The sequence below is a fragment of the Pelobates fuscus genome, chromosome 4 (genome assembly GCF_036172605.1).
Source record: "Pelobates fuscus isolate aPelFus1 chromosome 4, aPelFus1.pri, whole genome shotgun sequence".
NCBI lineage: Eukaryota > Metazoa > Chordata > Amphibia > Anura > Pelobatidae > Pelobates > Pelobates fuscus.
In genome coordinates, this window is record NC_086320.1 from 203967974 (window position 1) to 204040062 (window position 72089).

Sequence of the window (72089 nt, forward strand, 5' to 3'; positions counted from 1 at the left end):
TGCTAGAACAGGAAACTGAGGATATTAAGAAAAACATGTTTAATGGTTATGCTTCCTGAATGTCGAGATATTTACTTTTTGATAGCACTCACCATACCCTGCCCCATAAACCTGGATAAGGCAAACATCCAAGGATAATTAAAACTGATAACATATATTATCTCATCTTATATATACCACAAATTAGGCTATCCTATAGGCTGCTTAGAGCAAAGAACCCAAAGGGGCTATAAAGTCACCTATCACCTTGAGGAATCTATAGTAACCAATTCTAGAGATGCAGATAGGCAGTGATACCCATTTGACTCCAGGTTGCTCACATAGGCGTGCGCACGGGGTGTGCCGGGTGTGCCTGGGCACACCCTAATCCCCGCGGCACGCCTATGGATTGAGACCGGCAGGGGAGATTTTAGGATCTCCCCTGTCGGCTCATGCGGAGCCAGCAATATTACAGCACCCACAACATGCAGCACCCTCGCACATGCAGCACCCTCGCACATGCAGCACCCACGTACATACAGCACACACAGCACCCTCACACACACAGCACCCTCACACATACAGCACACACACAGCACCCAAACAGCACACCCACACACATGCAGCACCCACACACATGCAGCACCCACACACACACACAGCACCTACACACATACAGCACCCTCAAACACACAGCACCCTCTCACAAACAGCACACTAACAGCACTCACAAACACACACTCACACACAAACGGCACACTAACCGCACCCTCACAAACACACAACACCCTCACACACACATCACACAAACAGCACCCTCACGCACACAGCACACTAACAGGACCCTAACAAACACACACACAAACCGCACCCTCACACACACAGCACAGAAACAGCATCCTCACAAACATGCACACTAACACACCCTCACAAACACGCACACTACCAGCACCCTCACACACACACATCACACTAGCAGCACCCTCACACACAGCATCCTTACACACACAGCACCCTTACACACTACCAGCACCCTCACACAGCACACTAGCTGCACACACACACACACACACACACACACATACATACGCGGCGTGTGTTTGTGCTTTAGGGTGCACACCGTAATGCAATAGGCTGTGCACACCTATGGTTGCTCACAGTTGCATTATTCAAAAAACCTTTCACCCCTTGATGGGTAAATTACTTCAACATGTTGATTCCTCTCTACACTACCTGGGTGCATATCAACTAATGAACCATCGGAACTCTTCCAACAAAATGAATATTCTCAGTATGATCTCTTAACTATATTTTAGACATTCTTTTTCTTTTATGAATGTTGCATTATGCAATTATATTTGTAGGAGAATATTCTAAGGATGATGTAGGTTAGACCAGCAGCCCTATTCATAAATATTAAAGTTTCTTGGGTTTTGCATGCATCCTTCAGGGGATTGATACCATTTTAAGTAAATTTCATTTATGTTTCAATATGTCTTTTGGACACCGTTTGTATATACTCAAGATCCCAAATTAACAATTGTTGATTTCTAAATATTTCTGTAAGGCAGAACAATGGTAAATATATCATGTCTCATCGTAATTTTTTTTAATCATAATTGCAAATGGCATCCTGCTAATGTTGTCATCCTCCCCCCTCGCACTCCCAGCATTTTATAATCAATACAATCAAGATTCTCAGGTATGTCTGGCTAAGATCAACATAGCCGAGTTGAAAATCGTTCCCTGACCATCACACAGGTAGAGATTTTTTTATTTATTTTTTAAACAGAATTGTGATTTCAGCTGGAAAATATCTATTACTTATTCATGTGACAAAAAAAAAAAATTTTGAGCAAATACTATATTATCTGTAATGACTTTTTATTTTATTTTATTTTTGTATTCAAAACTTGCTGCCGAAACTGTTGTTGCCCTGCTTTATCACTATTTTAGCATTGCTTTGGCATATACATATATATCTGATCTACAAGCATGCCGTTAAGGTTCCTAAACATTTTAAAACACTTTGATATAAAAAATATATACTCTACAAACTGATCAGCAGTCACTTAAGTTTCAAACTTAATATTTTATTATAGAACATCACAATTAGTTAAATCAAGGCTATCTCCTCTGATGAGGATGGTCTGTTGGGTAGGTCTAAAGTGTGAATTCTGTGTCTACACGTCTATAGATACATTGCTGTTTATTTACCTGCAGCTTATTGTAGTTGTTCTGGTGAGTACAGTCAATCCATGCAGGCTTTTTAATGTAAACACTGTTTTTCTAGAGTAAAGGCAGTGTTTACATAACAGCCTAGGAACATCTTTAGTGGTCGTTCCTCAGACAGCCACGTATTTCCTGGGCAGCACTGACCATCAGTGCCTCCACGCTCTGCATGAAGACGCTGAACCTTCCCCATAGAGATGCATTGAGTCAATGAATGAAGAGATGCTGATTTGCCAGGGTGGCATTTGGTTCTGCCCCCACCCTGCCTCCTTGGCTGAGATTATCAGAATTGCCATTGTGAAGAGCATTGTGATTGGCTGAAATCATCAATTTTGATGATGTCAGCGAAGGAGGCAGATCAGGGGGAGGGCCAAATGCAAGGAGCAATGTACGGCACTAAATATGTGCAGAGAACTGGGATGAAAGAACAGCAGACACATATGCGCTTTGTAAAATGTAAATGAAAAGAACAACTACAATAAGCTGTAGTTGTTCTGAAAATGCCCCCATCCTTCAGCTAGGTGAAGGGAGCAGAAGCAAGAGGGTATTCTTCCCATTTGCTCCTAATGTTGGAAGGACATTTTAGTGTCAGTTTTTTTAAATGTTTTATTTAAATATTCATAAAAACAATACAACAAAACCATAATCAGTCATGTGAAATGAACATAAGATCTTCTAATTAAAATGAAAACTATGGTAAGACCAACAAGGAAGAAGCAAATCAAATTAGCAATATACACTCTTAAGTATTAACTCCTTAAGGACTGAGCCAATTGGACAAGTTGTGCTCAAAACAAAACGTACAACAATAATTCACCTATTACTAAGTGCACCCACACTTCTTGTATATCATTTTATTTAGGAGAAACGGGGCTTACATTTCATATCAAATATTTATATATGAAACATAATTTAATATGAATAAAATCTAAAAAAGTGTAAGAAATTCTGTTATTCTTGTTCTGCATGACATTTTAACATTAAATGTCATAATACTGTTGGATTTTACTTCAATAGAATGCACGTTTGTACTCATGAGACATTTCTGAATACAAATATATGTATTCTATTGCAGTAAAATCCAACAGTACGTATTTTACTGCTCTGAAACACTCATATTTGTGTAGAGTAATGTCTTACAAGTACAGCAGTATCCCTTATGTACAGGTTTTATAGTGTTTTGAAAAGTGACAGGGTCAAATATAAGCATTGACAATTTCTGTTTTTGCAAATTGAAATTTGCCAGATTGGCAATGTTGCCTTTGAGACGGTAGGACAGAACAGAAATGAAATATTAACCCCACCATGTCATACCCTTTGAAAAGATAGACAACCCAGGGTATTCAAAATGGGGTATGACCAGTCTTTTGTAGTAGTCACTTAGTCATAAACGCTTGCCAAAGTTAGCGTTCATATTTGTTTTTTTGCATTTTTTTACACAAAAACTGCACTTTTACTGGTGATATCATCATCGTGGTAAGTTTTACTGTTTTGAAAAACTCATATTTGTGTACTGCAAAGTCTCCCAAGTATAACAATACCCTAAATGTACAGGTTTCATGGTGTTTTGGAAAGTTACAGGGTCAATATAGAGCTTGCCGATTTTAGTTTGCCAGGTTGGTTTGCCATGTTGCCTTTGGAGACCATATGGTAGCCAAGGAATGTGAACTAACTCCTTCATAGCATACCATTTGTAAATGTAGACAACCCAGGGTATTTAAAATGGGGGTACCTGCAGCCTTTTTTAGTAGTCACTTAGTCACAAATCCTGGCCAAAGTTAGCGTTCATATTTGTTTGTTTTTTTTGTTGTTGCAATTTTCCACATTAAAAACTGCATTTTCATTGATGATATCATCGTCATGATACATTTTATGGCTTTAGACACTCATATTTGAATTCAGCAAAGTATCTCAAGTATAACAATAACCCCCATGTAAAGGTTTTATGGTGTTTTGGAAAGTTACAGGGTTAAAGGGACACTATAGTCACCCAGACCACTTCAGCTCAATGAAGTGGTCTGGGTGCCAGGTCCCCCAGGTTTTAAACATCGCAGTTTCAGGGTTAATCCAGCCTCTAGTGGCTGTCTTCCTGACAGCCGCTAGAGGCACTTCTGCAACACTGGATGTGAAAATTGCATTCAGCATGCAGAACGTCCAGAGGAAAGCATTGAGAAATGCTTTCCTATGGACTGTTTGAATGCACGCAGCTCTTGCCGCGCATGCGCATTCTGCTCCACTCGGGAGCTGACGTCGGAGGGGGAGGAGAGGTGACCAGCGCCGAGGGAGCCCGGCGCTGGATTAAGGTAAGTGGCTGAAGGGGTTTTAACCCCTTCAGCCCAGCGGGAGGGGGACTCTGAGGGTGGGGGGACCTAAGGGTTATATATTTCCTGACACTATAGTGATCCTTTAAATATAGAGCTTGTCAAATAAATTCTCTGGGTTTTCAGGCAGGTCCCTCAAATTAGTCCCCCAGACTCCTAAAAAGTATAAAAACAAAAAACAAAATTAAACACATTAAATATATCATATATTATACAAGTATAATATATTATAGATATAAATGATATATATATATACACACACTGCCAATACTGGGGAAAAAAATTTAAACCACTGTTTATTAAATACACCCACACTGAATACATGCATGCATTAATTGGGGGTATATCTTAAAACAGTTTGCAAAAGCTGCAGTTCTGATAAACTGTAGCCTTTGGAAACCCCCACTTTTCCCCTGTAACAGAGAAATAGCCAATCAGAAGATTCTCAGAGCTAACATAGCAGGAAGAACTCCCCCATCCTCCTGGCTGTTTGATTAAAAGCTGGCGGGTGTTTTATTAATTCTTTATTATAATAGAAATCTGCACTTTTATGAACTGACATTATTATGGGATACTCATCACCTACAGTGGGGAAAACTTATTTGATCTCCTGCTGATTTTGAACATTTGTCCACTGACAAAGAAATGATCAGTCTATAATTTTAATGGTAGGTGTATTTTAACAGTGAGAGACAAAATAACAAAGCAAATTCCAGAAAACGCATGTCAAAAAAGTTATACATTGATTTGCATGTCAATGAGTGAAATAAGTATTTGACCCCTTCGACTTAGTACTTGTTGGCAATCACAGAGGTCAGACGTTTCTTGTAGTTGGCCACCAGGTTTGCACACATCTCAGGAGGGATTTTGTCCCACTCCTATTTGCAGATCCTCTCCAAGTCATCAAGGTTTCGAGGCTGATGTTCGGCAACTCAAACCTTCAGCTCCCTCCACAGATTTTCTATGGAATTAAGGTCTGGAGACTGGCTAGGCTACTCCAGGACCTTAATGTGCTACTTCTTGAGCCCCTAATTTTTTTCATTTATTGTGTGTTGTGGGTCATTGTAATGCTGGAATACCCATCCACGACTAATTTTCAATGCCCTGTCTGAAGGATGGAGGTTCTCACCCAAGATTTGACTGTACATGGCCCCGTTCATCGTTCCTTTGATACGGTGCAGTTCTCCTGCTCCGTTTGCAGAAAAACACCCCCAAATTATAATGTTTCCACCTCCATGTTTGACGGTTGGGATGGTGTTCTTGGCATCATTGGCAGTATTCCTCCTTCGCCAATCACGATGAGATGAGTTGATGCCAAATAGCTTGATTTTGGTCTCATCTGACCAAAACACTTTCACCCAGTTCTCCTCTGAATCATTCAGATGTTCATTGGCAAACTTCAGACGGACCTGTACATGTACTTTATTAAGCAGGGGGATTTCAATCCTTCACGACATAGTGTGTTAACAATTGTTTTCTTGGTGACTATGGTCCCAGCTGCCTTGAGATCATTAACAAGATCATCTGGTGTAGTTCTGGGCTGATTCCTCACTATTCTCATGATCATTGAAACTCCACAAGATGAGATCTTGCATGTAGCACCAGACCGAGGGAGACTGACAGTTGGTTATTTTGAAAATAGAAAGACAGAGAGATGGGGTGTGGGAAAAACCCAACACCTTAAACTCTGATGTAGGTTACTAAGAGGTGTATAGGGGGCATTACCCCAGAAATAAATGTAGAACAAGAAAAAAGAATGAGCTGGAGAACCACCATACACACAGGTACGAGGTGGAAGGCTGCTCATTCAGTAGTATATACCCCTTCAGTACATGTACTTACATAGAGAGGGGGAGGGGAAAAAAATAATAAATAAAGGTGGAGAGGACGTGGGTATGTGTACCTTTAATTAGAACAAAAAATACGTAAATTGTAAAGAATTCAATTCAAGCTGGCCCTATGCCTGGCCAGGGTGGGTACAAAGTATACCTTGCAAAAAGTACAGACTGGCTAGATCCAAACACAATTGAAACGTACTAGAGACCACAAAACGGTCGCAAAAAGTTATAAATAACCAATAAAGTGTTGGTCTTAGCCAAAAAATAAAAAATACTACCAGAGATCGAGTCTTGGCAAATGGGTCTTGCCAGAGATCTGGTATAAGGGCAGAGGGGTATATTAGATAGAGGTAGGAATATAGAGTGAGCCTTGGTAGTGGTGGTGTCCCTGGAGAGGACAGAAAGTATACTAGTACAGGCTATCAGGTAAATGTATGCAGAGTGGACAGAAGATCCAAATGGTAACTATAGGAAAGATGCCCCTCAGCATGGGGAAGTATACATGAAAAAAGTAATTAGTTACCAAAGAGAACCTCCAAACGATTTCTTGTCTGCAAACTAGGTAGCCCTGTATTAAACTGACTGTCTCCCATATGCACAGGGTGACCAAATTAACTACCTGCTGCTTCGAGGCAGCCTCAAGGCTATCCCTAACTCTTAACCCCCACACTGCCCCAGAAAGGCCCTCAACAAAGTTACATTAAACACATGAATAAATAAATAGAAAAAACGAAAATAAAGAAAAATATCAAAGAGAATGCATCAGCATTCTGTAATGCTCGACGCGCGTTTCGGCGTATATGAACGCCTTTATCAAGAGCTACAGCAAGTCTGCCTACCTGGCCGTGTTAAGAACGAAAGATCAGCCCGCCCCTATCATCCCGTCCACCAATCCCCAGACACCGGCCCGCCCTCCCTTGACGCATCAATTCAGTATCCAATCCGGATCGGGAGGGAGGGGGAGAGAGGAGGAGAGGGAGTAAAAGAACACGCCGGCCCACGTGGGTAGCGGGCGTGTGATTCGTTTAGCCCTATCGTTAAACCAGCCCCCAAACGAGCATAATTATTACGTTTTCAATGTTCGAACGGAGGGCACAGAGGGGGCGTGGAGGAAATATATAGCTACCAAAGTCACATAGCTTATACCGTAACCGCACCGAATGATAGAATAATAGTGGTGCAATGTTACTAACTACAGTATTGTCTAATGTATTCCCCCAGGCTCCCTACAGTATGAGTCAACAACAGTGTCCCTTGTAGATAAAAGGGACAGTGGTCATTACAAATCGATATGAAGTATAACTATACAGTCTAACGCTGTGACACTCAGACTCTGTGATCAGATACCTCAGCTTCATTGAAAATATGAGTAGATAAAGCTTAAGATGCTTAATATTTATAAGATTCAGTGAGAGGTATAAGCTGAATGGACCTTGAATGGCAGGCAAGTTATTAGATCAATTTCACATAAGAAAGTAGAATACACGGAAAGAGGGTCCACTGATATAGGAAAACTGCTCAAATAAACAAACAAATATATATAGGTCTAAAATAATAATAATAAACAGATAAATAATAGTAAATGGACAAAGAAAAAGAAAAAGAGAAAAGTATAATAACTAAGAACTAATGATGAATAAAAAATATATATAAAAGATTACCCTCCACCAAGTGTATAAGTACGGAATGGCATCATGTTAATGGTGAACCTCAAAAGCATAGCAAGGCTGCTCTATTATACAGGACCAGAGCGCATTCAAAAGGAGGCAGGTATGTCAAATTCCCATAATTAGAAGAGGTATACGGACTATATCCGTATTTAATTCTGAATTTTAAATGAAAGGAGAGAAGGAAAAACCTTAATTTAGGCCTCTAGGGTGTAAGGTATTGAGTCTGCATATCCATCTGCATTCCCTCTGGCGCAGGATTTTGTCAAAATCACCCCGTCTGGATTCGCGTTTGACCAGCTAGAGACCGCAAAAACGTATGTTCTTAGATGAACCATCATGGTGTTCCTTGAGATGCCTAGAGATGGGCGTCTCGACGCGATTCTTGGTGCATCTCGCATGTTCTTTAATGCGTTCTTTAAAAGGCCTGAATGTCTTCCCCACGTACATCAATTTACAACTGCACGTGAGGAGATAGACCAGGCCTGCTGAATTACAGTTAAAGAAGTGTGTAATCTGAAAAGATTGTTTTTCTTCGCTATCCATAACTTTTTTGGAGTCTCTTAAAATAAATTTGCATGCTACACACCTTCCGCATTGGAAGGTACCTACTGGTATTTGGCGTACCAACCAGTTGGTCTGGGAATTCTGTTTACAAGAAAAGTGACTGGGGGACAACAAGTCACGGAGGTTTTTACCCCTCCTGGCCGTGATGGTAGCACATGGGTTCAGTATTTCTTTCAAATGTGAGTCCCTAAGAAGTATAGGCCAGAATTTCTGGAGTGACTCTTTTATTACATTCCACCCGGTATCGAATGTGCCAATCATCCTGATCGCTTTACTCCCAACCTCTCGTCTTTCAGGAACATTGACTTGTTCCTAGAAGCAGTGAAATACGAGATTGACCATATAGAAACAACAAACCTTACCTTCTCCCCTAATGAAAACCTCTCCCGCCAAGAACAGAAGGCCCTGAAAGCCCTTAGAGAGAATGACGATATTGTCATTAAACAGGCGGATAAGGGGGGAAATGTGGTACTGGTGGACAAATCAGACTATGTGAGAATGGTACAGGATGTCCTTAGTAATAGGGACACATATATGGTCTTGCAGACAGATCCCACAAACTCCTTTCTCAACAGCTACAAAGAAATTTTGGACGAGGGACGCAGTGGGGGGTTGCTATCTGACGAGGAATACCGTTTTATCCTCAACCCTTGCCCCAGGATAGCAACCTTCTACTGCCTCCCCAAAGTCCATAAAAGTTCCCAGAACCCTCCAGGTCGCCCGATTGTCTCGGGGATCGATAATTTAACTCAAAATGGGAGTCTGTATATCGATCGCATTCTTAGACCTTTTGTGGAATGTCTCCCGTCCTACATTAGGGATACTAAGCAGGCCTTGCACCTCCTGTCTAACCTCAAAATTCCACCAACATCGAAATTATGCAGTCTCGATGTTGAGGCGCTGTATTCTTCTATCCCACACCAAAGGGGTCTTGAACACATTAGACATTTCCTAATTCAAAGAGGCACAGAACACCAGACACATACTGATTTTACCATCAACCTCCTAGAGTTCATCCTAACACACAATTTCTTCTTGTTCAACAAGAAGTTTTACCACCAGGTGAGAGGTACGGCAATGGGCACGGCTTGTGCCCTATCTTACGCCAACCTCCACCTGGGCTGGTGGGAAGAACAAATTAACATTACCAGTACATTGGCACCATTCATGTCCAAAATCACTTCATGGTATAGGTACATAGATGATGTCCTAATCATCTGGCAAGGAGATCTGGATGAATTTAATCAGTTTGTCAACCTCCTCAATGTTAATGAGGACAATCTGAGATTTACCTCAGAATTTGGGGGCTCTGCCTTAAATTTCTTGGATTTGTCTATTTCCATCTGCGGAGATGGTTCTATTAAAACAACCTTATTTAGGAAACCATCCACATCAAATTCACTTCTGAAGTGGCACAGTCACCATCCAAGGCCCCTTAAGCAGGGCATTCCAACGGGCCAATATCTTAGGCTCCGACGGAATTGCTCAGACCTGAGTGATTTTCAGACTAAGGCTAAGGTCCTACGTCAACAATTTAAAGACAAAGGCTACCCAAACAAATGCCTAAGAAGAGCCTATAAAAGGGCTCTGTTGACAGATAGGGCAGACCTTTTGTCGGACTCACCAGATGCCAATTCTGGCCCGAATAAAATCATCAGGATGATTGGCACATTCGATACCGGGTGGAATGTAATAAAAGAGTCACTCCAGAAATTCTGGCCTATACTTCTTAGGGACTCACATTTGAAAGAAATACTGAACCCATGTGCTACCATCACGGCCAGGAGGGGTAAAAACCTCCGTGACTTGTTGTCCCCCAGTCACTTTTCTTGTAAACAGAATTCCCAGACCAACTGGTTGGTACGCCAAATACCAGTAGGTACCTTCCAATGCGGAAGGTGCGTAGCATGCAAATTTATTTTAAGAGACTCCAAAAAAGTTATGGATAGCGAAGAAAAACAATCTTTTCAGATTACACACTTCTTTAACTGTAATTCAGCAGGCCTGGTCTATCTCCTCACGTGCAGTTGTAAATTGATGTACGTGGGGAAGACATTCAGGCCTTTTAAAGAACGCATTAAAGAACATGCGAGATGCACCAAGAATCGCGTCGAGACGCCCATCTCTAGGCATCTCAAGGAACACCATGATGGTTCATCTAAGAACATACGTTTTTTGCGGTCTCGAGCTGGTCAAACGCGAATCCAGACGGGGTGATTTTGACAAAATCCTGCGCCAGAGGGAATGCAGATGGATATGCAGACTCAATACCTTACACCCTAGAGGCCTAAATGAAGGTTTTTCCTTCTCTCCTTTCATTTAAAATTCAGAATTAAATACGGATATAGTCCGTATACCTCTTCTAATTATGGGAATTTGACATACCTGCCTCCTTTTGAATGCGCTCTGGTCCTGTATAATAGAGCAGCCTTGCTATGCTTTTGAGGTTCACCATTAACATGATGCCATTCCGTACTTATACACTTGGTGGAGGGTAATCTTTTATATATATTTTTTATTCATCATTAGTTCTTAGTTATTATACTTTTCTCTTTTTCTTTTTCTTTGTCCATTTACTATTATTTATCTGTTTATTATTATTATTTTAGACCTATATATATTTGTTTGTTTATTTGAGCAGTTTTCCTATATCAGTGGACCCTCTTTCCGTGTATTCTACTTTCTTATGTGAAATTGATCTAATAACTTGCCTGCCATTCAAGGTCCATTCAGCTTATACCTCTCACTGAATCTTATAAATATTAAGCATCTTAAGCTTTATCTACTCATATTTTCAATGAAGCTGAGGTATCTGATCACAGAGTCTGAGTGTCACAGCGTTAGACTGTATAGTTATACTTCATATCGATTTGTAATGACCACTGTCCCTTTTATCTACAAGGGACACTGTTGTTGACTCATACTGTAGGGAACCTGGGGGAATACATTAGACAATACTGTAGTTAGTAACATTGCACCACTATTATTCTATCATTCGGTGCGGTTACGGTATAAGCTATGTGACTTTGGTAGCTATATATTTCCTCCACGCCCCCTCTGTGCCCTCCGTTCGAACATTGAAAACGTAATAATTATGCTTGTTTGGGGGCTGGTTTAACGATAGGGCTAAACGAATCACACGCCCGCTACCCACGTGGGCCGGCGTGTTCTTTTACTCCCTCCCCTCTCCTCCTCTCTCCCCCTCCCTCCCGATCCGGATTGGATATTGAATTGATGCGTCAAGGGAGGGCGGGCCAGTGTCTGGGGATTGGTGGACGAGATGATAGGGGCGGGCTGATCTTTCGTTCTTAACACGGCCAGGTAGGCAGACTTGCTGTAGCTCTTGATAAAGGCGTTCATATACGCCGAAACGCGCGTCGAGCATTACAGAATGCCGATGCATTCTCTTTGATATTTTTCTTTATTTTCGTTTTTTCTATTTATTTATTTATGTGTTTAATGTAACTTTGTTGAGGGCCTTTCTGGGGCAGTGTGGGGGTTAAGAGTTAGGGATAGCCTTGAGGCTGCCTCGAAGCAGCAGGTAGTTAATTTGGTCACCCTGTGCATATGGGAGACAGTCAGTTTAATACAGGGCTACCTAGTTTGCAGACAAGAAATCGTTTGGAGGTTCTCTTTGGTAACTAATTACTTTTTTCATGTATACTTCCCCATGCTGAGGGGCATCTTTCCTATAGTTACCATTTGGATCTTCTGTCCACTCTGCATACATTTACCTGATAGCCTGTACTAGTATACTTTCTGTCCTCTCCAGGGACACCACCACTACCAAGGCTCACTCTATATTCCTACCTCTATCTAATATACCCCTCTGCCCTTATACCAGATCTCTGGCAAGACCCATTTGCCAAGACTCGATCTCTGGTAGTATTTTTTATTTTTTGGCTAAGACCAACACTTTATTGGTTATTTATAACTTTTTGCGACCATTTTGTGGTCTCTAGTACGTTTCAATTGTGTTTGGATCTAGCCAGTCTGTACTTTTTGCAAGGGATACTTTGTACCAACCCTGGCCAGGCATAGGGCCAGCTTGAATTGAATTCTTTACAATTTACGTATTTTTTGTTCTAATTAAAGGTACACATACCCACGTCCTCTCCACCTTTATTTATTATTTTTTTCCCCTCCCCCTCTCTATGTAAGTACATGTACTGAAGGGGTATATACTACTGAATAAGCAGCCTTCCACCTCGTACCTGTGTGTATGTTGGTTCTCCAGCTCATTCTTTTTTCTTGTTCTACAGTTGGTTATTTTGTGTTTCTTCCGTTTGCAAATAATCGCACCAACTGTTATCACCTTCTTACCAAGCTGCTTTGTGATGGTGTTGTAGCCTATTCCAGCCTTGTGTAGGTCTACAATATTGTCCCTGACATCCTTAGGCAGCTCTTTGGTCTTGGCCTTGGTGGAGAGTTTGGTAAAGGTACAGGGCCGGACTGGCCTACCGGGATACCGGGAAATTTCCCGGTAGGTCGCCAGCCCTGGGGCCGTTTTGACATGTGGCTGCACTCAGCCACAAGACATGAAAAAAATCTTTTCTGTTTGCTTATGCGGCCGTGTGGCCGCAGCCACAATGCACGGCCGCAGCCACACCTGCACCGGCCGCTGCTGCTTGCTGTGCGAGGGCACAGCTACTTCCTGTGTCAGCCACCGGATGTGAGCGGCAAATGACGACATGACGTCACATCCGGCGGCTGCGCGGCGGCGGCTCTACAGAGACTGCATCGCGGCCTCTCTTCCCTGAGCTGTTATTGAAGGTAAGAATAAAGGGGCTTGGGGGACCTATTGTATTGTGTATTGGGGAGGGGGGACCTATTGTATTGTGTATTGGGGAGGGGGACCTATTGTATTGGGGAGGGGGGACCTATTGTATTGTGTATTGGGGAGGGGGACCTATTGTATTGGGGAGGGGGACCTATTGTATTGGGGAGGGGGGACCTATTGTATTGTGTATTGGGGAGGGGGACCTATTGTATTGTGTATTGGGGAGGGGGGACCTATTGTATTGGGGATGGGGGACCTATTGTATTGGGGAGGGGGGACCTATTGTATTGTGTATTGGGGAGGGGGGACCTATTGTATTGTGTATTGGGGAGGGGGGGGGCTATTGTATTGTGTATTGGGGAGGGGGGGGCTATTGTATTGTGTATTGGGGAGGGGGGCCTATTGTATTGTGTATTGGGGAGGGGGGCCTATTGTATTGTGTATTGGGGAGGGGGGCCTATTGTATTGTGTATTGGGGAGGGGGGGCTATTGTATTGTGTATTGGGGAGGGGGGGCTATTGTATTGTGTATTGGGGAGGGGGGGCCTATTGTATTGTGTATTGGGGAGGGGGGCCTATTGTATTGTGTATTGGGGAGGGGGGCCTATTGTATTGTGTATTGGGGAGGGGGGGCTATTGTATTGGGGAGGGGGACCTATTGTATTGGGGAGGGGGACCTATTGTATTGTGTATTGGGGAGGGGGGACCCATTGTATTGTGTATAGGGGAGGGGGGACCTATTGTATTGTGTATTGGGGAGGGGGGCCTATTGTATTGTGTATTGGGGAGGGGGGCCTATTGTATTGTGTATTGGGGAGGGGGGCCTATTGTATTGTGTATTGGGGAGGGGGGGCTATTGTATTGTGTATTGGGGAGGGGGGCCTATTGTATTGTGTATTGGGCAGGGGGGGCTATTGTATTGTGTATTGGGCAGGGGGGGCTATTGTATTGTGTATTGGGGAGGGGGGCTATTGTATTGGGGAGGGGGACCTATTGTATTGTGTATTGGGGAGGGGGACCTATTGTATTGTGTATTGGGGAGGGGGGACCTATTGTATTGTGTATTGGGGAGGGGGGACCCATTGTATTGTGTATAGGGGAGGGGGGACCTATTGTATTGTGTATTGGGGAGGGGGGCCTATTGTATTGTGTATTGGGGAGGGGGGCCTATTGTATTGTGTATTGGGGAGGGGGGCCTATTGTATTGTGTATTGGGGAGGGGGGGCTATTGTATTGTGTATTGGGGAGGGGGGCCTATTGTATTGTGTATTGGGCAGGGGGGGCTATTGTATTGTGTATTGGGCAGGGGGGGCTATTGTATTGTGTATTGGGGAGGGGGGCTATTGTATTGGGGAGGGGGACCTATTGTATTGTGTATTGGGGAGGGGGACCTATTGTATTGTGTATTGGGGACCTATTGTATTGTGTATTGGGGAGGGGGGACCTATTGTATTGTGTATTGGGGACCTATTGTATTGTGTATTGGGGAAGGGGGGGCCTATTGTATTGGGGAGGGGGGCCTATTGTATTGTGTATTGGGGAGGGGGGGCTATTGTATTGTGTATTGTGGAGGGGGGGCTATTGTATTGTGTATTGGGGAGGGGGGCCTATTGTATTGTGTATTGGGCAGGGGGGGCTATTGTATTGTGTATTGGGGAGGGGGGGGCTATTGTATTGGGGAGGGGGGCTAATGTATTGGGGAGGGGGACCTATTGTATTGTGTATTGGGGAGGGGGACCTATTGTATTGTGTATTGGGGAGGGGGTGCCTATTGTATTGTGTATAGGGGAGGGGGGACCTATTGTATTGTGTATTGGGGAGGGGGGCCTATTGTATTGTGTATTGGGGAGGGGGGCCTATTGTATTGTGTATTGGGGAGGGGGGCCTATTGTATTGTGTATTGGGGAGGGGGGGGCTATTGTATTGTGTATTGGGGAGGGGGGGGCTATTGTATTGTGTATTGGGGAGGGGGCCTATTGTATTGTGTATTGGGCAGGGGGGGCTATTGTATTGTGTATTGGGCAGGGGGGGCTATTGTATTGTGTATTGGGGAGGGGGGGCTATTGTATTGGGGAGGGGGACCTATTGTATTGTGTATTGGGGAGGGGGGACCTATTGTATTGTGTATTGGGGAGGGGGGACCTATTGTATTGTGTATTGGGGAGGGGGGACCTATTGTATTGTGTATTGGGGAAGGGGGGCAGTAATGTATTGTGTATTGGGGAAGGGGGGACAGTAATGTATTGGGGAAGGGGAGAGGGGGGCAGTAATGTATTGGGGGGATGGGATGGGGCAGTAATGTATTGGGGGGATGGGAGGGGGGGCAGTAATGTATTGGGGGAGGGGAGAGAGGGCAGTAATGTATTGGGGAGGGGGGGCAGTAATGTATTGGGGAGGGGGGGCAGTAATGTATTGGGGGCAGTAATGTATTGGGGAGAGGGGAGGGGGGCAGTAATGTATTGGGGGAGGGGAGAGAGGGCTGTATTGGGGAGGGGAGAGAGGGCTGTAATGTATTGGGGGAGGGTGGGCAGTAATGTATTGGGGGAGGGCAGGGGGGGCAGTAATGTATTGGGGAGGGGAGGGTGGGCAGTAATGTATTGTGGGAGTGGAGGGGGGCAGTAATGTATTGGGGGAGTGGAGAGGGGCAGTAATGTATTGGGGGAGTGGAGGGGGGCAGTAATGTATTGGGGGAGTGGAGGGGGGCAGTAATGTATTGGGGGAGTGGAGGGGGCAGTAATGTATTGGTGGAGTGGAGGGGGGGCTGTAATGTATTGGGGGTGTGGAGGGGGGCAGTAATGTATTGGGGAGGGGAGGGGGCAGTAAAGTATTGGGGAGGGGAGGAGGGGAAGTAATGTATTGGGGAGGGCAGTAATGTATTGGGGAGGGGAGGAGGGGAAGTAATGTATTGGGGAGGGCAGTAATGTATTGGGGAGGGGGGAAGGGGGGCAGTAATGTATTGCGGAGGGGTGAAATGTATTGGGGAGGGGAGGGGGGCAGTAATGTATTGGGGAAGGGGAGGGCAGTAATGTATTGGGGAAGGGGACAGGTCAGTAATGTATTGGGGAGGGGGGCAGTAATGTATTGGGGAGGGGAAGAAGGGGGCAGCAATGTATTAGGGGAGGGGGGTCAACTGTGTATAAGGGGAGGGAGGGGTCAGCAGTATATTAGAGGAGGGGGTGACAGCAGTAAATTAGGGGGAGGGGGATCAGCAGTGTATTAGGGGGAGGGGGGACGGGAAAGGTCTGACTTGGGAATTTGAGATGAGGCAATGATTATATTTTTTACATTTATATTTGTGGCTCAATGAATATTTCATATATATATGTGTGTGTGTGTATAGAAGGAAATGTAAATAGAGGGGGCTACAGGGGTGAGGGAATTATATTGTAATATATTTATTAGGAACTGTGGAGGGAAGGGGGTTGGATGAGAACAACTGTATTATATATTTATGGTTTAGTGCAGGGGTAGGGAACCTTCGACACTCCCTTTGTTTTTTGACTACATCTCCATTAAGGCTTGAAAAGCATAATTGGAGGTGTAGTCCACAACATCTGGAGTGGCAAAGTATGTCTACTCCTGGTTTAGAGCATAGGTGTATAACCATTGGCTTCCCCTGGCCAAAATAACCCCTTAACCCCTTAAGGACACATGACATGTGTGACATGTCATGATTCCCTTTTATTCCAGAAGTTTGGTCCTTAAGGGGTTAAACTCTTAAAGGATCACTATAGTGTAAGGAAAACAAAGCGGTTTTCCTGACACTTTAGTGCCCTGAGGGTGCCCACACCCTCAGGGTCCCCCTCCCGTGGCGCTGAAGGGGTTAAAATCCCTTCAGTTACTTACCTTAATCCAGCGCCGGGCTCCCTCGGCGCTGGTGACCTCTCCTCCCTGTCTGACGTCAGCTCCCCCGTCCGACGTCACTGGAGCTGAATGCGCATGGCCGCGCGCGTATTTAAAGTGTCCATAGGAAAGCAGTTCTCAATGCTTTCCTATGGACACTCTGCGCGATGGAGGCGAAATGTGCCTCCAGCGTCACAGATGCACCTCTAGTGTCTGTCCGGAAGACAGCCACTAGAGGCTGGATTAACCGCAAATGTAAACGTAGCAGTTTCTCTGAAACTGCTATGTTTACATGTGAAGGGTTAAAACCTGAGGGACATTGCACCCAGGCCACTTCATTGAGCTGAAGTGGTCTGGGTGACTATAGTGTCCCTTTAACGCTGTTACGGCGTTATATGCCGTCCGCATTTTAATTGGCTGTTAAGCTGAATTCTGATGACTCCGCAATGCTATGGGGCTGGTATTTTCCAGGGCTGGTTTTCATACCCAGTCCGGCCCTGTAAAGGTACCAGACTGCCTCCTCAGCATTACAGAGGGGCAGACTAGGTATGTCACATAATACTGTGAGTTGTTTTGCTTTGGAGTTCTGGAATTTCCTTATTTACCTATACCTCTTTGGAATAAAAGTTTGGAGTAATGCGCTGTTTATCTATTTATCACTGAGCTCCACAGCAAACAAACATTCACAGTACTATGTGGTGTGTATGAGTTTTTCACCAAACTCCACAACAATAAAACTTACAGTAATGTGGAGCTCTGTGACAAGCTCATACACTATAGTCTGTGTTTTATAGATAGGGAGCTCTGTAATACACTAATAGGCACATTACTTGGAGTTGTAGTATGATTTTGTATACCAGAGCTCCACTGTAATACATCTCACAATAATATAATGGTATGTTTCTTTTGTCTGTGTATGTGATAGGCGTGATGGCTGTGTGTGATATGTATGCCATGTATTGGCTGTGTGTAATATTTGTAATGGGTGTATTAACTGTGTGTGTGTGTGTATTGGTTGTTTTATATTTTTGCTGGGTTTAATTGCTGTTTGTGATAGATATTTAATGCAAAAAAAACATGCATGTATTTTTGCAGAGTCACGTGCACACAGTCCCACAGTCAGATGCACAGTTATACATATATACTGTCAAATATAGCCACATGCACACAGTCACAGGCAGATAGTCACATCACAGGATCAGGCAGCCACACACAGGTACAGGCAGATAGACACACTCATACACTGTTACATGCAGAGAGTAACACACAGTTACATAAGTCACACACATAGTTACAGGCAGACAGTCACAAAAATACAATTACGGGCAGGCAGTAATACACACACAGTTACAGACAGACAGTCACACACACAATTACAGGCAGACAGTAACACACACAGTTACATGCAGACAATGACAAACACAGGCGGGCAGGTACAGGCGGGCAGTCACATACATACAGCCACACAAACTGTCTCACGCAGACAGTTACATGCAGATAGAGTGTCTCTCTCTCTCTCTCTCTCTCTCTCATACACACAGTTACAAACAGACAGTGACACACAGGCAGATTGTCAAAGACACACACAAAGGCTTACAGTCACACACAGGCAGATAGTGACACAGTTAGTCATACACACAGTTAGAGTCACACGCACACAGGCAGACAACCATACACATAGGCAGACAACTAAACACACACACAGTCAGGCAGCCACACATGCACAGGAAGATTTTCACACACGCACAGGCAGAAAGCCACACACGCACTCAGTCAGCCACACACAAACACAGTTACAGTCACTCACAGGCAGACAGTCACACACAGACACATCTAGGTGCCATCTTATGAGACACTTGAGTCCACTTTCCTTCAAGGCGGCATAGATTCCAACTTTGTCTAGCTCGATGAAGATCTTTCTCCACTCACATTCTTTGATCACAAAACCCAAAAGGACTAGTGTTTACTCTTCCCCCTAGAATCGCCAGATATCATTAAAGAAATGATTGTTAGCATCACTCTTATCTCAAAGGTTATATATTTAAACATACAATCACATGGATTTTATTGTGAAATCCAATTATGTTCCATCTAACCATAATACACTTAAAATGATCAACTTTCATAGGCAGCAACTTATTCTTGTCTAAATGTTTCTCAGACATATGTTACTGCAAAGCATTCTCTCTAATATAAATGAGTTGTTTACCCTTGACCACTGGAAGGCACCACTAACATGCTGTCTAATTATAATAGAATTTACAAGAATCAATGTCAATGGAGAACTCAAAGTCATCAAACCAACAGCATAGGCGCAAGAGTCTCTATGTCCACTTAGCAACATTTTCCTGTATGAGACTTTCATCACAACAGTTGGACAAACTGACTATTCCTGTCATTACGTACAAGAGAAACTCTAATTGAAATTCTCACTCTCCTACTGGCATAAAGTACATTAAGAGATCATCCATGGCAGTATCATCAAATTCAATGAATAACCAAAGGGGCATCCAATACTCAAAGAGCCTGGAGCATTCTATATAATAGACTTTAATTGTGGCCATGCAGATCCTCACGTCTTAGCATGAGCTTAATTCCTAGTTTTTGGGGGGGTTTTGTGTGTGTGTGGCTCCCCCTTTTCTATTTCTAATATCCTTCTGTAAAGGGCCAATTAAAGTTATCTTACTATCTTTATGGATATTATCATTGAATGCTTTCTTCATAGCCTACTATATTTTTCTGTATGTGTAAAATGAATTAGCTTCCTTACTAGGTGTCTCATCAATAAGGATTAATTGTAGCAACTGTTTCATGTTTTGATTTAATTATATGGTTGCTAATTTAGCCTGATCTAATATATATTATTTTACTCCTGGGTAAGACAAACTGAGGAAATTGACTTTGAAATTGAACAAGACTGCTAAAGCAGAAAACTTGGATTCCTGAGGGAAACATTCGATTTGAATGATTACATTTAAAACTTGTGATCCTAGATTACACCTCTGTAGTGGCAAAGACATCCTTATTGTAGAAAGGATCAATAAAACATAATCTGAAAATAATTTGACTTTGTAGTCAGTGACCCCACAAATCATTACTTTAGTATCCATATTTATACTTATGACTTGGGTCAGAGATAATTGTCTTTCAACTTGTATAGGATGTGCTATCTCATTTGCTGGCCCTGCAGGAGCTTCTGCTGGAATCACTTTATCTTGCTCTTCTAGGGTAATGTTTGCATCTGTGGGTTTTAGGTGATACTCTTATCCTTCCTTACCACCACTATCACCTTCAACTTCTTGGGGTTTCCTATTGAACCTTTTGTCTACTTTTGCTATATATTCTTTGAGCATGTGCAGCCTTTGAGATATATTTTCAGCAAGTAGATCATGTGTAACAGAGCTCTTTGTACCCCAGCTGGGTACCTCCACCAAAGAACCGCTTCCTAGCTGAAACAGAGAACAAACCACAGCACTTCTGCCCACGGTCGCTGTGGCTTGACTGGGGTCCTGGCACTGCTCCCTCCTGGAGCCGAATGGGGAATTCACTCTAGACACGCCCAAGCACTGGACAACACTCAGTCCTGGGAGCTCTAGTCCTTACAATTACTTTCCCCATTGAATCCTCCACACTGGAACAAGCTGGAACAGTGATTAGCCCTTTCCCCTCCCAGTAACCAGATGACACATAGTTCTGGGAGTACAAACTGGAATACTTTTTATTAGCAGCCACAACTGGCCTTATATGCAGGCCCCCCTGGACCTGAGAGTAAACCACAGTAGAAACAAATACACACATTACATTGGATCTCAGATCCAGGACACTCCCATACATAATAAAATACTCTGTCTCCTGTGCCTGGGAGATAAATGAATAAAATACTGTATTAAACTCCATTATCTCCAGGTACAAGAAAACACACATTTCCCAAACACCCCAAAAGTACCTTAAAAATACATAAAACCCCACACAGTTACATCCCCTGATAGCCCTAATCTGGGTGACCAACATATCCAAAAATCACCCAGATCGCTTCAGGAATTTCCTCAAAGTCATAATGTTTAACCACCGCACGCATAGTCCCATGCCCAAAACAGTTCCAGAGAATCAGGGCTTGCGGTCGGTCTAGTTTGGTAGTTTAAAAACCGAACATAGTCGATGTTCGTACCCTGGAGCTTGTTTCCCTTGTTTGTGGGAACATTTCCACCGAACATTGTCATTCTAAGTGTTGTAGAACCGAACACAGGCGATCATAGAAGTCCAGCGGTGTTCGGGAGTTTCAGTACCAGAAAATAGTTCCATGAACTCGACGACCAAACACCGCTGCCTGTGTTCATGCGAACAAGATGGCCGCCACCTCATGGTCATCCATAGGAATTGCGGCCACCCAGACGAACACTTAGAACACTGCGGTGGAAATTGCTATAAAGTATCAATTAGGCTTAACAAGCTCCATGGTGGTCTCCAGTTTGTGCGGCTGTTCGGTTCCCGAACCATATAGTCCAAATACACGAACGGAGACTTTTACATCACATTTTACAAGGTCCATAGTCTGTGGGCAGGAGGCTGGCAAGCAGGCTCCTCCAGGAGCTCGTGGCAACCTCACTTGGAAAGGGGAGTTTGTCACATCATGCATCTAGAAAAAATATTACACAATCAGAACAGACCGACACAACAGTTAGAGGACCCTGCCCGTAAACTTATAATCTAAATTTAAAATGGGGAGATGAGACAAGAGGTAGCAGAGGAATTTGTATGTGATGGCAGAGATAATTAATGTTATACCTGCAGCAGCTGATAACACATGAAGTGAATGAGGAGGTGACTGAATGTGGTTCCAAACAGCTGGAGGTGCATGCTATATAGTTAGAAGAAACTAGGGTGGTCGGGAGGAAGGGATGGTGGGTGCGCAGAATCGAGTGAAATTAAATGGCCTTCTTGTTGCAGGGATGGATTTGGGTTACTTCCTTTAGTGCCTTTGAATTTGTGTGGAGATTGAGTGCCTTGCATCTACTTTATGCAAGCTACACACCTTTGCAAATGAGTAACACAGTCCTTTAATGTAATGTTCCTTACTATTTTTTTCTTTTTCAGATATTTGGTATTTGTCTCACAGTGTGTAATGTGCATGTGCCAATTCATGAGCAGTACTCTGTGCACTTCAATTTAGCACAAATACTCCATACAAGCCTCTACACATCACCATTGTAAGAGACTGAACATGCTTGATCATTAACCCCTTAAGGACCAAACTTCTGGAATAAAAGGGAATCATGACATGTCACACATGTCATGTGTCCTTAAGGGGTTAAAGAGCACATCAAAACCTTTTCTCGTCAATGTGGACTACACGTGTATGCTTTAAGTTAAGAAACAAGTACCACATCACTTACTGTTATATTTTCATGATCAGCTGTCTTGATTTTCAGCTTCTATTTCCCTTAGCTTAACTGAGTTGTCATTAGCTAGATACATTGCTTCCTTTGCTTTTGCATCCAATCATTAAACAGAATCATATCAGATGTCATACGAATTGATGCCCCGCTATTAATAATCCAGTAAGCACTGGGTGTTTTAGAACTTTTGACACAAAAATATCTTTCTTGTTCATGTTCTGTAGTAACTGGATTGAGATTGCTCCTACTTTCCTTCTGGTTGTGGCCTTTTTTTATTGCATTGATGTTGTATAATGCATACTTTTTTGGGGGGTAACCTTTTGGGCTGATTGGTTTGTAAAATACTGACTTCTATACCTGCTTCTACTAGCCATGTAATGTGTTCCAGGAGCCTTGCTATAGCTAGTTTGTCCATAACATTCAGTAAATCTGTAATATGTTTGTCTGCATCTCCACCTTGATTTAAGCTTGTGGTAATCAGTTCTTTTAAGAGCAGCACCTGCGTTTGGGTCTCATCTTGGGTCTTATCCTCATATAATCTCTAATTATATTTGCAGCAGACTTTTAATTCTTTATATGAACCCTTTTACCATGAGATAAACATGGAATAATAAGATTTCTTGCCTTAATGTTGTTTGTGTTCTATGTTGCAATTTTTGCATCTCCAGTTATATAACGTTGCTGGTCCAGGAGCAAAAGTGCTCCTTCCACCTCAACCTAGGTTCCCAAACAAAAATACTATACATGATAATTCTCTGCATTCAATTATTGCTTGCTCTCAGTCGTGGTTGCAGTCCGGACTTTCCAAAAATTCAAATAGACAAAGAGGGACACTATAATTATATGGGTGTGAGTAGAGGTGTGGCCAGGGGCAGGGCTGAGAAACGTACGTGACTTACTAATAATTGATGCTACTAAAATATAATTTATAAGAAGACCAAGTTATCTTATTTATACAGACTGACTTCTAAACACATTTATTGTAGTTTAAAGACCTATATTACTGGGAGTATTATATACTCCCACACCAACAATGTGGAGATCCTAGAAAAGAGGAATATTAGGATAGAAAAGTGTGTGTGTGTGTGTGTGTGTGTGTGTGTGTCTGTCTGTCTGTCTGTTAAACTGATACACATCTTGTTACCATCTTGATTCTAAACCCATAATCCTTTTGGTTGGGATATACTTACTAAAGTGAAAATTCAAAGTGAATTCTAAATGGATTTAACATTTAAGGAAAGAGTAGATAAGATAAAAGCATAGCTGACTAAGAGAATGTTTCCAGTTTGGCAATTTTGACCTGAATTCAGAAATTCACTTTGATTTCATCTTAAATTCTCACTATAGTGAATAACTCTGTAGAGGTCTGTTAAGACCAGATACAGCAGAGTAAAGTAATTTTGCATTGGAAGACTTAGTACACATAGTTGCTCCTGTTCCCAACAAAGAGACGTTTGCACAATACATCTATTAGGATAGAGAAAGAAGATTGAAAGAGAAGAGAAAGTAAAACAGCTCTTATAGAGAAAGAAGTTCTCTATTGGAGATGTAAAGAAAAGAGATCAGGTGATGAATGTTAGAACCGAGTGTCATCAGCAGACATATTTACTACAAACCTGAAGAAGGCTATTATATTGTCAAGATGTTGACATGGTTGTGTGAGCAATAAACACACATTTTTTGTTTTTCAATTTTCCGTAAACGCTGTAAGGTGGCTGATATAAGTTGCAATTGAGAGTGCTAACATCTAGAAGAAAGAAAGCAACTCAGGGGTTAAGGTTTGAAATGTAATAGTAATTTTGTATTGTTCTTAAACAGCAAATTACTGCACATATTTACTGAGAATGGTGGAAACAAGCCCAATTCTGCAAAATGATTAAACTATTGTAACCTACTTTCTACATCTTGTAATTGCTTACTTAAAATCTGGAGGGCAATGTTTAATAAAAATAATTTCTTTAGGTTATTCATTGCTCCACATGTTTTTTTTTCTTCCCATTTTCTTTTTGCATGATTTTGAATAACAAATTGTTAGCTTGCAAGAATACCCTTAATTAACTTTGAAGAAAAATATATTAATTAGAAATATGACTGCATGTGCTACAATAAGGATTTAATATCATTACTTTGATTTGCAGTCACAATCCAATTACAATGTGACATCTTAGTTTGAAATGTATTATCCCTGAGTAACTATATCTGCATTTAAAGGAAAAAACAGAAATTGATTTGATGCCCAGTAAGCAAAAAAAAAACAAAAAACACAACGGTTTTAGTTGGATAAACTTTCATTTATATTGGTGTTTCAAATGCATTTTCCTTCAAATTTAGGTCTCTAAATTGATATTTTCTTTTAATTAAACTGTCAAAGGGTTATAAGTAGGTCTACATTATATGTCTTCCAAATATCAATGGTAAGAAAGGTCTATAGTAATGTGTCTCATACATCTATCACCAGAAATAAAGCAAGAAAAGCTAAAAGTTTTATTTTGGATGTAGTAACATCTCTAACTTCTAATTTCCTTATTGGTGAGCATGAAAAATATTCAGATTTATATAAAGATCAGAACCATTAATGCTCCTCCTTTATTAGATTATTGAAACATTGGACATTGATTAACATAAAAACACAGATTTTTCCCATGGTTGAACTTCATACAGGACGCCAGGTCCTAAACCTCCCCTCCACTTCCTTTCCCTCTCCTTACCACACTCATACCTGCTTCTTACCCCTAAGAGATAACGGAGTGCCAAAGCTATCTAGCTAGTTAGCTAGTTACTGTAAGGCTAACAAAAGGCAATTTTAGAACCTCTTGTTTTCCAATGATATTTTGGTGTATCTCCTATAGTTCTCATATTTTTTCTTAACATACATATGGATGTTATCTTAATATCTACACTTTCAATGAAAAGACAACATACATCTACTTAGTCACATCTGGTCACACAGATACCTCAGTTTCTGTTGAGGCACGATAACACAACCTATATACAACCAGAATGGACCTTTCAAAGTCCATGGATACACCTTTAGGGTACAGACTATTAAAGGGACACTCCAGGCACCCAGACCACTTCTGCCCATTGGAGTGGTCTGGGTGCCAACTCCCACTACTCCTAACCCTGCAAGTGTAATTATTGCAGTTTTCTATAAACTGCAATAATTACCTTTCAGGGTTAACTCCACCTCTAGTGGCTGTCTACTAGACAGCCACTAGAGGGAACTTCCTGGATTATAGCACAGATTATCTGTGCTAGAGCGTCGCTGGATTTCCTCACGCTATGTGAGGACCTCCAGCGTCACTCATTTCCCCATAGGAAAGCATTGAAATTATTTTTCAATGCTTTCCTATGGGGAGCGCTAATGCGCATGCGCGGCATTAGGTCTCCCCGGCCGGTGAGTGGGATCAGTCTCGCCCACCGGCCGACGGAATCAGTAGGAGGAGCGGCGCGGAGTAGGAGACAGCGACAAGGGACATCGTCGCTGCCTCAGGTAAGTGACTGAAGGGGTTTTCGCCCCTTCAGAAACCAGGGATTGGGGGGTGGGAGCAAGAGGGAACCTGCAGTGCCAGGAAAACGGATTGTTTTCCTGGCACTGGAGATTCCCTTTAACACTCAGAAGTATTGCCTTGACATAGCAGGTGAGGTTACTTTTTAATGGCCATTGGGGTGATACTAAAAATCTCCAGTTATTTAAATGTTCACAGGAATTTGGGATAATGCGCAGGTAACTTTTTTCTTTGTTTTTGTTTTTTGTTCGTTTGTTTTGTTTTTCATTGTATGCATTGGGGCTGCCAAGGACTAGTGGAAGTTTGAGCACAGGGCTTAATTTTGCATGTTAGCAACCGATAATTTATCTAGATTTAAAAGATAGGCTACACACATAATAGAAAGGTCACAATCTAATTATCAAATAGATTTGTGCAGGCCAAAACATTTCAGGTCTTCTTTTCAAATGTTTATTAAATACTTTTTTTTTTTGTACAAACAATATTAACAATAATAATAAAAAAATAAAAACAAGTGAAATGTAAAAAAGGGAAACGGGTGTCCATCCACTTTTTTCCCCTCACTGTAGTTACTTTTTATAAATCTATCGCTTTCTCCAACTAGTAGGCATGATTGTTTAGTGATCAACTGTTCTCTTCTAGAATCTTAGTACTCTGCAGTATAGTAAGTCTGGGCTTAACTCCCCTTGTGACTGTTGTTATTTTGCCTCTTATTTTTCCTTTTATATGTTTCTTTTCTCTACTATAATTAAATCTTAATATGATTGTAGAAGGAGATTTAGAACAGAAATCTATAAGTCTCCACTATAGATGAATATTTATGTCTAGATACTTATCCAGACAAACTACCAATATTTTATACATCCCTGTCATTCTTATTTTGTTTTCATCTATTTTTTTTTTTCTTTATTAGTTCTATGTCTGCTGCAGGTTTCCATTTCCTAATGTCACTAAGGGATTTAATTTGCCTCCCACCATATAGGAATTAACCATATACTCAGGGGAAAAGATGTATAAGAGGTGTTCTTTTGACAATCGGAATAGGAATAGGACAACCAAGGAATAGGATCCTGCATTTTGTAAATATGGAAGTTAAATGATCAAAACTGGAGAATTACTCAAATGTATCAACTTATCTCACTTCGTACAGCCAAATAGTTAGCTTTTGAATTGAGAGACACACTTGCATCCCAATTTCTGCTTTCTTTATTTTGGTCTAACAGGTTATGACATATATGGGGAATAGACTTTGTTACAAGGGGAACTATATAAATACTTTGTTACTTTTAGATTTCGAACATTCAACTTTCACTAGATCTTCTGGCCTTGTTGCTACAATGCTAGAATTGCTATATACAGTATATTAATCAATAATCAATAATTATCAATATTATTCACTTCATCTGCCAGTGGTTTTAATGTTGTGGTTGACTAGTGTATTTCTATATTATGTATTTATTAGATATAAATATTAAATTACTTTAGAGTTATTTAATATAAACACATTTTTTTTACTGTTCCTTCTCTTTTTCTCCTCTATTGGTCTCTTCTCATTTGATCTCAGAGTAGAATCAACATATGACTGCTCCTAACAACTATTCATCCTTTTTCACATCAATCATTTGTTTAGTTTTTTTGTTCCAGCGGTGGAATTCAGAATCACAAACTGAAACAGTTACACATTTTGATGTTTATTATACATGTTGGCCTTGAATTTAGTAATTTGACTGATAACCCAATCTAAACAAATGTGGATGAATTGCAGTTCGGAATGAGAGAAATCTCTATGGCATTTAAACATGTAGGTCCCATATTATATTTGTGAATACGGATTCATATTGCATAGTGCAAAGTTTAATAGTTGCAGTCCAAAGGGACACTATTAATGCTTGAAATAATTAGGATGCATTAATCTCAATCAATCTTATTCCACAAACCTCAAATGAAATGCTTTCTCTCCTGAAATTCTGGTAATTTAGCTGATCCTGATTACCCAAAGACAATGAGGATTAGATATTGCCTCTAACTGGCCTTTTGCCTTTCCACTAAACCAACTCACCCATTTAAAATATTCCCACAGTCACACAATATTGTTGAAGTGGTATGCTTAGGATAAATCCGACAGAGTATGTAAAGAGAGCAAACTCATATACAAAATATATGGGTCAGTTAATCTCAAATAGCCCAATAATTGTGATGTTGGTTGTTTGAACATTTAAAATTTTCCTTAATTGTTTTCGGGATGGGGTGGGGGGGGGGGGGGATGATTATCTCTGTGTTTTGGTATTGCAAAACCAACAGTTTGTTTTTGTTTATTTTATTTTTTTTCACTTGGTTTAATTTTGATGTCATGGTGCACAACAAATTTTGCTTATACAGATTTTTTAGGGAAATTCAGTAACTCAGCTTAGGATGGTTCTAGCTCTTTGGACGAAAAACAGATCACTAGAGCACATTAAAAGTTACACAATATGGACAAAAGTATTGGGGCACCTGACCATTACACCAACAGGGACTTTTATAACATTGCATTCTAAATTCATTGGCATTAATATATAGTTGGTCCTCCCTTTGCCGCTATAATGCTTCCACTACTCAAGTATGGCTTCCCATTCATCCAGTAGAGCATTTGTGAGGTCAGGCACTGATGTTGGATAAGGAGGCTTGGCTCACAATCTCCCTTCATGTTCATCCCAAAGGTGTTCGATTGGGTTGTGGTCAGGGCTCTGTGTGGGCCAGTCAAGTTCTTCCACTCTAAACTCATCCAACCATGTCTTTATCCAACCATGTCTTTATCAACCTTGCTTTGTGCTCTGAGGCATAATCATGCTGGAATAAAAAAAGGCCGTACCCAAACCGGTCCCACAATATTGTACATTGTCCAAAATGTCTTGGTATGCCAAAGCATTAAGATTTCCCTTCCCCTTACACTACTTACCTTTCAGAGCTGGCGAACCGATCCTCCTCCTAGTTTGCACAGGTCGAATATCATGAATATAGCCGCTACTTCCCTACATTTTCTGAGATGCTGCCCACTTGAATAGTGCATCTTTTATTAATTTGAATGTCATGACATCTTGACATTATTAGCACTTCATCCAGGCAACCCCATTATATCCTATCATTTTGCAGAGATGATATGGATCAATCAAAACATGTGTAAGCCTAGAATAAACTAGTTTGAGCACTTGTTCAGTGCCGTATCATGGTTTTTGCCTCGATAGATGCTTATAATAGTCTCTTTTGATATATTTTGATATTGATATTGACCTTGGCTTTTAGTTGACTTTATGTATTTCTGGTATCCTAACTCTGCTTGTTTCTGATTTTGAGTATTTCCGGTATTCGGACCTGGCTTGTTCATCCGTATTTCTATTATCCTGACCTTGGGGGCTATTAAAGGTTTTAGCCCCCAAGGCACAAAACTTCATAACATCTTGTGAGTGTACATCAACAGCGCACACTTAACTTATGTTTTGACGTACTTTACTATGTACTATTTGTTTATTCTTATTTTAGATGCATAGCTGTATCTATCTATCTATCTATCTATCTATCTATCTATCTATCTATCTGCTGTTAAGAGGGGTGGCTAATTGGGAAACCACCTGGGAAGATGTAGCAATCCTATTAAAACTAAGTACCACTGTGTGTGGTGTGTGTTGCATATCTGTTTTGGGTGACACAATAGTGGGATACACACTAATAGGAATTGTTGTTATTGTATCTTGGCTATTACTGACTTTGCCTTTATCTTTCGTACATTAAATCTGGCCAATTTAAGGACCAGTAATATGTCTATTTAGAACCTCTGCTTGTGGGATATGCCATTTCCTGTAAGTTGGGGTATGACCCAGTGTCAAGTGAAACCAGTGAAATACAACCCCATACCATTATCCCTTCTGCATACTTTATAATTCACACAATGCAGTCAGGCCCGTAATGTTCTCCTGCCATCTACAAAGCCAAGACTCCATCAGACTACCAAACATTCATGATTCGTCTCTCCACAAAACACCTTTCCACTGCTCCAGAGTCCAGTGTTGGCTTTCTTTACGTCACTTGATCTGACATTTGGCATTGTATTTGATGATGGGAATGTGAGGATTGCATGCAGCTGTTCAGCCATGGAAACCCATTCCATGAAGCTCCTCCTCAGCACTCGGTGACTCGCTCCATGACTTTACGTGGTTATCCACTTCATTACTGAGTTGCTGATGTTCCTAAATGCTTCCACTTTCCAATAATACAACTTACAGTTGACCATGGAATATCTAGCAAGAAAGTAATTTCATGAACAGACTTATTGCAATGGTGGAATCCTATAACAGTACCATGCTTGAATCACTGAGCTCTTCAGAATGACCAATTTTTTTCACAAATGTTTTCAAATGCAGACTGTGTGGTTAGGTGATTGATTTTATAGACCTGTAACAATAAGTCTGTTTAAAACATCTGAATTCAATAATTGAGAGGTGTGTCCCTATACTTTTGTCCATATGGTGTACATATATAAACATTTTGCACATTCTTGTCCCTTAGACTTAGAACTGAAGTCCTAATGTAGAGCTCAAGATCACTGAAAGATCTACCAGTATAGTGTATAGTATAGAGTGCATGCAGAACATTTCAGGTTTGATCATTCTCTTACTTTTGTGGGCACGAACATCAATTTCAGGTTGGGTATCTCTGGTGGGGAACTGGGTATTTATTGTAATACCAATGTTTAAAGGTAGACGCTCAAACAATTGAAAAACCTAAAACTGGTCAAGCAACCTATGTTGGACCACTTAAGATGGATTAATCTGAATATGTATATTTGAAGGTAGTGTATTTTTAAGCATGCCTAGCCTTAGTTCAGTCTAAAAATATATTTAAAAAAAAGCGAATCATTTCTTGAAAGAATTCACTTTATTTTGAAATATATATATAACGGAATAAAAATACTCCAACAAATATGCATTATATAGTATTTACTTATTGTAAAGATAATGGAAATATATGGTAATATGAATATTTTTTATACACCTGAAATGTGTACATAGAAAAAAATCTCAGCTGCTAAGCATTTATTAGCATGCAAACTATAGGTAAACACTTCCCAGAAACTCAGGAATGGACATTAATTGCTTTCGCTCTGTCATCTGCAGAAACTGGCAGTAAGAAATTAAGAAGCTGCAAGACAATTTGACAAGCCCCATGTGTTTATACAGTTCTGAGCTTTATCAAAAGGTCATCATGATCTATTCAATCCATGCCTCTGCTGTGTATGTCAGCATGGCTAATGTCCCTATGGAGGAAAAAACACTGAAGGGTAAATGTTGTTTAAATGCTGTTGTAGAAACTGCAAATAATACATAGTTTTTATTGTATTTGTCTAAAGAATTATTAAATATTATTTTATTTCACAGACAAATATAATATATTTTAAATGATTGAGTATGAAGCAGAAAGAATACAACACTACTAAGTGGAAGCTGGTGAGATCTAAAGCTCCTGTGTTGGTATGGTTCTGCATATTAGATTAAACCAAGATGATTCCCATTCACTCCATTGATATATTACTTTTAAATGTATTGATACTTTGTAAATAATTTTTACCTTGCTTCCACTTTTTAAGGGATAAAAAGGAGAGAGGTGAAATGATAAATCTATAGATAGTACAAGCAGTGGAAGGAATACCTATAGGTTTTATGGCAAGACATATAGGCTCGTATTGCTTTACCTTTCCTTTCCTTCTACCAATAGGAGCAACGAATACACAAAATGGAAAAAAAACTGATCATACCCCATAACCACCAGCCCCAATCCAACAAAATCAAAGAGCTCTTTGCTGGTCCAAAGACAGATAAGTACCTTTGATTTGTCTCTGTTAGATTTGATTGATTTACCTATTGTTTGTGTTTGTGCAGTATTGTAAAAGCCTACTGTGTTTGTTTGGCTCCCAGGATACACAGACCACTTCCTGCTTCTTACCTTTTGTACCGTAGCTCCGATACCACGACTAGGTGTCTCCACTATTTATTGTAAGAGGCATTGTAGTAATCAAAGAAAACTCCCCCCAGCAACTAGACGACACATAGTTCTGGGAGTCAACTGAGCTTTATTCAGCCACATGCGACTTTTATGCATGGTCCCTAGCATGGGGTCTACATAGCAAAAACACATGGGTTTCTTCACGGGATTCTCTGTGTCTGAGAGATAATTGAGCCCAAAATCGGTTAACTCAATATTTCTAATTTTAAGGTATGTTAAGGGAATGTATAAATGAATGATGTACTTTAAACAATAACAAATGTGGTGAATAAATCCCTAAATAAATAGGTGCTACTATCACCTTTGTGGGCCACACTAACCACAACAAAGTGAATAATAAATAACAAACAAATAGGTGAGAGCATACACAATAAGGGGATACTACCCGTTCTGTAGTCAATTATTCTGGAAAAAAACAAAATAAAAAAGACAGAGTAGTATAGCCTGATACAATATATAAACAGTAGGTGCCAATCACACTCACATAGACAGAGCCACTTAAATAGCTGGCTCAGACTTGATGCCTTGGATATATAGAACAGGACTTTCACTGGGAACTTCTTCCTCCTTAGGATGTAAACATTCTCCAGGGCGCAGAGTTTTCTGGAGTAAAACACACTTTATTCTTCAAATCAAGGAGTAGATAAAAACGAATACAAGTAAAAGTCCCAAATATAAAGTCCAATCACTTGACGCGTTTCGGCTCTTCACCTTCATCCGAAGTGATGTTGATATCCAAGGCATCTCGATTAAATACTCATACTTTGGCGCTCTTTTCCTCCTTCACTCCGTTTGTGTCCTTCCGGTTCCAGTTATGATGTCGGAACGCCATCTGCGTCATCACGTTCCGACGTCAAACGTCACTTCTGGTTACATATTTGTAGTCCAGATGTACGGACGCATAGAGGTACAGTGTCCTTACGTCATGGAAATATTTGCGGGCAAAAAATATAAGTGCCAATTTGGCCATAAAAAAGATATATAGATCCATAAAAACATATTAGCATAGCATATAGCAAAACAAAGTTCATACTTTAGGACTTAAAGTGACACATGCAATGCTAATAATATTTCAATAAATTCATTAGAAAGCTTTTAAGAAATAGAGAATATGTGACATACACACTAAGCATCTATAAATTACATATAGTAAAAAGTATAAAATTTACATAAAAAATGCCCCTAAAAAGTATTTAAAAAATACACATAAATACATAAGAAAAAAGGGGGAGTTATTTCATTATCTTTTCTCTCACTTAGTTAATAAATTGATTAATTTCGAAATCTACATTTAACCCTTTTGGTACCATTGTGTCTAATTCGAAAATCCATTTCATTCTCTTAAACCTAAAAAGTAGTCATTGTCTCATCCTCTCAAATGGACTTAAGTTATATCTATCCCCATAAATTCTATTCCATTTGGGTTTCCATGGTGGACCTCTAAAAATGCTTTGAAACGTTATGGTTAACAAATTTTCTCTGTATATTATATATGTGTTCTCTTATTCTCGTTTTCAAAAAAACTAGACGTCTTTCCTACGTATTTAAGTCCACAAGAACAAATTAAGATATATATTACATTTTTACTTGAACAGGTAATAAAAGGTTTTATTTGATATTCTTTATTTGTGGAGAGTGAAGAAAATTTCTCTATTTTCCTATTCTTTTTATTCCTAAATTTACATCCCCTGCATACCCCACAATAGTGAAAACCTTTGCTGCCTTTTAAAAAATTCTTATTGCCTTCCTTTTCCTCTCTTTTTTCTAAAAAACTCTTTGTTAAAATCTGTTTAAAATTATTGGCTACTCTAAAAATAAATTTTGGCTTATCATTTAAAAATGTGGATATCTCATGGTCTTCCTTCAAAATGTGCCAATGTTTTTTGACAATTTTTTGTAATTTAAGATTATTCAAACTGAAATCAAAAACCAAAGGTATATTTTCTTTTTCATCTACACCTATCTCCTTTTTATCTTTAGTTTTGTATTTCAGTAGAGATTGTCTATCTTTTTCTCCAATTTCCTTTTCTATCTTTTCCAAATGGTCGACATCATAGCCTTTTGTATAAAACTTTCGTTTTAAAATCTCTGTTTGTTTAAAATATTCTTCCTTTTCTGTACAGTTTCTCTTTATTCTTAAAAACTGCCCCTTTGGTATATTTTCCAACCATGTACTTTGTTTTGTTATAACATGAAATTTATAACAAAGGTGTACTTTGTTTTGTTATAATATGAAATTATAAAATAACTACAAAATACTACAAGATAACACAAATGGCTCACTCCCTTGGTACACAATCAGAAACAATTCATGGTTTCCCTCCCCAGTGGAGGAAAAGACTTGGAGGGCGATCTTTATGAAAATGATAAAAGCCCACTCTAGCGTAACAATCCAAGAAATAAATTATAAATTTCTATCTCAATGGTACACCACTCCAATAGACATCAACAAATATGATTCAAATGCACCAACAATCTGCTGGAGATGTATGAAGGCGCTAGGCAACTACCGCCATTTATGGTGGGATTGCAGCAGAATAAAGGGATTCTGGAAAGAAGTACAGAGAATCACAGATCTAATAAGCAAAGTCCCAACACCACTCACCCCAGAAGCACTCCTTTTCTTCCACATCCCAATCTCCTTGAAACAATTCAAAAACTCAATAATACTCTATCTTTTAACCGCGGCCAAACTTGTAATAGCAGGGCTATGGAAAACTGATGTTAGACCCTCAAGGCGGGAGTGGTTTCAAAAAATTGAACACATTCATAAAATGGAGGAATTGAGATTGTCAGCACTAGACAAATACCTCACTTATTACACAATATGGGATCCATGGAACTCCTATCTAAGGAACCCCAGTTAATTTAATTTAATTTAATTTAATTTAAGACAGCAGCAAGTAGTGAAAACAGACATATTGTTGGGTATTACTTGTTCAAGAAAAGCTCAATTTCACTCTCCTTCATGAGCTCACACATATACACATGTCGATAGGAACTACCTTGTTTTGTCTTTAGCAGTTCTATTTCTTTGTTTATTCCACAACTGTTGGGAATTGTCTCACAACTCCATTATTTTACATTGAAAGACTTTTGTATTATTGTTACATCTAAGCATCTTGTTTGTACACTGCTAAACCTTTATATGCATACCAATACTGAAATGTGAAATAGAATATTGTATATGTAAAACCAAATAAAAAGAAATTACATAAAAAGAAATTATAAAATAAAGAAAATAAAAAAAAGGAAAAATAAATAAATAAAGAAGGCTTATCAATAAATTGCAATCTTTAAGTTTGGAGTCAAATATTGTTGAATGGGTAAAGCAGTGGCTGAGTGACAGGCAACATAAATTAAATTAAATAACAGAAAGCACATTGGACATTCTTTTTCTTTTCATAAAAAAAATATATATATATTAACAGCAAATGTAATAATAATATGTAAAATGTGATATCCTATGTGTACCTCACAAAAATATTCAGCAAAATGCAAAGAATAGAAGAGATGTGTTCCTAAGACAGAACATCCGAGGCGCACAGTATAGAAATCTCAGAGTTACTTAAGAATTAAAACACATTTATTGATAAACCATGGGATACATAGAAAAATAAATAAACATAAATGAAATAAACACTCCACGTCTATAGCCCTATGGAGAGCAACAAAGTTCAAATGACCTGTGGGGGATATATAGCAGGTAATACTATAGAGAGATAGCTGTATAAAGGAATATGAGTCAATAGATCTAAATGAGGAGCTTAAATAATACACTGTCTGAAATGTATGAACCGATCTAACAAGATATAAGTCGGATCAGGCCCTATTGGGCTTACAAACAGATAAGGTAAGTTCAAAACATACTTCTAATAAACCCTCACTTGCGTTCACATAGTCACATAGTATCCAAACGCTGAACTTTAATGTTAATAGAATTGTACCAATTGTAACCTGGCTATAATGAAACAAAATTCAGCTAGCTACAGAACATTTCGCTCAGCACTGAACATAGTCTGCCTAATTCTCTATAATCCTTAGTGCTGCATGCATGCTATTTTCTGATTAGTAGTCAGATTTGTATCAGTGCTATTGTGATGACCCTATATTAAAGATAATAGACTGCTGTCTCTTAACGATCCCCCATATCCCTAAGTGGCTATAAATCATCCAGGTCTTACATTCTCTCCCAAACTCCCCAAACTGTGGAAAAACTAGTGCTGTGCAGTTAAAATAAATAAATAGCCATCAAGCCTAACGCGTCTCGTCGCTATCCAAGCTCCTTTCTCAAAGGCAATGATTGTGCAAAAAATAAAGAATGTGGGAAGCACAAAACATGTTTATAAAATGAAAAATCATAACTACCTGTAAAAATTAATGTCGAATATTCCACTGATATAGAAATTACAAACAATACATTGTGTAATACAGTATGGGGAAAAAAAACACCCTGGTGAGTATTGTGTATTCTAAATTCTGTCTGTGGTGCCAAAAAACTGATTATCGATGGGAAAAAAGACGATTGATGGCTAGGGGATGTCATAAAATTTTGATTTTATTCACAAGTTATTCAGAAGTAGAGAGGAAAAGAACAGAAGCAGTAAATATGCTAAATATAATTGTTGTTTTCTCACTTGATCTATGAACCAAATGGAAGGAAAATGCTCTTATCGGTGTACTTTAAAATATAGAGATTTGTGTGCCCTTATTTGCTTGTCTGAATCTGAATATCTGTATAGAAAATCTGCCGAACCAAACCAACATTCGCCTGAAACTCAAGTTTCCCCAAAAATGTATCGCTTTGCACAAGGCTAGAAACCATAAAGAATTTTAAATAATAAAATAAAATTGCACAACTAGTAGCTAATATTTTGGTAAATAAAAGGTTGTGCTAAAATTGAAGGAGTGACAATCTTTAACCCCTTAAGGACCAAACTTCTGGAATAAAAGGGAATCATGACATGTCACACATGTCATGTGTCCTTAAGGGGTTAAATGAAACAAAGCCAATCACTGCTATACACTCATGAAAATACATATATATATATATATATATATATACACACAATTTTACTATTTACAGAGATGATACAAAAATACAAATAATTAATTTACTGTTCTCTTCTGGTGTTTTTTTCTTGGAACTTTCTATTAACTCTAGATGACAAGGCTTTTTTTTTCAGCCCTATCCTCTGAGTATTAGCACATAGTTTCAGTACTCGTGGGCAATCTTTGATGGCTCTCAAAAATCTATTTTCATAAAATGCATATTTCATGTAATGTAAAACTAAGAATTGCATGTTTCAATGTTAACACAGAAGTAGAAAATTGTGAAGGCAAATACACTGAAAAAAATATACAGAATATTTTGTTTGTGTTGTAATGTATATTTCTAAAATAGGATGTAGATCTACACGAAGAATTGTATGCAATCTTCTCCACTATTGTGATGAAGTGCTGAAAAGAATGTATCAAGGGAGTTATAGAGCCTGCAGTTATTTTATGCTATATGAAAGCAGGAAATCAAGTAGAAAAGATAAGATGTTTTGTTTAACATAAGGGCTTTTTTTTAGCCTGGCTAAATAGTAAAGCATAAGGTACATGTGAATTAATTAAAATACTCTAATGATGCAGTCACAAGTCACAAAAGAGATACTTAGAATACCACTTGCCACAACTCTAAATGTTAATGCTAATAACACTGGCACTTGGATCCCAAATGGAATATAATAGAGCCTGGTTACTACTACTTTAAAATAATATTTTATAAGCTTGTATCCTGAAATGCTTGAAAAGTATATGTCACATGTTTATGTTAAATTATGCATTTTCTTGCTTGTATGTACCCTTGGTGCATTGGCCTGGTGGATTCCAGTCTATGCTTAAATTTAGTAAAATGAAGTGACTACAAGAGTCCAACCCACTGCCCTTCTTTCTTACCATATGTAAGGAGGAAGTTACATTCATGGGATTTTGGGTGTTAGTCATATAGCTTTATTATGCAGATCCACCATAGGGTGCATTTGGATTTATACTCTTTGAATACCATATGTACTCTAGATTTATCAAGATAGTTGATGGTCAGCAATTATTTTTGAGGGGTTCAGCTCTATCACTATCATCATCATTATTTATGTTCTTTCTTGAACTGCTTTGTATTCTGTTACATACCCAGTGCCATCAATATTACCAGCACTAAAGCAATATGATTCCAGTGGTTACTGAGGTTCTACAACAATGAAAGTCATCCGCTGTGTGTTCCAAGCTAAACCACAGTGCACGGACAGCCTAAATCTAACACATGAATTAGCAGAAATTTTGATAAACATGCTAATAATCCACTCTTAGTCAAATTCACTGAAGGCAGTCTAGAACATGTAAAATAAACACATCCATTGTAATAGAGAGTGTTTTCTAAAACATAAGTCATGCATAACATTGATTTTGAAGAAAAAACAAGTTATAAGAACATTCACACCTCCATAACAACTTTATCAGAAGTTGTTATGGTGGCAGGAGTGTCTGGATGCCTGTTAACTTCAGGGATTAACATTTTTTCCCATGGTTCAACCCTGAACGTAGTAACCTTTTTCTCAACACAGCTACTTCCTCACTTTCTTCCTCCCAGTTAGTCAGCAAACCTTCCTCACATTGAAGTCTGTCAATTCAGAGTTCCTTTGGATTTGTCCCACTAGAGAGCTCAAGTAAAATAATAATAATATAAATAAATAATAATACATAATTTCAGTTGTCTTTGAGTCCTCTGCAGTGTCCTACTACTTGGATGGTGTCACCACACAAGTGAAGCAATTTAGCTGCTAGCATTAGTTCTGGAAATACAATCAGTGAAGATACTCAGCAATATGCCAAACATTTTTGAAGAAGTAGTGAGTCAATACAAGAATTACGAACTCAAATCTAAGACTATTCTTACAAGAATCCCACTAGAGTTCATATTTGTTCACAGGCAAAACAGTCATTATGAAGTAAGACTAGAACGTAATCAACATTTTTAAGCATACTGGTAGTGTTAATGCTCAGACCACAAACACTTTGTCTATAGCAAATAGGAGCAATCTATCTGGGAAACCATAATGTAGACAATTGTGAGAAGTACAGAATTTCCGTAAACACCTATAGCGGTCACCCCGATAGAGTGAGGGGTTTTCGCCACCAAGAGATGTCCTTTCTCCTTTGTTGTGAGAGGGAGGCTCTAGAGCAGAGCAGAAACAGCTCTTAGAAGAGCTAGTGATTATAATACTCCAAAGAGCAATCCCAAGAGCAGGGATTATCGCAGATATAGCTTTTCCCTTCAAGCACGAGACAAGGCTCTATGTTGAGGGTAAATCAGGAACTGAAGTTTTAATGGAGGCACACTGGCCTTTTATGCAAGTTTTGCAACAAGGTTGACACCCGGGTGGAACTTGTTAGGCACAGGACACAAAGCATGCAAGCCAATAAAAACAATGTGATAAGGAATGACACTCCCACATACAGTAGACAATCGCTCCCCTCTGCCTGTGATATAATTAAGGCAGATAATGTATTGACTAAATTAACTCTAGGCAGGGTAGTGTCTACCATTGTCTGTCTTGATGTTAGGCTAATGTAGTTTTAGGGTCATGTTTGAAGGGATGTTCCCAGCGGTCCGCTACAATAATAAGCGAAAATATCAAATGGTAATAATAGGTTGTGAACTAGATAGATTGAAAAAAGAAAAAGGAAAATAAAGTAAACAAATAAAACAAGTGTGCAGCATTTAACTGCAAGGGTACTGCCTATAAGTATGGCCGGTATATGGGTATCATGGTACTGTGGCCTGTGATCCTCTGGTCCTTGGTGTCAGGGTAGGAAGGGGTGCTGACCTATGACAGCAAATTCCTCAAGAACAGAAACCCAATATGCAGTGAAAATCACTGACAACCGCAAGGAATGAATGCAGACATTAATTATATTATAAGAAGTAAACAACTATGATAAAGGTAACCAAAGAACAAAATACACTACTAATACAGTGAAAATATAAATCATACAGTAGACCTAGTTCTAGCACAGGAGGTGCGGGCTGTGTTTCCGGGTACAGTCCTTCTGGATTAAATAGAGTTCGCTGGTCAGGACCAGGTATGTTGCATAGGAAATAGTCAGGATTCAAGTCCAGGGACACAGGATGCACGGTCAGAGCCAAAGGATTCAATGCCAGGGTCACAAGATACAGAGCCACAGGATGCAAGGCTAGAGTCACAGGATGCAGAGCCAAAATGTGCAATGTCTATACTGCAACAGGAAAAATTAAACAATGATCTGGCCCAGAAGGAAGGATGAGGCCAGACTATAAAGGGGCCTAACAAGGGCCAGCTGAAATGCTAATGTTCCTAGATGTAGGGAATAGCACCAAACAAGGCGAGTGGTGATCAATGGACAGGGTATATCACCTAAGGAGTGAACCAGGAACCATGACACTTGGGACAAATGGAGTGATGTTGGCCGGGTCCCAAGATTCGCTGAATGCCCCTACTGTCTGATGTGTGGTGCGTTCTGCCAGTCCCATGTTGTCCACGAAGCTTGTCGCTTCTTTTGCTGAGGTGAGTAGATGGGCTGTTCCGTTGTAAGTGGCCACCAATGTGCCGGGTGTCCCCCACCTGAAAGCTACCCCTGCAGCTCTCAGTTTTGCTGTGACTGGCCCCAGCGTTTTGTGCCAGTTAAGAGTGGCTCACGTGAGGTCCTGGAAGAAGGTCAGGGATCAGCCTTCGAAGGTCAGAGGTGTTTTGCCTCTCAGGGCTAACAGGATGAGACTTTTGGCATTTTAATATAAAGTATTTGTTCAGTAGTTGAGTTGAGTAGGTGGGGTTTTTACCTGGGCCAACTATGCGGTAGGCTGTGTCAATGGTCAACTTTTGGCCTTAGAGTGGGGTAATACAGTGGCTAATAGTGGGTAATACAGTGGTCCGTGCATCTGGTGCATGGCACCTATGTCTCTGCCCTCCGCAATGGTATTTGGCTTTTGTGAGCACTGTCCCATGGCAGGCATGCGGTCTGGTGAGAGGGATAGCGTTGCTGTTGCTTCCTTCGAGCCCCACACTGTGGATCCACCGAAGAGAGCCTCTAGGCTGGGGATTTTCAGAGTGAGGTAGGCCCTGGACCTGCATCTCGGGTTTGCTTTGTTTTGGCGGGTGGAAGAACGGCATCTACCGATGCGGCTTGACATGGGGAGAGAGAATATTGGGTCGGGAAGGCTGGATGAGTTTGAAGCAGGGTGATATTAGGCAAATTTTAGGGTGATCGCGAGGAGCTGACAGATATGTGCTGGTTGCTTGTTGGCTCTGCACCCCCCCCCCCCCCCCCCCCCCATTTTGGGGCATTTTGTTGCAGTCAATCATGAATGAGTCAATGCATAGCTATTGACAGGGTTATTCACTAAAGTAAGAATTCTAAGTGAATTCAATGTGAATTTCAGAATTTAGGTCAAAATTCTCCAAGTCAATTCTGTTTTCAGTTTAGCTATTGTGACCTTACATTTAAATTTCACTTTGAATTCACATACAAAGTGAAATTTCACATTACCTGCAATTTTCATTTTAGTGAAAACCCTTTTAAAGTAAAATTAATTTAATTTATGAAAACAATGTGTATGGAAAATATTTGCAGAAAATAGTGAGGGAGTTTAAAAATTAACAAAATCTCAATGTATTCACCTGATAAAATATTACATTAACTGAGCTGATGAGCAGGGAATAATAAAGGCTGTTGGTTGCTCTTGAACTGCATACTGAAATTTCTAAGAATGTACAGTACTTGAAGGATTTTAAATATAAAATAAACCCCACTGCGAGAAATAGTTATTTGCAATCCTGGCAAGGATACTGATAAATACCAGCTTTAAACCAAATAATAGATGGTGATGAATGCTAGTCCTTTACATAATTTCCACTGCTGTCCTGAACTAAGAAAGAAAGATAATTTTCAGAGCAGGTATTCTTTCTTGCTGCTGACTCATTTATGTTCCATGGTGGATACAGGGAATGGCGAGAAGCCATTTGAAATCATAAAAACAAAATTATACAGAATTTCTTGCTTTACAAAGGTATAAGCTTTGTAGATAGCATTTAATTAATTTAGAATTTTAAATCCCCTCCCTTTTCTGACACCGATGAATGCAAAACCATCAGCCTTTCTGTTATCTAATGCATACTCAACAGTTTCAAGTAGTTTAGAGTAAACTAATAAGCCACATAAAGGGTTGCATTAAAGTGGCACTGTCATCGTCTGAAGACTTTGCAGAGTTTGCAGAAACCCCTGATGGTGACAAAGGTGAGTTCTTCTTACCTGAACCTGTTCCTTGTGAGCACCGCCCTCTTCTTCTGGAAGGTTTTCTTCAGTCAATGAGAGTACATCATTGAGGTCTACGGAGGACCCCACAAGCCAATTCCCTGCAACCGTCATTAGTGACAGCTGGGCGGAATAACACATCTAGACAGCAGTATCTCCGCCCATGGCCAAGGTCAAGAAGTGTTATGTATATGAAAAATATATGACAAAGTATTTCATAAAAATTACATCTTTATAAAATACAATTATTTGTATTTTTTTTTATTTTGGGGTTGGGGGTGGGGGGTGATAGTGCCACTTTAAGCAACATAACCACTATTGTTAGCTTGTCATCTCAGCCTGTTATTGCCATTCAGTTTGCACTTGATAATGCTTAAGTAGTTTATGTGTTATTTTTTGAAGAAAGCGTGTACTGATAATGTTCCAAAAAAGTAACACAAAAAGATGGACTAATAGACTGTGTTATCTATTGCGGGCATAGTGCTCAGAGTGTGCCTTTAAATAATAGGAAAATGGAAATTTAGAACAAGAAAGTTGATCTATTGATTTGATAACAGATAATGATGCTTACTGTGAGCATTTGACTTTCAAAACCATACTGGTCACCAATGTACATCTTAAAGATGAATATGTGAAGTCAGATTATGTTTGTGTTTCTTTTTTGCTCATTATAAGTTTAATTCATGTAGAATTCATGCAGTTTTATCATAAAGTCTGCCTTTCAATACTACATCAGCTATTGAGATACATTATTTAACTTTACATTACATTTAACTATTACAATATTTAATGGAGAACTATGTCTTTGAATGAAACACTGAAAACATTACCTTTGGTAAATGTTTTTCTGTGTGATTTTTCTTTCCTTTTAATTTTATATTAGCAGATATAGTAGTTACTATAAAAAGCTTATAATGATGATGATAGTGATAATATGATCGGCAGGGAACAAGACAGAGGATAACATTTCATAATATAGATAAATACAATGGTTGGGATTTTGTTTTGGATGTCCCCTTTATTCAGACTTCACAAACCATATTTGTAAAATTTAGAGGATATGCAGACACAATATTTAAAATCATTAGAAGTTACATATACACTCAGAAAATAAATAGACTCAGGCAAGATAGAATAGACGCAGACAAACAGACTCCTAAACTGGAAAGCATAACTTACTGAATAACGTCCTTATGAAACCTTTAGCTTAATCCTTCACAATTCATTCCATATACCAATTTCATTTTAAATAGACCGTCTTCATGCCCAGGCCCAGACAGAGGTCTTCAGGAGCCCTGTGCAAAAAATCTTCACAGCTCCTCTCCCTTGTCACACCTCTCATTCATGTATAGTATGTGTATAAGGGTGTAGTGTTTGTATAGAGGCTTTATTAAATAAAATGATAAAAAAAAACAATTATTCATTTCCCCTTCCCTGTTGTTGCAGGGAGGGGAGAATGGTGGTCTCTTGAGCTACGAATTTGGTTTGTGCCTCAGAGCTTTGCTGTGGTAATCTGTGCCAATGTTCTGATTGGCCAGAGCTCAGGAGATAACTACCCCCAGCCTCTTTGTCCCCCATATGTGTCTTATTCCCATATCCCAGTCTTCCCAAACTCCCCTGCTGTATCTGCTCACCTGTTGCCTTGTAGTGTGGTCGCGCCTGGTAGTAGAGGAATTTCTGGTAACCTCTACCTCGTCTGACAGGAAGTGCTCACTGAGAGCAAGAACAAATTCCTGTCAGACCAATAGATCTCACGCCACCGGGCAACCACTCTACATTAAGTGGTGTGTGCTGCCCTCCTGTCTGTCACCTGCACTTTGCAACCACGCACTACCTTATGCTTTTGTCAGCCCTGTATATGGAATGCACTGTGTGTGTCAAGAATGTTGTGTGCAGGTGGTGCAGTGTGTGTCTGTACAGTGGTGTATTTTGGATTTGTGCTGCCCTAAGCACAACTAAATTCGGGCACCCCCAAAATCTAAATCCCCCCCCACCCCCAATTTGTGTCAAGGCCACTTTTTTGACTGACAGACACATGCCCTCATTGAAACATGCACTGATATACACTCACTGACAGATACACAGTCATTGGCATGCACATACAGTCATTGGCACACACTGTTTAACCAACACACACTTTCACTGACAGACACACATTGACAGGCACACACTCTCAGATACACATAAAATGACATACACACACTAACATACGCTCACAGGCACACCCATTCTCACTGAAAAACACACACTCACTCACTCACTCACTCACTCACAGACACACACTGACAGCTACACTCACTCACTCACTCACAGTATGGTGGAGAGCCCCAGAACAAGGCAAATAAGGCATTTGTCTGGGAGCTAGGGGTGGCGTTTTTTGCCCCCCCCCCTCCCGACCCCTCTGAAAGTGCCGCCCTAGGCAAATGCCTTGCTTGCCTTGTGGTAAATACACCCCTGTGTCTGTAGGAGATCTAGTGTGCACATAGGGGATTCAGTGTTTCTTAGGGGTGCATTGTGTGTGAATGTGTTGGGTCTGTATTGTGTGTGGGAGGGGATGACAGAGGAGTAATTTGAGGTATTCCCCTGTCCCTTCTATTTATCTTGGGCCTGGGAGCTGGGAGATTGAAAGCCCTGGTGGTCCAGTGGTGTTTTGTAACACTAGACCTGCACCTCCGGGTGCTACCTGAGTTCACCCTTCTTGCAAGTTTTGGCACTGTAAATCTTGTGGGAGGAATACTTTGGAGGTGCAGGTTAGAGCCCCAATAGTCCTCTCTTTCCTCCCTTATCCTGCTGTGAATACACAAAGCAAGGTGCACCAGCCCTGTATGGGCTGGTAGGGGACAATGCAAAAAATCAACCATTTAGTGACTGTACTCTAGACAGCAATAATTTTTCCCCACCATTCATGTGACAAAACCCCTATTTGCAAAGAGCCATTCTCCTCCTCAGTCTGGGAATCCGTTTAAACTTTGCTTCTATTTACCCTTCTCACATTCGGGATTATAAAGTACCAAACATGACCGACTGCTACCTCTGAAACTATGGAACTATTTGGGGCAGGCGCTTCGTGGGTGGTCGGTCAAAACTTCACCACTGTGGCGATTCGGCTGTATTTGTGTGATCTGAGCATAATTAGGACAACTTGGGCACTCAGAGCCGGGGATGTATAAACTATGGGGTTTCCTTTATGCGAATTCTGTATTTTTGTGTGTTTTTTTTTGTGTAGATTGTCATTTTTGCTTAGTCATGGTGACATGGCATTTTGGGGACATTTTGTGAGTGTTTTTGTGGGAGTGTCATGGGCGTGTTTTCTGTGTCCTTGTACTGTATAAAAGCAGGCCATTGAGCCTGGATTAAACAGATCATTTTACCCCTTCATGTAGTCTAGGCTCATGTTTGTGGGATTGGGAGCTTAAAATCACTACTGCACTTGGGATTTGGGAGATTCTTCATGGAGGTACTCAGCTGGAATACTGGGATCTGTTACACTGATGGCAAGCGGCGGGATGTGTCTCCTGAATGTATGTCCCGAACCAAAAGGAAAGTGAATGACTCAGCGGTATGAACAACTTAAGCGAACAACACTAAAAAATTTACTGGAAATTAAGGCAAAGTGGCAAGTAACAAAACAAAAGCCACTTAAATCTCCAAATTGATACAGAGTGACAGAGCCAGTAACAGGAAAATGGAGCACCTGGAGGAAACAGAATTTCAAAAGGATGTGAGATGGAGGCTCAGTATTTTAGGTCCCAATCCATCACAGGACATCATCATGCAAGTCATGGCGCATGTACCAGAGGCGCAGGAAGCTCGGGATTCAAGAGCAGGATCGCTGCAAGGAAATTGTCTAGCCTCCCCAGGAATTACAAATGGGCAGCCACGAAAGGTGAACTATGCTGCCTTCAAAGCATTCATTGACGGTGAGATGGATATTGACAGTCACTTACAAAACTTTGCGCATCAGTGTGCTTTGGATTAATTGCGCTGAGGTCCTCAGCAGTAAACTCTCCAGCCGAGCAGACGAGGTGCCTGATGAGAAGATACAAAATTATGAGAACTTTAAGGAGATATTTTTGACCAGATATGCGGTCACACCGAAGGTGTACCATCAGAAAAGGAGAAAGAGACTCCTATGCTGAATGGGCATTCCGCATGCACTGCGCAGCACGCACCTTAGAAGTGTATCTCTGGTTTTGCATCCCTACTCATTTATTTGTTACATTATTGTTTTTGGTGTTGTAAGAGGGCACACTTTTTGGTAGGTTTGCTGTCTTTGTTCTTTAGTGGTTGGGGTATCTTTATTGCCTTATCTGTGTTTTAGGCCCTCTGTCCCTCCACTAATTTACATTTCATATTATGGCTTCTAATATGTTCTATCAAGAACTTAGAAAAGAAAGGAATACTAGAATTAATATTCTGTTTCATAATAATACCACCAGTAATGATGATAATCTTAACAACAAATTTATTCAATTAGAACGGCTTTTGGTTAAAGAAACAAAAAAATGGTGGGAAATCACCTCTCTGGAACAATATCTCTCTTATAACATCATCCCACGTGGTTTAAGGGTCACTTAAATGCCAGCTTTTGGCACAGATGACACACAACTCATGGATGAATGGAATATAGCCAGTGATGAGTGTTCCAGAAAATATATGAAAAGCCTTATAGAATTTCAAAAAAGATCTCTAAATCTTTTAGAAACAGAAATTAATTCCCTAGAAACTGAGATCATTACTAACCATGAGATAAATACTACAGAACAAAAATATCAGAAATTAAAAGAAACTATCAAAACAATAGATAATAAAATTTCCAACAACAAAGCTTCTAAATTTAAAAGAGACCAGGAAGACTTCAAGACAGGGAACCATAGAATTTTGCCCAGGTTTAATACATACAAACAATCTAGACCTATAAGACCACGGGACTATGGTTCTGTTGCCAACACACATAGACCAAACTCAAATAGATCGAAAAGAAATTCTACATCTTATCAAGAATCCAACACTCCAAAAATAGGATCTTTTCGTTCTTTTCCCCCCAAAAAAACTATTGTGTCTCAGTCAGAAGGACAGACAAAAAATCAGGAAGTTTTTTTAGACAAGGTGCAAGACCGAAACACTCATTTCTTACCCACACGCAACCGACTGCACAATGTAAGATCCCCAAACAAAAAAAGACCCTACATAGAAAAAGAGGATTACCCTCTCCCATCCCAATCCAGGAAATAATTCCTGAGAAAAAAACTGAAGGTATTTTTAATATTTCCAATATTGACCTTACTCCACATCAATTATCCCTTTTACAAAAAGGTTTGAAATATGCTCCAGCTACTAATCCACAACCGTTTTCTCTATTTCTGGATAATCAAATATTTTTAAAAAAATTAACCAGAAAGAGATTTTTTGAGAAAAGACAGAGAGAAAAAATAGAAGAACCACCACCTATTAAAAAAGATTCTTCTGAAAATGGTGAATTATCTACAATACCGATAGTACATTCTAAGTTAAAAAACAAGTCCAATTTCTACCCCCACATGGAAAAAAACAAATATCTTGAGCTGTTCAATGAACTTGTTCAGGATGATTTAGAAAAGATCTCACACAATAAATATACCCCAAATCTTTCCAAAAAAGAGAAAGAAGCAATAAAACAATTAACTGATAATTTTGATTTGATTATAAAAGAAGCGGATAAGGGGGGGGGGATAGTCATCATGAGCAGACTATTCTATATGACAGAGGCTAATAGGATCTTAGGAGATTCTATCACATATAAAACCTTACCCAAAGATCCTACACAAGTATTTTTACAAGATCTAAAAAATCTTCTGTCAGCCGGGATGGAAAAAGAAATAATCACAAAGGAAGAATTTGATTATTTGTTTAATATAGAATGCAAAACGGCAATATTTTACTTCCTTCCAAAAATTCATAAGGATCAAACTAACCCACCAGGTCGTCCCATCATTAGCGGGATCGATTCTTTATCTTCCAGGCTATCCGAATATGTCGACTTTTTTCTTCAGCCATATGTGCTAATGGTTCCATCATACATTAAGGATACTAGACACATCTTATATGATCTCCAAAAAATAAAGTGGAAATCCACTTATATTATGGCTACAGTAGATGTATCTTCCTTATACACAAGTATCCCTCACTGTAAGGGGTTAAGAGCCATAAAAGAGATCTTAGTTTCCAAACAGCTACTAAATATACACCAGATTGATTTTCTGATTGATTGCATTAACTTTGTACTAACTAAGAACTATTTTTGGTTCGATTCCACTTTCTTTCTGCAGCTATGTGGCGTCGCCATGGGGACAAGATTCGCCCCGAGCTTTGCTAATCTTTACGTGTCCCATTGGGAGTCCAGGGCTATCACGATGGATGAAGCGGCCGGGGGCGGTCTTGTCCTATGGCGACGCTACATAGACGATGTTCTAATCATATGGGAAGGTCAGACAGAGGAACTGATATCTTTCATTAATAACATCAATAATAATGATTACAATTTACACTTTACATCAGTCATACACCCTACCTCCATTGATTTTCTAGACCTCACCCTTTATGTTGAAGGAGAACAATTAAAGAGCAAAACCTTCTTCAAAAGCACAGACTGTAATACAGCAATCAATAAGTCCAGCTTACATTACGGTACGTGGCTTACGAATGTCCCTAAGGGTCAAATGATGCGTCTAAGACGTAACTGTACAGATTTATCAACATTTGAGGAACAAAATCAGATCATTAAAAAAAGATACCATGAAAAGGGTTATGATTTAAATAAAATGAATCAGGATGAGGAACAAATAAAAAGTTTAGAAAGACAATCTTTATTGAGAAACCAAGACGTTTTTCAAAAAAAGAAAACTAACAACAGATTTGAATATGCTTTCATCACCAGATTTAATTCCCAGGCCATAAAAATGGAAACAATTCTAAAAAGACATTGGCACATACTAAGGAAGGATGACATATTAGGCAAAGTGATTCCAGAAAAACCAATGGTGATATATAAAAAGGCAGAAAATCTAAAAAACCATTTAGCACCTAGTTTATTGCGCACAAAAAAGGTTAAAAGGTTATTTGATTTAAAAGGTTTTTATAGTTGTGGGAAATGCTCCACCTGTAAATTTCAAAAAAGATCCACACATGATTTTACTGGTACTTATACTAATAAAAAGTATGAGATAAAAAAGTTTATCCAATGTTCCACCACGTTTGCTATTTACCTTCTACAATGCGGTTGTGGTGCACAATACGTGGGACGAACAACACGTAAACTACATACTAGACTGGCGGAACATTTTTTTTATAATATCCGTACCAACAAAACGGAACATAGTGTTCCTAAACACTGTAACACTTGCCCGTCTTTTTCATGGGAGAACTTTATGGCCATTGGGATAGATAGAGCGGAAAAGAATTGGAGAGGAGGTAACAGATCTATATTATTGAATAAAAAGGAAGCACAGTGGATTTATAATTTGGGCACCCTTAAACAGGGCCTAAATATGGATATAGATCTTACAGGATTAATTTAAAGTCTTTCCCACTTTCTTTTTGTTTTTTTCTGTTTGTCTTTTCCTCTTTTTAGACACAATATACCATTCTGTTTATAAATTATGTATTTTTGATTCTGATTTCTGTGTTTTTTAAGTTTCAGAAATATCTTTGGAGCAAGAATTTCATATTTCATATTTATTTATTCATTTTATTCATTTTATTTTATTTTCATTTTTATTCTTATTGGAGTATCAATATCAATTAACAACTATTTGTATTGGAGTGCCCATATGTATATTCATATTGGTTTTACATTTGTAATAGATGTGTATGTTTTTTGAAAATAATATTTATAAATAGTATTGTGATATACATTTACACGATATGGATGTTAAAGGGTGTCCCATGATTATTGGATATATAACAATTTTTCATTTTTGAGCTATTTATTTTTTAGCCAGATATTCAATTTTAATCCATACAAGTTCTTTATATTATTAATAGCCTTATATCTTCTCATTATGGGACATCTTACTGTAACTATGTAAAAGGTTCTTTTCAAAGGTTTTTTTCTATGTTCCGTTTTTTTCGCCTATGCGTTCCAACATGGAACGCACGGAAGGGTTTTATCGCCAAACCGGAACCGGAAGTGACGCCGGACGGATGTAGTGCGTTCCAAGCTGAAACGCACACGACGGAGAATCCATACAGGTGAAGCACATTCCGGTATCTTGGCGGCATATTTAAACGGCGACCTGTGAACAGAAAAACTGAATCCCTGAGGAAGTCATCTAGACGAAACGCGTCGGATTATACTATTTGGGGGACTTACTTTGTATGCTGTCGCTACCACCTTCGGGGTGGATTATATGCGTTTTTATTTGGACCCTGTTGTAAGTGCATTGAATAATAAATTCTGTCAAGTTTTATTTACATCTGCACTATTATTTGGTCTCTTTTACCTTACAAGGAAAAATAGAAGATTGTGTTTCATATATTCTGAAGATTTTTTCTGACTGAGGATGATGGGCTTGATTATCACTGCAATCTTGTGAGTTCCACATTATCATCCTGCGTGTCCTCTATGTTTATTCTGTAATACACTATGTGCGATTTATTTATTTTTATATAGATATCGCCTACTTCGTTATTGAAAGGTTATATATATATATATTTTTATATCTGCACCTTAGAAGTGTATCTCTGGTTTTGCATCCCTACTCATTTATTTGTTACATTATTGTTTTTGGTGTTGTAAGAGGGCACACTTTTTGGTAGGTTTGCTGTCTTTGTTCTTTAGTGGTTGGGGTATCTTTATTGCCTTACCACTTTAACGGATGCCCTGCAATTACTACTGTTGTTGGAGCAGTTCTTTAATTATACCCCACCAGAAGTCAGAGATTAGGTCCGAGACCGCAAGCCCTGGACCGTAGAGGACGCTGCCCGATAGGCAGATGCATTTCACAGGGGCAGACGGGCAGACAGCAGTAGAGCACAGCCGGGGCATCATCCTTCTACCTACACCTTAGCCCCCATGCTACTGCATCGAGCTCCACCAACTAACCCGTCACTCGCAACAACCTTATATTAGAAATCAGCACCAATGTGCTACTGGTGCAACCAAGTGGGGCACATAAAAAATAATTGCCCACAACGCATCCAGGACAAATCGGTGCAACAACCAACACCACTGACAAAAGCGGTGGCACATTGTGTCCAGGGGGACTATATAAGAGAACAGCAGGAGGTAAGCGGTTATACCTCTAGCCCCGACCCAACCGAATACTGTCCTGTTCTCCATGAAGTTAACCCAGTAAAACAGGGTTCAACACAGGCAAATGGTATGGCTGAATGGGCAAGAGGCCAGGGGGCTGAGAGACACAGGAGAAACACTGACCTTGGTACAGTCACACAGGGTCAAACCGGCCCAACATATCGGGCGTACTGTTGCCATCAGAGTGGCTGGAAGGGCCATACACAAATTACATTGATTGGTGCACCGGAGCCAAGTCCCTAGAAGTGGGAATCATGCCCGACTTACTGGCGGAAGTGCTTCTGGAGAATGATTTAGGGTGCTTGGTGTCCCAATTTGTCCCAACTGCCCTAGAGGGGGCGCTACTCATGACAGCAGACATGAGCGATGGACTCCTCACATTCTCCGGACGCCCAGGTAGACATGAATACCCCAGCCCTTAATCTTGATTCCAACAGGGGCACCCCACAGAACTTTGGGAAAAAGCAGAGGGAGGATCCCACCTTAGCGGGTTAGTGGGCGAGCCAAGTAGCCAAGAGACAGCTAGTGGCACCCTGGAAATATCGGGCTGAGCCACAATATTCCGCTTACTGGCCAATTGGATATCAGAAAAACTAAGGACCAGTTGACAAAGGCATTCTTCTGGCCTGGTGTCAACCGGGACTTAAAAACAGTATTGCAGGACTTGTGATGTATGTCAGAAGGTAGGGAAGAGAGGCTACCACCCTAGCGTCAAACTTAGGCTTTTACCTATTATAGAGGAACCCTTCTTCCAGGTAGCGGTAGACTTGGTGGAACCCCTCAGTTATCCCCTGGGGTGAACTATGCTACTCAGTACCCGGAAGCTGGGGCACTCTCCAATATCTCCACAGAGACAGTAACAGTAACTCGGGTAGTGTTTTCCCGGGAAATTGTATTCGATCAGGGGACCCAGTTTACGGTGGCCATTACCCAACAACTCTGGCAGAGCTGCGGAGTAAAACCCATTTTAAGCTTCCCCTATCACCCTCAGATGAATAGACTCTGCGAATGGTTCAATGGCACCCTTAAACAGATGCTACGAACATTCGCGGAGTCCTGTCAGAATTGGGAAAAGTTTTTTCCCCATCTATTGTTCATGTACAGGGAAGTGCCCCAGGAGTCGACTGGATTCTCCCCCTTTGAATTATTGTATGGGAGGAGAGTCCGGGGACCCCTGGACCTTGTACGGAACATTAGGAGGGAGATTTGGGAGAAGCCGGTAGCCCTATCGTGCCCTATGTTCAGGAACTTGTGGCGAAAGTGACCTCGCCACTGTTTTTTTTTTCTTACCCTGGGACTATGGGCCCTGTGATAACCCATGTTCAAAAGTACTGTTTCTGCCCCTTGGACTTTTAACTGGTACAGATTCAAACATGTGGTGGCGGCCATCGTAAATTGTCCAGCAGTGTTTTGTCGTCGAGTGTATGGAACTGTTTTAGGCATGGGACCATGTGCACGGTGGGGAAAAAATAAGACTTCCAGGAAATTCCTGAAACCCTGAACCGATCTGGTGATTTTTGGATATGTTGTTCACCCAGATTGGGGCTATCAGGGGATGTGTTGTATTTTGGGGTACTTTTAGGGATTTGTAAAAATGTATGTTTTTTCTGCTTAGAGTTAATTGAGTTAGTCCATTGCTTTCCTTAATTATCACAGGCAGAGATAATTATGGGAGTGACTGAATGTAAAACTATGTTTTTATTGGTTTATGTTCCTTTTGTCCCTGTTTTCCATCAGGTCCAGGGGGTGTGCTTCTGGCCTGAAAAACTGTATATATTCGAGGCTGTGGCAATAAACCTTCTTGTAGCGGAACGCTGGTCTCTCACAGACTATTTCCGCCGGTAGTCCAGGTGTGGCTCAGGAACAAGTAGTAACCCCAGGAGAAACATCCACAGTAATAGAATAATCCAACAGCGTAGCAAGCACAATCAGCAAAACAATCCAATAATATCCCATCACCTTTCCCAAAAACTGGACGACACACAGTATCAGGAGCAGAACTAAACTTTTATTCCACAACCCCTGCTCTCTCCCACTGCAAGGGAGACACCCACAATACTTAGTACAGTCACAAATCAGATACATGTTACCTCCCACACATCTCCTCCCTTCTGCCTGTGATACAATTATCTCAACACAATAGACTTACTTAATTATCACAGGCAGAAAATATACAGTTTTTACATACATGCTGTAACTTTAAAAAAATATACATCCAATCTTCCTAAAACATTAATTTTCAGAATCAGCATACTTGAAATATAAACATACTCAAAAATTAGGTAAATCGGTTCAGGGGTTAAAAAGTTAGGTGGAGGTCCCTTTAGGACCATTGAAGCATGGCTTTCCAGCCCAAACTTTCCAGCCCAAACCAGTTCCAACTAGTCTGGCAGTGTGTCTGGGACAACGCCCTGCTGGAGAACGATGGGACAGGAAACGGGGGAGGGGTACACCTTCCTATACACAAACTATACACAGTCTAATAGAAGTCCATACACTGTGCTTAAAGGGCCAGTAGCCGCATAATAAAAATCCATTATGCCCAAATATGTTCTTAAAAGTCAATACATCCCAGGGGCCGTAGTCACAGGGCAGGAGGCGGGCAAGGAGCCCCCTCCAAAAACTCATGGCAAACTTCTTTAAAGGGGCGAGTTTACTACACTTCCGTTCTACTTCACCCTCAATCTAGAGTCCTGTCTCCTATTGGGAAATCTGCTACAAGGGATTGCTATGCTCATCATACTCCCTTGAATAATCACTAAGCTCTTGTAAGAGCTTGTTCCTGTTCCTGCTTCACTCTCTGGGGAAAGAGAGGTTCACCCTCTAGAACCTGGAGCCTTGTCATAGGGTCCAGGGTGGGTAGGAGACGGCGAGACCCCAACCAAGCTGTGGCGGTTCATGGGGTTTGCAGTGCTTATGGTGTCAAGTGATGTGCTAGGAGCCCTCGGGAAGCACAAGGAGTATCCATCAACAGAGGTACCCAGTCGGGGTGCCAGGTGATTCGTTACAGTTGTCTCCTGCCGAGCAAAACTATGACCTTGTAATAGAGAACTGTTAGCCATTATACTAACGCTTAAGGAATGGAGACATATTTTGGAGGGTTCCAAGAATCCCATTCTGATTATTACTGATCACAAGAACCTAGCATATATTGGGGATGCCAAACGACTGTCTTCTAGACAAGCTACATGGTCATTATTTTTGTCTTGCTTTAACTTAATTATCACCTATAGACCCGGTTCTAAGAACGTTAAAGCTGACGCCTTGTCTAGGCAATTTGGCGTTGAAATGGATCTAGAACAAGAGACAACCCCTATTATTTCTCCTTAATGTATTGTTGCATCTACTGTCCTTTCGTTATCGTCCCCCTTTGCTCCATGCTATCATGGTGGCTCAGCCCCAGACACCTTGCAACAAACCTCAAGATAAATTGTTTATTCCATTGCCTGACAGGAAAGAGGTGGTGAAGGTATTCCATGATAATGTGACCGCTGGGCATCCGGGTATTAATAAAACTGTATCTGCCGTTTCCAGGTCATTTTGGTGGGAATCACTCACGAGGGATATTAAAGATTATGTAGAAGCCTGCTTCTGTGTGGATTGTTACAGCCACTTCCTATAACCAGTATCCCATGGTCTCATTCATCAGTGGATTTCATTGTTGAACTGCCTAGCTCCAATGGGTATACAACCATCCTCATGGTAGTTGACCGTTTTTCCAAAAATGGCACACTTTACTCTTTACTCCACTTAAAAATTTGCATTAGTTTCAGGATCTAGTGCACATATTTATACGCAATATTGTCAGGCTACATGGTATTCCTCAAAATATTGTGTCTGACAGGGGTTCCCAATTTGTGTCACAGATCTGGATGGCATTCAATAAACAGTTGAATTGTTATTTTACTCTGCTTACCATCCCCAAACTAATGGTACGGCTGAAAGAGCCAACCAATCACTTGAGCTGTACTTACATTCCTTCATGAATAGTACACAGTCTAACTGGGCTGAATTATTGCCCTGGGCCGAATTTGCAAGGAATAACGCTACCCATGACTCATCTGGGCATAGTCCGTTTTTTGTCAACACGGTTCGTCATCCTGCTGTTCTCCCTGCTGTGTTTTCTGATACAGCTATCCCTACTCTGGATGATCACCTCACCTTTATTCGAGATACCTGGACTAAGGTTCACTCCGCTCTTGAAACTGCAGCTGCTCGCTTTAAGTTTCATGCAGATAAATGGCAGAGTGCCAATTCAGTTTACCAGGTGGGTGATCGGGTTTAGTTATACTCGCGCAACATCAGATTGAAGGTTCCCAGCATGAAGTTTGCTCCAAGGTTCCTTGGTCCTTTTCGTGTGGTTAGAAGAGTCAACCCTGTTTCTTATTCTCTGGCCCTTCCAATGTCCTTACGTATACCTAATACTTTTCATGTGTCGGTACACAAGTCTGGTTGTTCCCCCTCCTCCTTTGTTTTTTTTTCTGGACAGGAGGAGTATGAAGTCTCCTCCATCATTGATTCCAGGTTTTCTCATGGTTCCTTCAGTATTTGGTTGATTGGAGGGGTATGGGCCTGTTGACCGTTCTTGGGTTTCAGCTTCTGATATCCATGCTGGCTATAAAATTTGTTCTTTTCACAACAAGTTTCCTCTCAAACCTGGTCCTGCCCGCCCGGTGGGTGGTCTTTAGGTGGGTGGTAGTGTCATGTATTCATCCGCACATAAAAATGTGGTTAATGGCATTTACCATCCTAACAGGAAAATTTGTGCCAAGCAACATTACCGTCCTGTCAGGAAAAGTTGTTCCGAGCAACATTCCCGTCCCAACAGGAGGGTTTGTGCCGAGCAGCAATCATGCACATGGAAACCTGGTAATTGCTTTTGGGGTCAAAGGCTGGTTACGGCCAATTGGATCCACAGGAGGGGTATTTAAACACAATTTTCCTTTTGCTCATTGCCCTGTCGTGGTTTCATCCTGATGGTAATCCGAGAGTGCGTTCCTGATCTTGATTTTCTGGTATTTGACTTTTGCTTCATTTTGACTTCACTGAATTCTGGTATCCATGACATTTGGCTTTCCCTCATCATTGTGTCTGATTCGGTGTCACTGACCTCGGCAAGTATTTTGACTATTCTTGGAAACGTTAAGTCCAGCCATTCTAAGGTCCAGTTATACATTATCCTTAGTCCTACGTGTGACACAGTTCTGCGTGCTGGTTCAACTGTAATCCTGACAGTTTGGTTGTCAAATAGAACAGTGGTTACAAATCAGGAGAACGGTATTCATCAAACGGCCAGGCAAAACAGGGCAAAAACATGGCAATTCAATAATAGGGAGATCTGTCTCACACAGGGACTGCAAGCCCCAAACATAGGGGAAAAACAGGCACTGACAGACCAGAGCAGGCATAAGGGTACTGTCCCAAGTCCCATTCTGCTACAGTTACTTCTTGGCTACCTACACTATTTCCAGACCATTCAATATCTCTTTGCTGAGTCAAAGTACGCTGTGTTGGTAGAAGTGCTCAGATGATCTTGATGTAATCTGACCAGCATTTGGAGGTAAAATATACATTGACATTTTCCCCCCTTCCATCCTGCTATGCAACTGGGGTATAAATATACCTTGCGTAATAAAGGAATTTGAATTGGTTATTGAACACTTCTCTGCTATTCATTTCCAATTTCCAGAGCTCTGAATGAGTTGGCAAATAACCATCATCCACAAAGGGCCCGGGCTGATTTTATCCCCAACAAATTGGTGTCAGAAGTGGGATTTGAACCCACGCCTCCATTCGGCTTCCCTGGTGCCTGTGGTGCTCCTGGACCTCAAGGCCTCGGATGTTCCCCTGGACCTAAGGGTAACAATGGTTAACCTGGAGCTCAGGGAAACAAAGGAGAACCTGGGGGGCGGGGCCTGACCATGGAGCAGGGAAGATGCTGATTCCAGCAGCTCCTGCAAATATCGACTAAAAAGCTGACTTATCAGGCCAAAAACGGCAATTAATCAGGCTAGAAAGGCTACCTGGAGCGAGGTGATGTTGGGGGGTACACGACGACACTAAATAAGCGACAAACCAACCCCATTCACCTGACACGAGGATGAGGCCTATCAGGACGGCAGGCACAGGAGAGACGGCCGCTCTCCCATTGCCACGACCGACCAAGCTTCAAGCCTTGAGCCCCTGTTCCCCCTCCTCTGGACCAGTGGGGGTCATCCCGGTCTGCCCCCACAAGATACCCCTGCAAAACGATGGGTCAGAGACCATCACAAAGAGCCCGGACTGTGCTACCACAAAGCTCCTTAAAATGGCGGACGCCACACACACAAAATGTCCACAACCTGCCTGGCTAGACACAGAACGCCGACTTACAGCAATATTCACCGCCTTTTGGCAGCGGTTGAAGGCTCGCTTGCAGTGCCCGGTGCACACATCTCCAAAAGCCGACAGGCCAAACAACTCACCACGAGGCATCCAGAAGCGGGACGCAAGAGCTCCTCCAAAAATTACACCCGCGAAAGCGGAGCTCCAGCAGGGCACCCTCCCGAGATTACACCCGCGACACAGGATGAAGAGCGGTAAACCGGGACCTGGGGCCCAGGAGGTACCGCAGCAGAATCCCCAATGGCACCCTCATCGGAGACCTAAGCCACAGAAAAGAAAGATACGCTCCACCAGACGGGCGACCCTGAGAGGTGAAAGACCCGAACAGGCGACCACAATAAGACGGCGCAAACAGCGCTGCCCCTGCCAAGCACAGGAGAACGCCATACCGCACCCAATTAAGGGGGCAACTTACCCACCAACAAGCCTGCCGACAAACACACCTCCGCAAGAGACAGCAGTTTGGAGCTCCCACACACCGGAGAACAGGCAAGTGATGCGGCGAACAACACTGGGAGACAACACTCAGCCACAACAGGGCATCGGATGACCCCCATAGTGACTGTAACACGCTATCAGGCAAGGTGCCCAATGCCACCCGTTTTTGTATGCCTCAATTGAATAAGTATACTATTTGTGGACACCTACTCTCTTTTAATCTTGTTTTTATGTCCTTATGTTTGCACATGCAGGGGATCCCAGGGGGTCTCACGCGTAGCACTCTCGTTTAAACTACCACCATTGTGTTCTAACATCCCCTCTCTCTGTTGCATTATATACCGTTCACACCTATATGTATTCACACTAAGAGAGAGTACTCTACATGTAAAGCCTCATACTCTATTTAACGTAACGTTGATCCATATTGGTTTAGACATAGCAATTGTACATTAAGCGATACAACTAACAAGCAGACGCTGCAGAAACACTGTCTTACCTAGTTTAGCCTATTAAGATTTTTTTGCATATGACAGCCTATAGTTTGTTTATACATAGGCAGATGTACCTGACAGGCATCTCACTATACATAAAAGCAACAAGTATAATCTGTGTATCATACTAAACACTTACATATTAAGCCATTCTTTTTATATATGTTCACTATTCTCAACTTGTAACCACTCATAGTCACAACTAGCCTTCATGTCATAATATACAAAAATGTGCATTGTATTCCCATGCCATGCCTCTGCCTACCTATGTTATCTGTTAAAAAGTGAGCACATGCTGTTGGGGCATGTTAAATGCATTTGTAACCATGTTTTCTCTATGCACTCAAAAATAAAGAATAAAAAAAAAAAAAAAAAAAAGGAGAACCTGGTGCTAAGGGAGAACCTGACCCAGCTGGCGTTCAAGGACCCACCCTGGCAGATTCCTCAATACCAACCAAAGCTTCCAACCTATACCCACACCCACAGATGGTTCATGTTTTTAATACTTTATACATAGTTTTGAGTGATAAATGATTGTTTTTGTAGAGTTAGCCGGAGAGAGAGGAAGTGTTAGCTTACTCAGGCATGGGTGTACTATGTGTGTCATTGATGTATGTTGAGTGTACCAAGGATGGATCCCCATTTATTAAGTGTGGATATGACTGGACCGTCGAAATAGGGATGTGATTAGGAGACATAGGATGCAAGGTCATGATTGGGATTATTGTTAGAATTGCAAACTGATTATAAGTTATCTCATGATTTAATATGTAAATAGGCCTTTTCAAACTAATCAAGAAGTGTTTCCCAATCCCGATACCCGAGCTATTTACTTACAAGTGCGGGTTTTTATAAGTCACTAATGCTGTCAACGTCTATACAGTCATGGCCCTCACTCAGGGTTTTCCAGATGTGCTTTTTTTCTCAAATATGAGTTTTTGCCACTGGGTTTTTTGACCTGGCCCCAGATCACCGGGTGGACTGGTAATCCAAGACCCTGGTCCAAAGAGGGGGATAGATATTATTCCCATTTTGACTATATGAGCTTACATTATGAATTATAATAATAATAATATTCCCGTTGTTGGGAATAATACACTTTGCCTGTATTGACCCAAGGCTCAAGCTAAAGATAACATGATGGTCAGTCTGTTTAAAAATTGTTAACATGTCAGCTGTTTGAAATATTTAACTTGTACGCTTAAAAGATGTATTCAACAGATAATTGAAAAAGCTGAAAATTGACAGCTCGAACTCCTCTTAAAGGGAAAATCTACGGCACAGAGCAAATGGGGGAAATCGTGGTGAAGAAATAACGAAAGTCCCGCAGACATGATTAGCACGTCTGAACATACCTCCTTTCTTTTCTCTGCCGCAGGCCTCCCATGGATATTTTCCGTAAGGTAGATCATGATATCATCTATGAGGGTAATTGTAGATACAAATATCCATATCACTATCTATCCTAGCTGTTCATATAAGGGTTAATTTGAACCAAGAATAAATTTGGAATTGTATCTCCGATTTTCGGAAATAAATTTATCTAAAATCCTTGTTACGTGAAAAGTACTAATTTCACAATGTTCTTGTTAATTGTCCAAGATTTTGGTATTTGTAAATATCTGTTTTTTATCAAATATACATGAGTTATATAACGTAGGATAACGAGAAACAGCTGCTCATAACTTGTGAAAAACAATTTATGTAATTGTCATCATTGTCACGCCCATATGCTCATTTCCCCCCCTCCCATCCTGCTATGAAAATGGGGTATAAATATACCTTGCGTAATAAAGGAATCTGAATTGGTTATTGAACATGTCTCTGCTATTCATTTCCAATTTCCAGAGCTCTGAATGAGTTGGCAAATATCCATCATCCACAAAGGGCCCGGGCTGATTTTATCCCCAACAGTTGATGGTGTGAGGGAGGGGGTAAAACTGTGAGGGAGGAGGGTGATAGTGTGAGGAAAGGGGTAATATTGTTCAGGAGGGGGTAATACTGTGAGGTAGGGGTTATACTGTGAGGGAGGGGGTAATAGTGTAATACACGGAGTAATATTGTGAAGAAAGGGGGTGATGGTGTGAGGGAGGGGATAATACTGTGAAGGAGGAGTGAGAATAAATACCTTTTTTTCATTCCCTGGTGGTCCAGTGTGGCCTCCATGGTGGTCCGGTGGCCATGATATCCGGTCTGCAGCTCCAGCGGTTTCAGGGTTGCAGACCATGTATCTCTCGAGACCCGGTCAGAGCGTTGCCGTGGTAATCCGCGGCAACGATCTGTTTAGCCTAATTCGTGTGACACATGGTCTGCAGCTCTGCACAATGCGGAGCTGCAGACCGGCGGCCATTGGCGCTCTCCTCCCAGGCAGACTGAAGGGGCCTTGTGATCGAGGACCTGACACAGTCTGCCCTAGGGTGATTTCGGTAGCCAAGAGGCCCCAGTCAGAGTGAAGCATTAGGCAGCCGCCTAAATCGCCTAATTAGAGAGCCGTCTCTGTATTTATCCCATATTTGCAGGGAGTTAAGAATGATGGGGGCTAGGAACATAAAAAAGGCATAGGTATATTGGAAGCCAAATGAAAAACTTGTGGCAAAAAAAATGTATGTGAACATAAATCAGATTCTATTTCAACCAAGCTTCACAAGTCAATAGGAAATTGTTGGCCTGGAGTCTCTGCCAGCTAAGCAGCAAGATAATATGAAGTTAGACTAGATAATATTAATCCTCCAAATATTTTAGGGTGGTAAAGGAGCAATCTAGATACCTTATCTCTTCTTCTTCTCTTTGCTGAAGAATGCTGTGTTAAGTCTGATAGAGCCAGGCCCAGCAGAGGACAAGCTCCCTCAGGCTGAAATTCAGACACCTGTATTTTGCTTGAAGAAATTGCCTCAATCTTGATTTGTAACTGAGCAGAAACAGGAGAAGTAATTGTTTTCCTTCTTTTTGATAACATACCATAACAAGTTAATATATAATATTTGACACATATTTTTCATAATCAAAATAAATTAATTACTGTTCTTGTAAAATGTTTCACTTAAGAATAGAGCATCTTAATTAGCAATATATGCAAAATGAGTCAAAATTTCCAATTACATTAATTGGTCCCAGCACTCTTGCAATTTCTGTATTGTTGGCTTCAAACCATTTGTGAAATAGTGAGAAAACATGGTTGTATTTTCTGCCAAATAAATTGGCATGTTATACACTGGCTGTGTAAAAATGTGAGATTGGTTGATAATCTCTAGTGCTTTCAAATCTCATTAACAAAAAAATCTACTTGCTATATCTATGACATCGACTTAATAGAAGATTAGGTAGATACATTAGATAGATAGATAGACAGACAGACAGCTAATCAACACAAGATATTAATATTTTGTCATATACCAAATATATGAACAGGACTTCAATTACACTGATCAGCAATAACATTAAAACCACCTGACAAATATTGTGTAGGTGCCCCTTGTGCTGACAAAACAGCTCAATGAGATTGAGATTTAGGGAATTTGGAGGCAAAGGCAACACCTTCAATCTTTGTCATGCTCCTCAAATCATTCCTGAACAATTTTGCAGTGTGACTGTGCATTATCCTACTGAAAGATGGCACTGTTGTCAGGAAACACCACAGCCATACATGAGTGCACAAGGCCTGCAACAATATCTAGGTAGGTGGTAAATGTCAAAGTGACATCCACATGAATGCCAGGACTGCCACAGTGAAAAAAAATGTTCAGGAATGATTTGGGGAACATGGGAAAGAGTTTTTCATTTTTCATTTTTCATTGGACCAAATTCCCCAGATATATATCTGATTGAGAAGTGAGGGTGTATTTACTTTTGTTGCCAACGGTTTAGACATTAAAGGACCACTCTAGGCACCCAGACCACTTCAGCTTAATGAAGTGGTCTGGGTGCCAGGTCCAGCTAGGGTTAACCCATTTTTTTTTTATAAACATAGCAGTTTCAGAGAAACTGCTATGTTTATAAATGGGTTAATCCAGCCCTCAAATCCTCTAGTGGCTGTCTCACTGACAGCCGCTAGAGGCGCTTGCGTGATTCTCACTGTGAAAATCACAGTGAGAGCACGCAAGCGTCCATAGGAAAGCATTGGTAATGCTTTCCTATGAGACCGGCTGAATGCGCGCGCAGTTCTTGCCGCGCGTGCGCATTCAGCCGAATGGGAGGAGAGGAGGAGGATCGGAGGAGAAGAGCTCCCCGCCTGGCGCTGGAGAAAGGTAAGTTTTATCCCCTTCCCTCTCCCCAGAGCCCGGCGGGAGGGGGTCCCTGAGGGAGGGGGCACCCTCAGGGCACTATAGTGCCAGGAAAACGAGTATGTTTTTCTGGCACTATAGTGGTCCTTTAATGGATGTGTGTTGAGTTAGTTTGAGGGGACAGCGCATTTACACTGTTATACAGGCTGTACACCTACTACTTTACATTGTAGCAGAGTGTCATTTCTTCAGTGTTGTCACATGAAAAGATATAATAACTGTAACGGATCGACTCGCACCCCGACTGTTTACCTCCGTTGAAGGATGCTCCTAGCGCTTCCTGAGGGCTCCAAGCACTCTAGCAGACACCACAATCACCGAACCGGAGAGGTATATGAATACTCTCAAACCTATGAATGCTGTAAACCGCTGAACAGGAAAAGCATACAATCAGCTTACACTCCTGGCAATCAGCATACAATCCAATTCCCCCAATGACGAGACAACACTTCGTTTTGAGGGTCAAGCAGAACTGACTGTACTGGCACATACAGCCTCTTTTATTCACAATCCACAAACATAGTACTGCCCACAGGGTTTTGAAATACAACCAATCAATCCATACAATACACACAGACACTCCCACACAAAATCCTCCCCTCTGCCTGTGATATGATTACTGAACACACTGGGTAATATAATCATCACAGGCAGAGAAATACAGTTTTTACAAAATATTAATAACTTCCAAAATATACATGCCATTCACATACAACATACATTTTCAGAATCAGCATGCTTGAAATATAAACATCAATCGGGCAATCGGTTCAGGGGTTAAAAAGTTAAGGGAAAGTCTTATTTGACCGACCGCAAGCACATTTCCATGCCCAAAAGAGTTCCATAGATTTGGGCTGTGCGGTCGGTCAATTTCACACAGAAAAATGTATAAGTCCCATTCGAATGCACGAACGGCAAATAGACTAGTCTAACAGTGCGTTTGAATTGTTGAACGCACTTCGATTCCAGTTGAAGCGTCGAAGTTCCTGAGAAGGTAACGGTCAGCAGTGTTCGTGCAAATATGTAGCCGATTTTAGTTCCATAGATTTAGTGGCACTCACCACTGACCGCGTTTGACTAAATTAAAATGGCCACCGCCCTGTGTTCGGTTTTTGAATGGTGACCACTTCGACTACTTCAGCACTTCGACTGCATCCGAAGTGCCAATTTAAAAGTACAAATCCTTTCTCTGGGAGTTAAAGGGCCAGCAGCAGCACAACAAAAATCCATTATGCCCAAATCTGTTCCTCGAAGGGCAATACATCCCAGGGCCATAGTCGCAGGGCAGGAGGCTGGCAAACAGGCCCCTCCAAAAACCAGTGGCGAGGTTACTTTCGCCACAATAACATATTTACAAAAATGTGAGGGGTGTACTCACTTTTGTGAGATACTGTGATACTATATATATAGTGGAAAAGTATTATGCAGTTGTTTGTTTTGTAATATCTGTATTTTCTGTGCCTAAGATAGCTAGTTGTACAATATGGATGTAAGCAGGTTTCACTTTATGTGTAATTTGCAGGTTCTGTGTTATATATATATATATATATATATATATATATATATTTATATATATATATATATATATATATATATATATATATATTTATATATATATATATATATTTATATATATATATATATATATATATCCACTCTGGTTAACTATATTAGATCTTCTGTGGTCATTTTAGAAATATCAAATAATGTGCCTCACTTATAAAATAAAGAAAGTAATCAGAACTGCCTACAGGTAAATCAATAATACATGCATACTTCATTTAGATTTCATTATGACCGTGTGTGCATTACACCCTTCACACTTTGGAATAGCATACCATTTAAAATTATTTTAGCGCTGTTATTATCCAGCAAGTCACAAAAACAGTAAGTTAATTTTTTCCTAGTCATAGTTGATGCACAGTAAAGATGAAACTATTTTTTAAATATTTACTTGTTTATTTTTGTACATATTAATTTTAATAAAGTTTAACAGCTTATGTGGTCACTTTCTAGTTAAGTTGTTTGTGAAGAAGTACATTAAAAATCATGAAACCTGGGGGGGCGGGGCCTAACCGCCATGGCGAGAAGTCGTGACTCTCAAGAGCTCCCGCACACATACGGCAAAACAAGCAACCTAAGGCCGCATATGGCGAGACAAACAGCGGTACTATATACCCACAAGCACCCCACACCAGAGGGTCAGCAGTGGAATGATGGGAGACCCGCCCGAGACCCGCTAAAATCACGGCCGACTGTGCGGCCTAGAACGCATCAGGCGGGAGAGATGGCCGCTCTCCTAACCCGGAGGCACTATGAAGAGGCCTACATCATGAGCAAGCCCCGTTACCCCCCCTTTGGACCGGCGGGGGAGATCCCGGTCCACTAAGCAGCGGCTACCCCAAGCAAGCTGAAATGCTAGAGACCACCGCATGGGCAAAGAGCCCGAACAGGGATTCACCCAAGATGGCGGACTCTGCAAGTGCCGAGGGTCCCACTGACACCGCACATGACATCCTGGCAAAATTGAACAAACACTTCGAGGTGTTCTGGAGGAAGCTGGAGCACAGGCTACAACAACCTGCCCCACTACACAACACTAACCTCTCTGGGCAGAAACCATGTACAAGCCGTCAGCTAGCAGCCAAACGTCCTGACAACCGGCCGGCACCGCGGAGGAGCAGGAGGCCTCTGGGGAAGCCTAGCACCCGACACAGACCTGGACCGCAGTCTACACGGGGACATCCCCCTAAGCGCTACCCGTCTGCTCTGAAAACCGACTCCAATCCTGCCGGACAGCACCCTGGCAGGGGACTCCGAGCCAGGGGCCGGACCGTAGCCACTGACTGGACCTGCGAGTCTGCAACACTGGACTGGGTGGGAGTCGGGGTATGGTGGGAAGCTGTGCTATGGGACTCTAACTTTCACTCATTATGAAGTAGGGGCGAAGGGCATGGACTAAACCAGGATCATCACCATAGTACCTGCAGTCCGAGGGGCATAGGTTGAACTACTCTCCTACGAGGGAGCATTGCTCACTTTTACAGGCTTCATATCTACCCCCATCTAAATGTGATAATGCTCAATGTCCTTAGCGTTTTCTCCCCTGATACTGTGCCTGATAGGGGTGCAGGTGCTTCACTCATATACATCTCCACAGCCCTATCATGAAACATTCTCCCTCACCTCTCTGTCTAACTTAAGTGTTAATTGCAAATACATAGAGGACTCATGGTCTACAAGCTTACAATTGCATACACCACCTTGCCCACTAGTCTTCTCGATATGTTTAATATGTGCGTACCGCCATCTCATTATCGTGGCATATTAACCCTGTCTGTCAAGCTTTTGCACAACAAAAATAAAGAATTAAAAAAAAAATAATCATGAAACCCAGTAGGTAGCTCTCTTTATGTCCTTTTTTCTGGTCTTGAACTTTCCAAATTTGATATGCCATGATTTTTTGTTTTATTACAATAAACACAATGACTAGGTTGGGGGAGTTCCAGCAGATCTATTGTGCATTGTTTGTGTGTGGAAGTCTCTGCTTCTGCCTCATCTCCCTGTGAAGATTGACTCTGGAATCTGGAATCTGGCAGTGGTGGAACTACCGCAGTGATAGGGGTCACAACTGCGACTGGGCCCGTCACTCCAGGGGGTGGTGCTGCCTTTGCCCTGCGACCGAGGTGCCCGTCGGCATTGTGGTGCTGCCTTTGCCACGTGTAACTACTGGCAGGGCCATTATAAAGGGACCCATCGGCAATGTATTTCCTGAGGCTTTAAGAGTGCAACTGTGCTAAGATAAAAAAAGAGCAGATACTCCTCAATCTTTCAGTCTTCGAAGAAAACAACTCCTTCAAAGGACTTCACAGCAGCCGAGGCAAGAGGTGGTGTACTAAATCCACAGGAAAGAATTGCCGGTAAAATGATTATTTATTTGAAATAACTCATTAACAACTGGACTGCTTTCCACTTTATAAAATGTGTGAAATTTAAAGCAATTCGCTAGCGAATAAACGTTGAAATGCCGTATATCGAATGCCGTTACCGAAACAACAGCACTTTCAGAAGGTGGAGCCGTGGCGTCCTTACACATGTGTAAGGTATGGCTTCTTCAGATCGCAGGGTGTGTTTCTCACACCAATCAGTCCTTTAACAGTCCTTTTACAGTAAATGGTAGACACGATTAGTGTAGGTCATGCTTAACTGCACAGGTTTAATGCTAAACACGAATTATGTAAGATGCTAAATGGTGTATTTCCATTACCCAAATAGGATTACAATTTAATTATAGCACACCATTGTCATTATGCAAAAATACATTTATTTATACAAGATATGGCAAAAAGTTAGCACTATTAAAGTGCCTTGCATAAATCCAATAACATAGTGTAACATGACATATCCAATCTATACAATACAGATATATGTGCAAACAAAACAAACTATATGTAAACCATAAACTATATTACTAAATAAATCCTACATATGCTTATGGCAGTTAACTTGTACATTTTGCAATTTATTTATATAATTTTTTTTTTTAAAATTTGAAGTTTATTGAGTTTTGGTAACATAGAATGGGGGTTGGATGGGGGAAGGGGTACAGAAGAAAAAGGATTGGGATAGGGGGGGGGGGGGGGTTTAAGGCAAGCAATTACCATACAGATTTTTATACATTTTACGTACATTCATCAAGCATTGTAGTTGAATGTGTGATGTTGTGGCCCTATCCAACTAATAGTGCTGTGGTGTGTCTCTGGTATTGGCGTGTTGTTATTATCCACCGTAAGTGAGTGGTGTAATTCGATTGTTTTCCTTGAAGTGATCCCTTCTATGGCCTAACCTGGGTCTTGTGCCCTTGGTTGGTCTGTTTTGCTACGTCGCCAGGTGGTCCACAGATCCCACGTTTCCCTGTGTTTTTGTGAGTTTGGATGTAGTGAGCTGTATTGCGTTTCGTAGATTAGTTGTCTATCTATATCTTGGACAAGGTGGTGTATTGGCGGGATATTTGTGGACTTCCAGGATCTCGCTACTAATTTTTGTGCTGTCAGCAGGATATGGTACATTAATTTCCTCACAGCAGATGGAATACTATTGGGTATGTCTAATAATAGGAATATCCGGGGGTCGAGGTCTACTGTGGTTTTGGTGGTATGTGTTATTATTCGTTGTATGTTTTCCCAAAACCTCTTCAGTTCTGGGCATCGCCACCAAATGTGTAGCACAGACCCAATGTCTTTTGTGCATCTCCAGCATATCGGGGGTGTTTGGGGGTATATCTTATGTAATCGGGTAGGTACCATATACCACCTGTACACTGTTTTTTGGTATTGGTCTATAAGTTGTGCTGATTTAACCAATTTTTTTTTACCGAGGCCAACATACGCTTCCATTGATCTTCAGTGATGGTAGTGTGAAGGTCTGAGGCCCAATGTTGTGCTTGTGTGGAACTGTGGAACGGTTGATGTGGGTGTATGGTTTTGTAGCAATCAGATAGAGGTTTAAAATTGGGTGGGGTCTTTCCTGAGATCCCTATTTTTTCCCATATTGACAATCCACTCGTTGAATCAAGGTTATTTGTCTGTTCTTTGTTATATCTATTAAGCAGGGATTGGAGTTGTATGTGTGAGTATTGCATCTTATGTGGAACGTCATAGAGAGAGCAAAGTTTCGGGAAGGACATTAGTGTGCCTGCTGCATGCATGTGAGCTAGGTGGGTGACGCCTATAGTTTTCCAGGGTGTTGCATGGAACGTGTGGATGCTGTGAACGATAGCGTCTATAGGAGTTGCCATGGATAGTGGGTGATTAGTTTCAAAGTGCGTTCTATGAACTTCCCATGTTTGAAGTGCCAAACCAATCTGTGCGGGTATGTTTGGGATTGTTGGTCTAGCGTGTTTTGGTAGCCACATCAGATTTTGAACCCGGAAGGGGGTTATAGCTAAATTCTCCATATCTAGCCATTGGGGTCTGTTCACCGTTGTAAGGTGCATGAGCAAGGAGGATAGTACTGCGGCTTGATAGTAAGATTTGACATGGGGGAACGCCATCCCTCCGCTCCTCACAGGGGCCATTAATACCTTTTGTGAGATTCTCGCTTTTCCCATACCCCAAGTGAATTGCAGCAATTTCATTTGAATGATTTTGAAGTACGAATTTGGTGTTCTCAGGGGGAGGTTTCTAAAGAGATACTGGAGTTTAGGCAGGATAGACATTTGTATCGCTATTATGCGTTCCGTCCAGGACAAATATAGTTGACCCCAGCCCTTCAGGATTTCTGTACACTCATTCCATACTCTATTGTAGTTGGAGGGGAACATATCGTTTGGGTTTTTAGTGAATGTTAGGCCTAAGTACTTTAAGTTCCCAGTGCGCCATTCAAAAGAATATTTTTGTTGCAATCGCATTAGTACCTGTGGCTCTAATCGGAGTCCTAGTGCTTGTGTCTTCGTTGTGTTAAGAGAGTAGTAGGACAACGTCCCATATTCTGTGATAAGGTTTGTGGCGAAACCAACCTCGCCACTGGGCCCTGGAGAAGCCTGTTTGCTAGCCTCCTACCTACTGACTATGGCCCCTGGGTTATTTGGGGCATATTGTACTGTATATTGCTGCTACTGGCCCTTTTAACAGCATCTATGGACATATTGGGACTTTTGGGACTACTGTCCCTTTAAGACTGTGCTACATATTCTAGTGTACTGCCTGTAATATTATATGTGTATTTGTGTGTTAAGCTTAACCTGGGATATGTATGCAGCATTCACCTGATTGTTCGGTAGAATCACTCCATTCATTATATTGAGTGAAACTACCGAACAACCAGACCACCCAGGAATAAGTGTGCCTCCAATTACAGTTTGCAACAATGTTGCAAACTGGTAATTGGCAATCAGTGTAATGTATTCTTTGTCCTCTGGGTGGCCGCCATTCGGGAAACAAACACGTGGCGGCGGCCATCTTAAACTACCGAACAGCGGTGTTTTGCCGTCGAGTGTCTGGAACTAAAATCGGACACTTGACTAGGCAAACACCGCTGAGACCTCCATACTTCCAGAAATTCGTATAAAAACTACCGAATGGCCCGCCGTTCGGTAGAAAGAACCCCTCAAACAAGGGAATTCATTCAAACCCTCTCCAGGCTCTATAACACAGGCAATTCGCCTGTTTTCATTCCCTTGTTTGTGACCGACCGCAGGGCCAAAATGCATGGAACTGTTTTCGGATACTTTACCCATGCGGTCGGTCAAATCTTTGGAACCCCATATCTCACGAACCATTCATCCGAATGACTTGAATTTTGGATATGTTGTCCCCCTGAATAAGGGCTATCCAGCGATGCTGGATTTAAAGGTGTACCCCCGGGTTTTGGGGTACATCCAGAACTGGGCTGAAAAAGTGTACCGGATAATTGGGTTTAATGTTATCTGAGGGGAGGGGATGTGTGGGTTGTACCATGTATGTGATTGGTTATTTTATGCCTCCCCCTGGGTGTGGCCTGTATGTGGATTAGTGTAATAAAAGCCAGGCTGGATGAGACAGTCCAGAGTTCCTGTTTTAACCTCAAAGTGATGTGTCGTCTCATTATTGGGGGAAGGATTGATTGTATGCTGTTCCAGTTGACTGCTAGGAGTACAGGCCTATTCGTATGGTTCCTATTCAATGGTCTACAGCATTCATACGCTTGGGAGAATTTAAAGGTTTCTCGGATTCGGTGATTATGGTGTCTGCCAGAGTGCTTGGAGTCCTCAGGAAGCACTAGGAGCATCCATTAACGGAGGTACCAAGTCGGGGTGCCAGGTGATCCGTTACAAGGTTCATAATATTAGGTAGGGATTTTTCGGGGTTTGTTATATATAATAGTATATCGTCTGCGAATGCGCTAATTTTTATTTGTCTCCCGTGCCATTTGATCCCATCTATGTATTGGTGGTCTCTAATCGCTACAAGTAGTGGCTCTAGGGCCAGCACATATAGTAGAGGAGATAAGGGGCACCCCTGTCTCGTTCCATTTGTTATCTTGAAAGTTTGTGACAGGAAACCCGCTTGTAGTACTTGAGCTGTGGGATGGGCATATAGGGCAAATATCTGATCGACGAGTTTCTGTGGGAACCCAAATTTTCCCAGCACCTGATTGAGGAAAGGCCAGCCCAGGCGGTCGAAGGCTTTCTCAGCATCTAGCGCTAGTAGAAGACCGCCTGGGCCTGATCCCCTCATCTTCTCTATTACCAGGGATAGCTTGCGGGCATTGTCCATCCCCTGCCTCCCCAGGACAAACCCCGTCTGGTCATCTTGAATTAGAGTCGGAAGGATTTTACCTATTCTGGTCGCTAAAATTTTAGCATATATCTTGGCATCCGAGTTTAGTAGCGATATGGGTCTGAAGTTTTTGCATTGGTCTGGGGTTTTGCCCGGTTTGGGCAAGGTCACAATTGTGGCTAGGAGCATTTCTGGAGGGAGTTTTCCTGAGTCTGTCGCTGTGTGAAACACCTGTACCAGCTTTGGGCCGAGTATATCAGCAAATTTTTTACAATACAGGTTAGATAGCCCGTCTGCTCCCGGGGATTTCCCTGCGGGTAGTCGTTTTATGGTGAGTAGGACCTCATCCAAGGTGATTGGTTCTAGGAGTTCAGTAATTTGGGACTTTTGTATTTGTGGGAGGGGAATTTTTTCTAAGTATTTGCGAATCAAGGTTTTGTTTAGTGG